The sequence below is a fragment of the Pungitius pungitius genome, chromosome 17 (genome assembly GCF_949316345.1).
Source record: "Pungitius pungitius chromosome 17, fPunPun2.1, whole genome shotgun sequence".
Lineage (NCBI taxonomy): Eukaryota > Metazoa > Chordata > Actinopteri > Perciformes > Gasterosteidae > Pungitius > Pungitius pungitius.
In genome coordinates this window covers 2,547,233-2,614,075 of record NC_084916.1, presented here as the reverse complement: position 1 = coordinate 2,614,075, position 66,843 = coordinate 2,547,233, and the positions used below count along the sequence as shown (strand labels likewise).

Below are 66,843 nucleotides of genomic sequence, written 5' to 3'. Positions count from 1 at the left end.
AACAAAACGGATCTGAGCTGTAAAGTCCTAGTTCCTAAAGCTCCTTTGTATCTCTGGCAGGCAAACAGTCCCCACTAAACAACACCTGAATACCAAATTCCAACTATTTGCTGTCCATAACAGAAGATGTCCAACATACATGTGCTGTTGGTGTGTGCACTCATTGTTTGCGCTGTATGTTTCAGACATGGCAGGTGGACCCCGGAGAGATTCTGAAGAGCGTGGAGCCTCTGCTGGGGAATGATGGAGGGCTTCGCAGTCTGGAGGGGGTCCCAAAGGTGTACAGGTGAGGAACTGAGAAGGGGCCCAACTTTTGGACTTTTCCCTTCTTGAATGCACTCACCATGAAATATATCTTCATACTTGTGCTTTTGTTTTTCATGCAGCCTTATGAAAGCTTCTACCAAGATGGTCAGTAGATGTATGTACCAGAGCATCTTGCTGCAAACCAAATCCCATGATGTTTTGAACAGGTGGGCCTTACTCTTTCTTCATATGCTGTATATTGCATTGAATTCTAAGAACTCAACTTGCTCGGTTTCTTTGCTTTCATGTCAAATTAATTTATTTCAGTTAAATTATACTGAAATAAACTAACCTACATTTACTTTGAATGTAGTTCCAAAAGAATGAGTGTTAAGCAATGCAGAGAACATACCTGAAAACAAATCAGCAATGAATGGTTACCACAACAAATGTTGTTTATTTTTCAATTCCACATTAAACATTCTGCCGTGAGAAAGTAATCTCGCCAATGATTATCCACCAAGGTCAGAGACAAGGGAGACACAGTAACATAATGGCAACAGTTTCTGAACCTGATCTGTTATTAGCATGCTTCCATTTGTCTTTGGACCGGTGAATATCTGCCTCCTTCATTGTTCTTAACTGTTCTCTCCTCCAGGGTTCGAAATGAGGGGGGTCTGGGGGGGGTCCCGGACCCCCTATAAGTCATTAGGGACCCCCTATAAGAATTTATTTTTAGATTTTGGGGAGTCCCCGACAAATATTTGTAACATTAAAAATGATTGTGAAAAGGTCTTTAGTGACGTTTATTATTTATAACAATAATCCATTTATTTCCTTGTTTGGGCAGCAATCAGGGAAGCCAATAGCATCACAAGATTGTTGTTGTGGTCCTCCGGTGTAGTCTGTGTCGCAGACACGTAATGTTATTGTTTAAAAACGAAGAGTGAAATCCCTCATTAAAAGTAAGTGCTTCGAATATGTTTATATCTCCACAATAATTCCTTATTATAGTAAAATATTTGGAGTTGGTGTTCCTATATCAAAAGTTTCATTAACTAACTTAGATACCCAGTGTAACGTAATGATTAGAAGAGTGCGTTTGTCAACGTTTCTTGCTGTATGCGTATGAAGCCAAACTGCCAGCTAACAGCAGACATGTAGCAGTTAGCTAGACTAGTTATTCAAAGCTAGCAAATTAACCTAATTGTCCAGTCAGTGATTACGAAAGATAGCGAGGACTTAATTCAAGTCTGTGAGTTTTGAATGGGAAATGGGGGGGGGTGCTAATACGGTACAGGTGGCCGTTATCTACTGGACCGAATAGCAACTCTGATTTCGGTGCCTTATTTAGCGGCCACTTAAATGCCTCCCGCTTCTCCCTGATGCTCCGAAAACGGACGTCAGAGAGAACTGAAACAGCGCCGCACTGGACGCTAGTAAACACTACACTAGACAGCGGGTAACGTTAGCCTACCTTTAGCTAGCAGCTGAAGTATATATATATATATATATATATATTAGGGCCGGTACTTTAGCGCGTTAATTAAGATTAATTAATTACAATGTGAATTAAGATTAATTAATTACACAAAAAATTAAACATTAAACATTTTTTACGCATTTTTACACTTATTTTTTGCACCGCGGAACGTTTCTCACTGGATGAGTTTCGGAGGACCGATTATACTGGAGCACCAACTAGCGTTCATGACTTCAGACAACAACAAACCACAGTGAACATGAACGAAGAAGCTGATGAGACCGTGTCGGTTGGCCCCGTGAATGGGAAATCTTATTATAATAAACACACGGATGGAAGCGTCGATAAGAGCGTGGTTGTGTGCAAGCTGTGCAACAAGGAATTCACATCGAGCCTCAAGTATCACCTCAACGCAAAACAATTAGCCGCTAGCGTGGACGTTAGCCCGACTCCGAGTACATGGACCCACACCCAACCCACACTGCACCAGATGACTGGTTTAAGGACCAGGGTAACTAAGTCCACGTCTGAAAAAATAACCAATGTTCTGAATGTACTTGAAAGTATTGGTCTACTTAAAAAAACCTAGTTTACAGAAGGTCTACTTACTTATAGGCTACCTGAATTTCTGAAAGTACTACTACCCTAATATATATATATATAAAATATGTCAATGGAGAAACCACGGTTAAGATACTGACAAGCTAAACGGTGTAAAAGTGTGTCTGTGTTTCACTGAACAGTCTGTAGCTGCCGTTGTCTGAAAAACAAACAGCTGTTGGTTCACTTGAAATTCGCCTCTCCAGCCTTGTGCTGCATTCAAAGTTGTTGTAAAATACCCCTTTCCCATTGTTTTTGTCGTTTAACAGTAATTTACTGGTGAAATACGTTTTTGTTATAAGTTATTAATAATTCATTTAATGTTGAGCTGACTATCGTTTCCTTTTTTTTTACTAACTAAAAAAAAAGAAGCAGGGGTGCCCTGTAGGTCCAACCCCAGTTAACACTAACCTGATGAAGTTGTTAACAAATAAATAAAATGTGCCTGGTCACTTAACATGTTGATTTTGAATAATGTGGTTACTATTGGATTATTGTCATATCTAATGTAGGTACAGTCTTTATAGACATCATTATTATTCAATCCAGCGGCTAGTTGTTTTACAAATTCCACTAACATAAGGGATGAGAAATGCCATTTGTATTTGATCAAACCCTTTGAATGTGCATGGTGCTGCCATAGTGAGGACACCTGGTGGATTTAGGTAACTTAGTTAACTTCCTTGCTCAAGGAAAGAATGACCTGTTATCCACTTTGTCATGTCGGGGATTTATATAAGGTGCTGTAACTTTGTTGCTCCAGAATTAGAGGGTTACCTGTTTGATTATAACCAATCCACTTCTCCAGACACCACTACAATACTGGGACTAGCCCAAACCATGAAAAACATCCCAAGACCATTATCTCACCTTCAAAATGTGTCAATATAATTTTGCCTGCAGTATATAGTGTAGCAAGGTAGTCTTCAGTATTTTTTATAGTTACATTTTAGGGGACCCCCCAAGAGTCCTAAGTCATTTCGAACCCTGCTCTCCTCCATCCAGGTTTATCAGAGTTGGTGGATTGCTCACACTGCAAAAGTTGCCTCTCAAAGTGGACCACCTCAAACAGGTACTGTCTCTGTCCATCCGCCAGAACACTGCTCCATCCACCACTAGAACACTCACTGTAGTGTCTGACATGTCTTTGCCTCGATGTGCTTTCAGAACAACACAGCCAAGCTGGTAAAGCAGCTGAGCAAGAGTGCGACACTGAAGGTCTTTGAGCTTGTATTTCAAACAGGAAATACTTGTATAAAGATAAAATGTGCATCCCGCTCATGTACTGACTGACTTGTTTGCACCTGGGGGCTGTCATTTACATCTTCTCTGTGTAAATAATGGATATGTTCTTTGTTGTGTAGGGTTGGAGATGGACACTCCCAGCATGGCGCCTGCAAAGAAGACGCCAACCGCCCTGCAGCTGGGCGAAAAGTACAACATCAAGCCTCCAGTCCTCAAGAGGCCATGGTACAGGACCCTCTCTGTCTCTGATAATACAGCACCGTCCTGGGGTGGATTCCTACCACTGGCTCAGGACTGCCACCTGTTGGCCAATGCTTCAATCTTTCCTTTTGTGTCCCTTTTCCTTCAATAGCTTTGGTCCAGCAGATGCTCCACCTCTGGAGAAACAATACAAGCCTTTGAACACCCCCTCTAACTCTGCCAAAGAGATCAAAGTGAAGATCATTCCAGCACAACGTATGTTTGAAACCCGCGGTCCTATTTGAAATGCCTGTAAGATGATGATGACGACGATGATGATAATGATGATGGTGGTGTGTGTGTGATGTTCTCTGCTCTTAGCAATGGAGTGCACAGGGTTCCTGGATGCTCTGAACTCTGCTCCAGTGCCTGGGATTAAGATTAAGAAGAAGAAATCTGGTGCTGGCCCCACCCCCAATACCAATACCAAGGCCGTCTCCCCCACGTCTAACAAGGTACGCACCCATCACATTCCAACAGCAGGAATTCTGGACATTGTTCATCAAAAGAAGGCTCCGAAAATTTGACTTGAAAATATATTGCCCTCAGAATAAATGTAGTTTGAATTTACATTACATGTCATTTAGCTGACGCTTTTATCCAAAGCGACGTACAATAAATGCATTTCCACATAGAGATACAAACTCAGAAGAACAAGTAACAAGAAAGTACATTTGTCATCAAATAAGCAGTTACAAAACATGTTATAGAAAAGTGCCATTATAAGTACAATTTAAGTGCTACTAATCATTTGTTAGTGCTACGGTTTATTTAATTTGAACCAAACATTCCACATTGAAGTGAGGAAATAGGAAAGTCAGACTCCAAGAACTTTAAGCTGTTAACTTAACTTAATCTTTTTGCATTCAAGTGAAAGTTCCAATACTCTTTGTTTGCAGGGAAGTCCATTTGACAGCAAACCCTCTTCGTATTCTTCATCTTCTACAAAACTGTCATCTCCAGAAACATCTGCTTGCATCACTCCTGCTGATGAAAACCAGGAGCCGGAGCGGCCTGGGACCCCCGTTCCCTCTGAGGAGGCCGAGGTCTCTGACAACGGTATGGTCCTTTTTGATGATGATGATCTTAGTGAAGTTCATTGACAATTGTCCATCTCCTGACGTGGTCCCTTTTCTTTGTAGGCGAGAAGCCCAACGCTCTGGCAGAACCACGGGGAGAAGAAGAGAACTTGACCAAGAAAGGCAAGAAGAAGAAGACCGTTCACTGGGCCGACGAGGAGCAGCTCAAACACTACTTCTACTTTGATCTGGATGAGACAGAGAGAGGTAAGACATCTCACTCCTGTGAGACTTTCAGCTATCGCTTTCCTACAGCTCGAGGTTTAATACGTATCACGGTCCGGATTCAACACGGGATCGGCACAGCAGAGAGAAGGGAGCAGATAGAACTTTGAGGTCCAACTAAGAGGTGTTGTAAACAGGTTCTAGGTCCCTCCCTAATATTTCCTTACATTGTGATGAAAACATGTCCAACTGGATTTATGGATCACCAACAGTGTGAACACATCATGATACACTTCACACCTTCACACAGAACTCAGCCTAAGCGCGTCATGGCCTCACTAAAGTGTCTGTTAGTCACTTTATTGAAGTACAATGTCAAAATATCCAAAATGTATTGATCGCATATCGTGTATAAGAATGTCGGTAAAACGTCCTGAATTATTTCAATAGCATTGTGGGGGTTTAGGTAAAGTGTAGTTGATCCCCGGCCCACGTCTGCCGAACGGAGAACACTGACGTTGTTGCTGACGGGGCGCTGTGTCCACCAATAGGACACCTGATGTTGATTAACCAACCCGTCTCATGACTCATCTGATTGCACTTAATTCACAGTTAACGTCAACAAGATCAAGGACTTTGGTGAGGCTGCCAAACCAGAGCTGAGGTAAGGCTTGAGCCTGTTTTTTTAGAGCAGGGTGGAAAATAGAAAGTAGATAAAGGCCTGAAGGGGAAAACCTTTTCAGTGTTCTTTTTACTCTGAATTCTCCACAGAAAATGCTCTCAAATGTATGCTAATGATTTTCCAAATTGTCTTGTTACTAGTGTGCCCGATAGTCCACATGAACCAGACCCGGAGCCTTACGAGCCCATGCCGCCCCGTCTCATCCCTCTGGACGAGGTTAGTACTTTCACAACACGCACTGCACACTGTTGGCCTTCCTATCGCTTCCTTCCAATGAACACATTTTGTCCATGTAGGACTCCACCACGCAGGAGGACGGATATGTTGAGCCCATGGACACGGTGTCTCAGCACGGCTCCGCTTTGGCCCTGAACGAGAGCTCCAAGCTGCCCCCGGTGCTGGCCAACCTCATGGGCAACCTGAGCAACACCTCTCGCAGCCCACAGGCCACACCCACAGTCAGCAACCCCGTGGCTCCCACTGTCAATAAATAATGTTATTTTTTATTAAAACGAGTGAGTTATCCTAATTTAACTATGATTTATGGAGGAGTAAATAACTTCATTCCATTAAAAACTGATTGAATTGTTAGTTAAGGTGTTGATGATGAGGTAAAAACTATATTTCATAGGTTTTTTTGGTTTCTGACATCTTTTGGATGATTTAACATGCACCGGGTCAAATTGACCCAGGAACATCATTGCTGTACCTAAGAAACGAACATAACAGGAGGGTTAAGCAAAGGAAGCGCGCACTCACGTTGGCGCCATCGTCTTTTCCTCCAATTTCTTGTACAGTCCAACGGTACAGGTTGTGGAGAGTCAACTGTCGCTAGGTTTCTTTGTAGTCCACCGAGAAATATACTAATTGGTTTTTAGTGGCGGCCGGGGGAAAATCTTCCACGGAGGGCCATCCAATCAATCAATCAATCAAAACATCCTAGAATGATTTAATGCGAAACCGTGATGGTATGAAAAACGCAACTGTGGCACTATGTGTTAACTATTTGTGTCGATTATTTGCCCCCCCCCCCCCTCTAAAATTTGAACTAAGGTCTAGAAACACGAGGTAACTACTGTCTGTATTGTGTATAATATACACTAAATACAATAGGATTCTGAATTAATGTGCTTGAATGGGTGACATTAGTCTGGCTTAACTCAGCTTCGCCAACAGAGGGCGCTCTAAGCTTTACACTTGACTGGGTATCAGTAGCGGACGCCAGTAGCGTCGAAGTAGAAGTCAGTACGTGGTGAACGAGTGTTCATGCTACAGCGCCTGATCTGAACTGTGTTTCACATTTCCTACAGGTAAGCTGGCCATAATCAGAACCCCGGTAATAGACGTCAGTAGTTTCTGTTATTAGAGCTTTAGTTAACGACTGTGACATTAAGGGACATTGAATTAGACCGTGTTATGAGTGTGTATGTTTGCCGCCTCGTCTGTCTATGATGGCGGACGCCGATAGTAATGGCTTCGGTCGCTAAACAGAAGCTACTAACTTTCTGTGTGAGCTGTAAGGACATGCTTGGAGACACATGTGGTTAACCCCCCGATGTCCTCCCGTCCTCCAGTAGTCGCACGTACGTACGCACCTACGTCACGCATTGAGCCTTCACCCCCGCCCTCCAGTAGTCCAGGGAGGAAGACGTTGCTGGTGAAGCCCAGGAGGTCGGTGGGGAGTTGGGTGAAGGGGTGAGTGGGGCCCAACCGGTCAGTCAGGTGGGGGAGGGGATGGGCTAAGTCCAGCTGATCAATCACAGGAGGGAGGGGGTGAGTGTAGGTGTGCCCAGAGGGCAAGTCTCTTGTGTGACCGTATGAAAGAGGGGACGAGTGGGGTGAGTCGAGAGAACCATGGTGAAAGAGTTCGAGGGTCGCCCGTTCGTGAGAGGGGCGTCTCCGACAGCGAGGAGGAAATGGAAGAGGGGGGGTGGGCTTTAAGGTCCCCCACCTGAAGAGAAAGACGAGGGGCAGTAGAGGAGGCTCTCAGGCAAAGAGGGGAGGGGTGTCGAGCAGAGGGGAGGCGGGGGGTGGGGAGTCCGACTCCTCTTCGGGGTGGGGCTCTGCCATCAGCGTCTCCTCAGGTGGGACGGTCTCCAGCAGGTACGGGGTGGGGCAGGTGAAGGAGTTCCTGCTGGCCACCAAGAACGAGAGGGGAGTGAGGCTGGGGGACTACTTCTCTGACCTTGAGAAGTTTGCTCGCTCCGCCCGACACGGCAGCATGAAGAAGGGAGCTGGCCACTTCACCCAGCAGGAGGTCTACAGGCTGAGGAAGCTCCTCCTCAAGCTCAACCGAGAAGGGGGGAGCACTACCGGGACCGAGTGAGGCGTCAGTCCGGCTGAGGAGGTTCCTGAGCTGGAGGAGTACGGAGGAGTCCAGATCGTCCAAATTGATTATATTAAATACATTTTAAATTATGTACCTGTTAGACAAGGCCCCTCAAATCTACTATACACTACACAAGGCAACGACACGTGGAGATTGGAGATTGGTTTTACCCTTTTATTTTTACACACACACACCCACACAGACGCTAAAGTCGTATTGCGATATGTGATACAATTAATACGACTACGTAACGCGACTCCGTGTCATGTCGTGTAAGCGTGCGAAGACGGGGACGGATGCTCATTTACGTGGAAAACACACGTCGCACGAGGGTCTGGGTCCTCCTTCGCGTCACGTGAAAGGGCACGATGGTTGGGCGCATGTCCTCGTAAATGACGGCGTCGGGCCGCCGGGTGCGCACAGACACACACACACACAGGGACGGTTGTTGTTTTGTTGTTGTGAGGGATTGAGAAAAGCTTGCGCACACACACACCACTCGGACTACGCGGCTACCGCGCCCTATGACAATGGCGTTTCCCAGCAGCCGAGCCGTCGCCCCCGCTCGCCGTACCTGTTGTAGTTGTTGTCAGGAACAGCAAAAAAGAAAAAAAGGTGTTTAGCCCGCGGCGTGTTTTAGCTTGCGTTACACCCCCCCCCTTCGGCCCGCAGCCCTTTGGAAACTTGCGTGAATGTTGGGAAGGAGGAGGGCCCGCCACCACCAGGAGCACCGACCCGATTCCCTGCTGGTCCAAGGACAGGTCGAACCCCGGCTCGCGCCCCGAGTAAAAGCGCAAGTACTGGCCCATGTCTTCGGAGATCAGATTCTCGATGACGGCCTCCAAGTCGGGGGAACGTCCCGCTGAACCCAAGTCTTCCGCCGCCGACGGCGTCGACCATGACCTTTCTCGACGAGGCGCCCCGGGCCGCGAGGGTGAAGATCTCGTCGCCGACGCTCTAGACCAGCCTCAGGGACCCTGGGGCTCGGTCCGAAAGCTCGGCACCGGATGGACAGAGTTGACAGAGCCGCGCCTCGTGTAGGCGGAAACCGCCGAAAAGGGCACACGGGGGTCACTCAGGACTGCGCGGGCGAGACACAAGGCGGTCGCGAGCTTCAGATAGAAAGCCATCGTCTACCGCGTCCCTGGTGCAGCTCATGTTCTCTGCTCTCGTCAGGGCTCATACTTTGTCAGCCTGGAAATCGTTTGTGCGTTTCAATTTCATGACAATGTTCGAAGGAGTAAAAGTTCCCTTTAAATTCTGTGGGTCTTCAGACTCGCCAAATCAGTCCTGGTTTCTTTTGCTCGTCAGACTCCCGTCGTTGGGATGTGGGATTGGTGTGGGGTGTGGGATACGTAGTCCTTGATGCTGGATTCTCAAGGTCACAGGTGGAAAAATATCAGTGGCAAATGCTTCCTTGGTGTTCTGGAAATGACATTGTTCACAGTTTGTTTGCAATCAAGTTGCATATACAAACTTATCCAATCATTCAGCGAAGACACCCTGACTAGCTGACCCCTCAATGCCTCCCCCTTCTTTACGACTGCGGAGTCGCTTGCGGCCATTGTCCTATTGATTACTCTACAGGAAATACTCAAAAGGTTTGAGCGTGACTGCAGACAACGGGATTGCATGCCTGCTTTGAAAATAAAAAATGAAAAGGCACCTCTCAACAATGGCTGGACCGGGGCCGAGTCTCTTGAGCCGGGAGATCACTTCACGTTATTGACCCTCCTTTGTGCTTGCTGACTTCACTCCAGTTGCTCATAACGCTCAGTATATAAGAGACAACAAACGGCGCCCGCCGCCTGCATGACGCTGTGACCGCTGTCTGGGTTTCCTCCGTCTCCAGTAATGTCCTAACTGTGGAGCGTAATCTCCTACCGTGTCAACATCTGAGCATAGGCGGAGTGTGTTTACAGCCCAAAGAATGCTTAACATGTGCTTCTCCATAGTTGTCGCTCCAAATTTAGATATGTCGCTGGGATTTCAGAGACATTTTTTTGGCCTGATGTGATTACAATATTTGGATGGATGAATATGACTGGGAAAGTTTTCAGATTAAAAGGTTTCAAATCACAACACACATTTGCTCTTAAAACATTTGAATCAGCAAGAATACTTGCTATATTATATTTGAATAATATTTTAAGATGCGGCAGTTGACATATCGATTCTTTAGCCCCACAGACCCACATTTGAGTGTATAAGCATGCCATTTACATGCATGCAATTACACCTCAAAAATATACAACAAATGAATGGCCAGATGACATGGTTGTACGATCTATTTAAAACATTGTTTTCAGCGCAAGCCTCCTTGTACAGAACATTGTACAGAAAGAAAACAGTCCGGATTCAATAGATGCTGCAAACTTGTCGCCGGTAAAACCCTCATTGAACCAGACCATCAACAAAAGATGGCTGTAAAATATCCATTACCTTAGCAGTTTGTTAGTTTGCCTGATCTATGTAATCTTATCCTAAAAATGATGCGGCTAACTCAGTTGGCTTGAAGTGTCGGTCTAAGTGTGCGCATTGAATCAAGTTTAAATGTGTCAGGAACGGAGTTGACAGAGACAGGAAGGAAGACCCAAACGAAAAAGTATATTCAAAATATACTAATATTCAAAACTGCGAAATCAAAAAAGGCCAAGGGGGCCAAAACGCAGACGGGGCCCAGCACCATAAATTCATACAGGACATAGAATGACGCAACCAGGTGCGCAGAACACACAGGGGAGGTGCAGGTGATTGGACACAGGTGGAAACAATCAGGGACACTGCAGACAATCACAGGGGAAGACAGGACAAGGCAGGAAGTGAAGTTAACCCAGGGACACGAGGCATGAAACTACAAAATAAAACAGGAAGTAAATCCAAACCGTGACAAAATGTCTGTTTGGAAAGGTAGTGGATATCTATCATGTGTTTTTTTTAATGCACAAATCCTGGATTACACATTATTTACATGAATTTGTTTATACTTCTCAGATTCTATAGGCACATCTTTTTGTTTCAGCAAAATCTATGCAATTTTTTTCCATCAATTATGGTCAGACATAAACAATACTTGTATGGTTGAGTGTCAGTTGTAGCTTACAATGGATGGTCCATATTGAACTGTAACACTTTTTTTTTTGTTTCATTATCAAGTGGCAGTCAATTTGGAATGATTGGGATACTCACATTGTGACAAAAAATGCCAGTGCACACGTGCAACAGTTGTTGAACAGTTGTTGAACAGTTGTTGAGCCTGACCCACTCCTATGCACATATTAAGGAAGCTCATCAACAGATTACCAAGGCAAAGCAATCTTGGAGTAATTCAAATCCAATTACAAGGGATGGGATCAGAATTCCTACAACTAATTTTAGATGTCGTCTCCTGTTCCTGTCTTCGGGGCAGTTTTGTTCTTAGATATGAAATGATGATGATGATGAGTGAGAAATGGCTGCTTTCTCCACCTCTTTTGGTAACACTCGCCAGTAGGAACAATGCAGGACCCCCTGCTGGGATCCTCCTTGATGGATGATTACTTTGTGACGAGGGTCCATTGTCTCGTAGAACAGTGATCGCACGCAAGAGACCGTCTGACAAACATGAGCAAACACCCCTGATTCTCCAGCTGTCTCCGGCACCAGACAGGAAGGATTGAGAAGAATGACTGGATCAACTTTGAAAATGAGGGCAGAACTTTTGACAGACCCAATACTTCTGTCCCAGTACTTTGCCATCAGCCTCCGCTTTTTGTGTAGTACTGCACGTTTGTAAATGTTAAACATGCTAATATGTCCAAATGACAAAAACGACGAAACCGAACAATTGACCATCTTGTGAACTGGAGGGATACACACTTGATAAATGTATGCAGTTGTTTTAAAGGGATTCAGGGTTTAAAAGAGATCTGAATATCTGTCAGTGGCAGGAGAACAGACCCTGGACGACAGGTCCATTATTCTACTTCTTAACCTACTTCACAACAACTGGCAAAGCCCAAAACACATTTTTAACCTTTACTTTTCTCAAGAGTTTGAGAGTTGCTGCAGATTCTGTGAATATAAAGTGCTGTTCAGCCGCTTACTGTCATGACAAATGGACTGTGAGAGGTGCGCGCTGCCCAAGCTGCAGCATCAAATGTTGGTCTCAACGAGAGCCACAAGAGTGCAGCATCACACAACTAACTGCACTCACTGCACTGGAGCATTTCCATTTTACAGTTTGTACTTTTTACTCCACTAAATTTATTTCAGAGCTGTAGTTTTACCTTAAAATGTGTAGTATTAATGCAACACACACTAATACCCAAATAAAGAAACCTAATTAGCTCAACATTGCAAGATTAGTGATGCTAAAATGATTACTCTGAAATGAGTGTTTTAAAGATGGTAGTTGGTACTTTGAACTGAAATGTTTCGATGTTTACACCGTGTCACTTTCACTGTGTACTATTGCTGCTTTTACATAAGCAAAAGGCTGGAGTACTGCTCCCAGGTAGCAACCATGTAGATGTTAAAGCTGAGAGGTAATTATCCATCTACTTGTGCATCCGTTATCTACATACAAACTTTTATCATGCTCGCAGGGCCCTGAGCACCAGAGACCATCAGAGCTCAGCGACACACGTTCCCCTCGGATTGCTAACCTGTCAATCACAGCATTCATCGTCGGAAATTGCTTCACACCGAGCTCATACGTTTTTCTTGTTTGGGTAAGAAAGATAAGAAAACTCATTTGCTGATTTGTTTTGGGAAAACAGAAATGTGATATGTTTCTTTGAGCTCGTAACGTTTATAAAGGGACATTTGAAGTTAACATTATGAGCCATGAGTAAAAGAATGGGGAGTTCAACATTTTAACTTGTTTTTGCTGGGATTTGGACCAACAACTCTGGTTCCTCTAAAACCTTTTTTTACATGCACATTTCTGTATGCACATGGCCTCCATCCTTTGAGTAGGATGAGCTTTGAAGAGCCTTCTCCCTCTCCTCTGGCCTGATTTTGTCTCTCTTCCTTTTCCAGATGGACCAAAGCGATAAGAATCTCCTCCAGATCAGATGTGACTGTCTATTTGAGGATGACACGTTTTTTAAGCCGTGTGATGATAAGACGGAACACGTCTTGCAGGCGCAGATAGCATCACGCCCGGCACGGCGAGCATGTCGGATGCTTTCCAGACACACGACTGAAGGTGTGTCCCCCCTCGCTGCTCCACCGCTCTGTTACGTAACTGCAAGTGTGTCTGGTGGTTTCTTGATCCAAACGAGTTGTGCTATAAGCAAGCTTCATCCTCAGCGTCATCAATAATGCATTGCCACCGCAAAAGACGGATTGTTGTCCGTGCTCTTCAGGTCTGTGTGGCCATTCGTGGCATGCCAGCAGGACAGTTAGGTAACGAGGGCGGGGTTGGGAAAGTTCTGAATGTGGGGGAGGGGCGAAGACAGCTTCTTCTCCTATTTTATCACCAGTTCTACATGTCAGGTTTATGTATATCAATTGCATGTGCTCTTTTAGAGGAAAGTAGTAGAAGTAGGGAACAGATCCGGGTAAAAAACATTTTGGGTGCTTCGTCAATTAAGCAAACCAATCAAATGAAACATTCTTAGGAAAAGGGTTGGGCAACACAGATTAAACGAGAGAGGAAAACAACCAAACTACTCTAGTGCCAAGGTACCCTCACAGATCAACAATGGCCCGAAGAAAGAAGATATCCAAGGAAGAAGGTACTGACAGCCCATCATTCTGAGGAAAGCTATAAGACCATCCCCAAAGGATTCTAGCTCCAGCCATCCACTGTAAGACAAATCACTTACAAACAGAAGGCATTCAACATGACCGCAACTCTGCCTGGAAGAAGACGCCCACAAAGACTATCACCAAGAAGGATAATAAATCAGGTAAAAGCCAGCCCACACGTCACCTCTAAAGAGTTGCTGACATCTCTGGCAGCATCTGGGGTAAACATAAAATCAGACATGACCTTCATGTGAGGGTTTGCTAGAAGGAAACCTTTGCTCTGAAGCAAGAATAAAGCAGGCCATTTTAACTTTGCCAGAAAGCACTTGGACCCACCAGAGGCCTTCTGGAAGTCCATTCTCTGGACAGATGAGTGCACGATAGAACTATTTGTTCACAAAGAAAAGCCGCTTTGTTTGGAGAAAAGCCGACCATGCTGACCGAGAAAAGAACCACCTCAACATTGAAGTGGTGAAAATGTGACAGTCTGGAACCAATTTTCTGCTGACCAGGATGTCTCTATATTATACTATATTATCCAGGAAAACATGAATTCTCAGGCCCATCAATTATTGATCAGAATCTCCGGCCATCAGTCGATAATGGGTTTGGCAACACGACTACAACCCAAAGAATATCAGCAAAACTAGAAACGAGAAATGGCTTCAAAGAATGCGGGTTCCTACTCTGGATTGGCCTGGTCAAAGTTGGCACCTCAATCCAATAGAAATGTTGTGGCTAAACCTGACGTGGGCGCCAGATGTCCCTCCAACCTGTCTCAACTGGCTGAGTTGTGCAAGGAGGAGTGGGCAAAACTGTCCATCAGCAGATGCGAGAGACTGGCCAGTGGTTACAGAAGACATTTGGTTAAGTGATTGTTGCAAAAGCATCAAGCTTCTTAAATGATTCACATACTTTTGCACATTTTCAGTTTTTGTGAGTCAAACCACTTTTGAATCAATAATGAAAATACACCGTTTGATGTGGACCCCGGGACAAGTCAAAGACCTTTGCAACCAGAAAGCGAGACTCCCACGTAGCCACTTCTTCTGTGGTTGATTTATCTCTTAGTGGGTCTTCCCTCCCTGTATGGTCATTTTTTCTGGGGAGTTGTTTTGAGTATCTCTGCAGCTGTTCTGCATGAAGTTAAGAATGTTTTGTGTCTCTTTCTGGGTGTCTCGGTATCCACCCTTGACACTGACGAGTACTACCTTTTACTGAGGCTGATCACATTCTTGCCTTTGTGTAGCACATGGCTGATACTGAAATGCCACAGTGAATGGCATTGTTAATGATGGAGGGGACAATGGTGGATGCCTATCAGGCCCCCTCTGGACCTGGCCGCCCAGACCTCAGCCTTCCTGCCAGGCGTGGGCCCTGACATTTTGATGGAACACACGGGGTCGGTGGCGATAACAAGCCACCGCTGAGATGTCTCAGCTGATCTGCGCTCCGTCCACCATCCTGTGACTTTCCCCCAGCGAAGGCAGTGCTATTAAAACTATTAAACGCGGTCATTACTCTCGGTCCGCCGGCTGGGAAGCTGACCTTTCTACCGTCGTTGGTTCTGGAGGTAAATGCTGATTAGCGTAGGGGTACTGAGCAGGAATGTGACAGTGATGTGGGGGCAGGTGTGGTCCAACCTGCAGGTTGCTGAGCACCAGACGGCCATTTCAGGCGGGGCGTAGCATTATGTAAAGCATGACGCTGGATTTATGCTGACTGCCGTGTTGTAAAAAGAACCTATGCAGCACATATAATCAGTTGTTAGCGTAGGGGATGGAGTTCACTTGGTAGTGGATTTTCACCTCTAGTGAAGATAAATAAACTATTTTTAGTTATGATAATGTGATAAAGGGATACTATTACTAAATCCAAAATGTTGGGTACATTTTGTCAGTGAGAGATTTTAATTATGGGTGTCACATCTACACATCTTTGTTTTTCAAAATAAAGTTTACTCCTTATCGGAGCGCAGTGGAATGAGCCGTGAAGCTCATTTTAATTTGGTCAAAACAGTGATTGCAGTTGACTTTTGACGCACCAAAAATATTTTGACTTTGAAGTCTGGCTGAACTTTACCCTACACCACTGCACCCGGGTGCTCATCACCGAGGGACCTTACACAGGGACGGCCCCTTCCCACTCCTTTGAAGGCTGGCCTCACCGACGGCGGCCGATCATTGGCTGATACCGGAGGCTCGTCACCTGCATAAACTCACCTGTGCCTGCTCTACTTTCCTGCGTCACCGTCCACAGCCCTTTAACCACATGTCCACGGTGCATTGAGGTAGACAGGACATGTGTTTCCTTTCTCTCGGTAAGGTCCAGTTAGTGAGGGTTCTGTGGGTTGGGACAGTATGAACAGTGTCCCAAACGTTCACAGATCTGTTTGTAATCACAATGGATCCCCGCCTAGAAGTAGATGCATGTCGTCTATTCATTGTCGGATGTCAAAAAATAAAGTACACACATAAATATAAACATCAATGTCATCTCTAATGAGTGAGAGTACGATGGCGATTGCTACCAGTTGATTAGATTTGATCTCTATATCCATTTGTAAACCATTGCTTATACATTATGGGCCACTTATGATATTAATATTTCTCTTGGATGACACTTTCCTAGTATCGTTGTTTTTATTAATTTTGTCAGCAGGGTAAGAAGATGCATTGATGTCACAACAACATTGTGCGTTTGGGAAACGTCCAAACTGATCGCCAATTCTCTTTTTCTTCTTAGAAATATGCCATGGGTGGGTGGGCAGATTGTGGGGAAAAAAAAAAGAGCAAGGAGAATGAGTCACCGTTCCCTCCATCCCAGTCTGGATATAAATACACCCTCATAGACACACGCGTACTCGTACACTTCTCCACGCGTGGCTGACGTTACATAAGCCGGAGCGTGGGAGGTGTGATGCGAGGCATGATTAATTCAGCAGTGTGGGACTCGGGCGAGGAGTAGCTCTTAAAACCGTGCCGCCCCCCCCCCCCCCGAACACATCTGTTGTTTGGGTTTGAAGTTGATGCTCCATCCTGCGTGGACAGACCAGAGAATCAGACTCGAGTGTTGACAAGCGCTGAGGTGACAGTCGGCCCAGAGGCTGCGGCGCCGAGCACTTACCAACTCTGACAGGGAGTGAAGCCAAAGATCAGGTTGTCGTAGTATTTGAGCAAAAGTGGAGACGCAAGGATGTGCTGAGAGAAACCTCCTAGGCGTTGAATCAAGGATGCGTACATTCCAATTAGAAGTCATGTTGAGCCATGCTTTTCTTTGTACTGGCTGAAATAGCCAGCCAACACGGAGAACTTTATTATTCATTAGGAGCTGTCTCTGTGGCCAACATTCTCTTTTTTAGCAACGTAAAATGAAAACAGTGAGCTGAAAGATGCCAAAATGGAAACTGAGGGTCATTGTGCTTGAGGAGACACAAACATGTCGTTATTGGACCCAGGCATCTAGACTTCCTCCTAGTGGGCCGAGTGTCTCCACCACGTTACCACAGGAGTCAGCACTGCACGTCCCAGCTCACCATCACACTGGGTTGCTGTTGTGCATGTTGTAAACCTGGCACCACAAAAAATGAAAATATTTTGTAAATTTATATTATTATATTTAGTTATTTTATTTTTGACTGGCTATCATCTTTTCGTAAATAATGAAATAAATGCATTGGGGGTTGGATGGATAAATGGGTAAAGAGTTACTTCTTTGTTCCACAGGGGGCGTAAGAGAGCTAAATAAAACCAGTAACTGCTGTATGATTCATGGTTTTCCACTGCAGTCAAAGCAGTGGTACTTTACCAGAATGAACAATGCATCATTCTAAAACAATTTACATTTTTACACTTTTACTTATCTGTCTCAGGGTGAATGGGAAAGCCTGAGCTCCAGCCAGCTTTAGCATCAGAGGAGCACTGATGAAGTGATTTGATTTTGATTTCAGCTAAAATACTTAAACCACTTATATTCCCATGTTGTCAGTGTGCAGCGATCAGATTTGACTGTGGTAGAAGTAATTAGAAGATCTTGATTTGGTCTTTGGACGAAAGTCGGCGTGTTAAAGAAAGCTTCTGAAGTATTCTGCATGACCTTGACAGGAGTGTTAAGTAAGAAGTGACCTACTTTCACACTGTATTTAGTGAACAAACAAGTAACAATGGTACTTTCATATCCTCCTGTTGATGTCAGATGTTAGTCGGTTAAGGGATGACACCGAAGTGAAACAAACCAGTTTAACCAGTCAACTGAAACAAAACAACAGGCTTAAAATAAACTAGACAATTATAAGAGCAAGCACAGCAGCTTCAGCCATTTGAAGATATGGAGTCACTCCTGGCTGAAGCTGGAGGACCCTTCTTTAAGGTGTTACCTGTTACATTGTACCTCAACACACACCACCAGCTCAAATGGAAAAAGGAATCATTATTATACTATATATTATTAAAAAATACCATTCGTAGGAATTCAATAATGGCATATATTAGTTTAATGTACAGTTTGAATGAAAAGGCACACCAGATGGTTGCACCATTTCCTTGCACTTTTGATCTGTTCTGCACAGTTGAAGGCAGAATAAATGACTGGGTTTATGGCGCCTAACGGCCGATGACTGGGGCCTTAATGTGACACAAACATGCGCGTGGGCGTGTGAGGTGATAAACGTCACACACGCGGGGTAGATCTCCATGTCGAGCACGAAGCATTGACCTCGCAGCACTCAGGAGGCAATTAATAGATCAATAAAGCTGCCCCACACACACACACACAAACTGACCTCCGGCGTTCCACTGGCTCACAGGGAGGGCAGAGGGTTATTAAGTACTGCATGTAACATAAACATATAACATAAATCAGCTGATGAGTGAAGCACCAGGGGAGCTGCATCCTGCTCTCCTCTTCAGGCCAGGCCATCTCTTTCCTTTCCTCTCTTTTTCTCTTCTAAAAGAAGAAACAATAGAGCTCACTTGATTCTTTTTCCCCCCTCTGTTTTCATTTCATTCCTTTTTCCCCCGTCTTCTTCCCGCGGATGTTTTCCAGCCCTTCAGAGTGCAAACAAGTGGAAAGGATTTTAAATTTAAAGGGATGGAATAGTTACATAATAAGTGAATTCACAAGCATGCACTGGCACATTGATAGGTCTTGACAACTCGTAGGTGCTGTGTCACATTGGAGATGTGGTTTCTCACGGGCTGTTTTGAAAAAAGAAGTACGACATATGCCACTAAGGGAAAAGCTTTATTCACTTTCACTTCACTATTCCCACAAGTGATTACAATCTTTTTTCAATAAAATAACGAGCTCACAAATGAGTGATCATCTCTAAGAAAAGTATCACATAAAGAATAATAATTATATAAGTATATTAATTACTCTCCCTTTTTAGTCTGCTATTCTGCCTAGAATGCTAACATTCTATTATATTTTATGACTAAAAAGCCTTTTAGAATGCATTTTATTTGGAATGACATTTATTCTTTTTCAGTATGAATCCTTGAGTTGAAATGCCACTTTGTGCATACATGTGCGATAGTGTTACCAACAACTCCCCAATACATCACAAGCTGGTACACTGTGGTCATAAAGGGATGGACGTGGTCAGCAACAATACTCAGCTAGGATTCAGCATTTAAACAGCCCCTCGCTCCATCAGCACCGGTTCCCCCCAAAGGCTGCGTTCTTTCCCCTCTGCACAAACAGCTGCACCTCCAGTCACCAATCTGTCAAGCTCCTGAGGTTTGCAGATGACACCACCCTCATTGGACTGATCTTTGACCATCTAGTGATGTGGTGCAGCCAAAACAACAGACAGTGGAGATGGTTGTAGATGGTTGTAAATTTTAAGACAAACGCAGCCCCACCTTCCCCCCTCCCCCGTCACCACTGTGGATTCCTTCCGTTTCCTGGGCTCCATCATCACCCAGGACCTCAAGTGGGAGCTGAACATCAGCTCCATCACTAAGAAGGCCCACCGGAGGATGTTCTTCCTGAGGCAGCTGAATAAATTCAACCGGCCAAAAATGATGATGGTGCACTTCTACACGGCCATCATCGAGTCCATCCTCTGCTCCTCCATCACCGTGTGGTACGCTGCAGCCACAGCCAAGGACAAGGGCAGGTCATCCGCTCTGCAGAGAGGGTGATCGGCTGCAATCTGCTGTCTCTCCAGGACATTTTCGCTTCCAGGACTCTGATGCGGGCCAGAAAGATTGTAGCCGACCCCTCTCACCCCGGATGAAAACAGTTTGTGCCCCTTCCATCCGGCAGGAGGCTGAGGTCCATCAGGACTAAGACCTCCCGCCACACCAACAGTTTCTTCCCGTCGGCAGTCGGGCTCATCAACAGAGCTCTCCACCAGTCACTCCCTTCACACTCCACATGCACATACACTTGTCACGTTCTGTTTGCTGGTGCACTTTTTTATCTTTTTATTGGTAACTTTTTATTTTTTATTCTTCTTGCACTATTTTGCCTTATGTGTCTTCTTGTCCATTGTCTTGCACCGTCTGTCATGCACCAACCGCCAAGTCAAATTCCTTCTATGTCTGACACATTGGTAATAAATGTTCCTGATGATAAACGATGTTCAATTGGGCCCAAAGTGTGCCGAGAATATATATCCCCATTCTGATGCTCGCTTTGAACTCCAGTAAGTTGTCCGGACCATATCTACATGCATAAATGCATTTTGAGTTGCAGCCATGTGATGCTGACCTGATAAAGTGGCAGGTGAGTGTATGTATGTATGTGTATACAATATCTATTTCACAACTATATATATATATATATATAGTTGTGAAATAGATATTGTTTTTTTAAAGGGGGTAATCTCTTCCGTTCATCCAAAAAAAGTTAGATGGTTAAAGAGAACCACAAGTAGAAGACAACTGTGGGTTATGGATTTTGGGGGGAACTGTCCCTTTAACCTCAGCATTTTGTTCGTTCAATAAAACTCTCTAATATTCCTTTTCTGCTCCACCCTGGAATGGAATTATTGAATTTCTCTCCATGCATTTACAGACACTCAAAGCATTTTCCCTTATTAGTGCAGCCCGGCCTCCCCAACCACAGGGACCTTTTCCTCATGTGGGAACGTCACTGGAAATGTTGACACCCCCCCCCCCCCCCACACTCCTCTCTCTCCTTTTTTTTCGGGTCCGGCCTTGATCACCCTACATCCCTTGACACAGCGATGTCGCGGTGATGTCCTCGCTTATTGCAGGTTTTGTGTCTGCAGCTGAATGGAAACTCAGCTGGGCTGTAGTAAAAATCCACTGGCACCAAGTCTGGGGCAGTGACTCCACCCACGGCCAGGATGTTGGACATGCTTTAAAGAGTGGCTTGAATAACTTCTTTCCCTTCTGGACAAAAAGTAGGTCACATGGGAACGGTGGGGGGAAAATGTCTGTGTGTGTGTGTGAAGGGGGGGGTATTTTTCCTACAGGCTCATTTTGCATGGCATTGAGAGCTTGATGGAGCCAGCAAGGGCACAAAAACGCTGTTTACCTCAGCCATACCTTCCGAGAAGCAGCACTGCCTCTAAAACTGGCGTCGTGCAAAGTGATTTTCTCGGCAGTGATTAGTGTAAAATGTTCCACTTCTGCTCCACAGATTAAACATAAAATCCACATACGGTGCGATTCTTAAAGTCGGGCCTTTTAAAAAGTGACTTTGAGCTTTCAAACCAAGGCTCTAACTAAGACGATTCACCCAAACCAAACCTCCTTATGAAAAAGGTCTTAATGTCGTCTTTTTTTCCCCACACAGTCACACACAGGCCTTCAGTGTTTGTATCGTCTTGCGCTGCATTTGCCTAGAGGTGAACCAAAGTCAGCTGACTTCCCATCATCACTGCACTGCTCTGCAGCCATGATGGATGACATGGGATTACTGACAAATGTTCTCCCTTGAAGGGCCAACAGTCAATGCTGGTCACACACACACACACACACACACACACACACACACACACACACACACACACACACACACATACACGTAGACCCTGCTTCTTTTCTTTTTTTTATATTGATAACTATCTCTGGATCTGTGCCCGGCTGCATGCTTCGGGGACAACTTTCATGATCCCAACGAGCCGTGGAAGACGTCTGAAACACGCGATGCTTGTGTGAACAGATTATACATGCCTTCCCTGCACACACCTGATTTTATTTGCTGAAGCTTGCTGAATTGAAACCCTCGTGGAACCAGTTATAAACAATGAAAATAAAAACACTTCTGTGCAACTTCTACCGGTAAAGTAGTGCTTTTGTAAACGCTAACATCATGACACTGCTAACGTGCTAATGTTTATCGGGATGCCCACACTAATAATCTGTAATCTGTAACGTATTCCGTATTTAACTAATCTGAGTATTGTATTCTGAATACTTGGATTACTTCCACATTGAATTGCATTTTATAAGTGTGTCACGGTTTGGGTCTGCTTCTTGTCTTATTTTGTAGTTTTCATGTCTCTTGTGTTCCTGGGTAACTTCACTTCCTGTCTTCCCCTGTGATTGTCTGCCGTGCCTGATCGTTTCCACCTGTGTTCAATCACCTGCACCTCCCTTGTGTATTTAAGCCCTGTGAGTCTCTTGTCTTGTGTGGTGTCATTACATGTCGAATGTTCATGTGTCATGGCAAGTAAGTCAAGTCTGTGTTTTCAAGTCCAGGTCCCTGTTTTTTTGTCTGTTTTGTTTTTGCCTCCTTCCTCCCCTATTTGGTTGGAGTGATTTTGAGTTTGAGTTTTTTGACTATTAAAGTCCTTTTATTTTTTTCCGTAACTCCGCATCTGAGTCCTCCCTCCTTGCCCTCGACCCCGCGTCCTGACAAAGTGTAGGAATGCAGGCATCAAATCCTGCTGACTAAACAGGCCATGTGTATTATGTTACTCCCCGACACTGGTTTTGGACAGGAAATTTTCACTGACGTTCACTCTAGCGGGACCTCGCGGTGGTGGTTAGAGGGAGCTTTAGGATTCACCCTCTGGAAACCACGAATGTCTCTTCAAAAGATCAAAGCAATCCAGTGGATATGGAAATAGTTTAACACTAGTGGAGCTAGAAGTTGTAGCCCACCAACGTCAGCAGGGTTCATCCTCTGCAAACCACGAATGTACAAATTGAATGGCAAACCTGGGAGATGAGGAATTTCAGCATGAACTGAAATAAGAGAACAAATTTGGATCACAGATTTGGATTTCTACCCAGACTGTGCTTTCTATGAATGAGTCATAATTTGAGTGGCATGCCAACAAATGGAATATGTAAAGAAGCATTGCAACACCATCCAACTTTTGGACTACTGTTTTTTTTTTTTTTAAATAACTCCTCGGCTGGAAGATAAAACACCTTTTAATTGGACAAGTTTGCTGACAGATACAGCGGTTGCAAGGCCATGGATCCTATTTGTGCCTCCTGGACTGGAGGCCGCTTCGATGCGCCGTCAGATGGTTCGTGAAAGCAGCTCCGAGACGACGACGGGAGCCGCGAGCGTCCTTCGGCACAAAGAAAACGGCTCTTCCGCGGGGATGCCCGGGGTTGTTGTTGTGCCAGGAGTGCCTCCCCTGACCTTGAATTCAACTAGTGATGCCGACTGCTCGCACGGAGTACTGAAAAGCGACTCACACTGTTGCCATTCAGCCGCTGACAAGGCGCACATTGTGCGCGCGCGAACCGGTGCGAGAGCCATGTGCGCTCTTTGATGCGCGGCGATGGTGAGTATGAGTAAGAAAACGTGTGTTTGTTTAGGGCATCGGGTGTATCATCATGGCGGGGATCCCCCCCCCCTCCCGGCCCCCGGTGACTGTTACAGCAACAACGGCTCCGACATCCGTCATTAATAGGAGGCGTGGACAAGAGTTAAATCAACCACACGAGTCACGTGACCACCGCATCTCCTGTTACCTGACCGTGTGTGTGTGCGCGCTTGCGTGTGTTTATATGAGCGGGGATTGAATGCGGGGTGGAGTTTCGGCGTTGCCACGGCAACAGCCTCAGTTATGTAACATCGCGCGGTGCGGTGTAAACAAAGCTTGCAGCATCGTGTTGTATCGGTGCCGCCGTGAATACCGAAAAACAGACATTTTGCCCAAACCAATGTGCAGCAGTGTCTTTTTACGGTCCCTTTGTTGCACTGATGATTGATAACACCCTCTTAATGATGCGGTGGGTATTCATCATTTACAGTAGGCCTACATCTCAAAATCTGAACATTCTGAAATCTGGTTTGTTGGGATGGCGACCGTCTGTTTGCACTCTGCGTTCAAAGGGAAAGCTGTCTGGTGTGATGTGTCCATGCACAAGGGAGAGCTTATCTCAGCAGGACAGCTTGGGTGTCAAAACCATTGTGGCGTGTTTATACAGGGGGTTTTTTGGCCGGTTCCTTAAACATCTGCAGCAATAGGAAGTGTTTAGAAGCAAGGAGGGGATGAAAGGATGCCGCCCTATAAATACTTCAGCAACATCAATCTTTATCCAAAACGCCTCTCTGTGTGTGCCAAGAGAAATAGGACACAGGCATTCCCTCGTGGATACTGGCTTTCTTTACAAGGTCGCGTTCAATAAATATCTATTTTTGATACGAAGGCAAACAAAACCGCACAAGAACCCCCCCCCCCCCCCCCCCCTCCCCTCCCATGAATATCAGTTCCAAAGGGACACAAACAGCAGAGCCTTCCCCCTCACATTAGAGGCTATTGTTTGGGAAGACATGCTCTGCCGGGCAGCTGTAAATATTTTCAGTAACCGCTGCAGGATAACAATGCTTACTGCCACACAGTGCTTTAGGAGCAGTCCCCTTTAATATGACTGCGATCAAATAGCTGCACAGACAAAAGTTCAATGCTGCTTTCAAAGGGAACGAGAGACCTTCTGGACGTCAGATATAAGATTCAGATATAAGAAAGGACCTGGAAGAGGAAATAAAGAAAGCAAGTGCAGAAAGAAACATATTTCATGTGTGCAGAAACATTGTTAAACTGTAGAAAAAAAAAAACCATTGACATATAAGAAGTTAAAGTAGCCACTGTAATGTTTTCAAGCCTCAAATGGAGTTTAAACAACAACTAAACAAGCAAGACTTATTTTTCGCAACTGGAGAGGTTGGCGCCCGAGCGAGGAGAATCCTACTGGGCGACTGTGGGCGAGGGGGGAGCAGGTTGTCTTCCAATCAGAGGGTTGGCGGTCTGATCCCAGGCCCGGCTAACCTGCATGTCAATGTGTCCTTGGGGAAGACACTTAAACCGCAGCATTGCTCTTCTAGCTGTGACTCCAGTGTGTGAGTGTTGGTTACTGATGGGCAGGTGCCACTGTGTATGGTGGGTCCTGTCATTAATGGGTGAATGATGTCGTGTAGTGTTAAAGCACTAAAAAAAGCAACACTTTGCAGTAACTAGTTATTTCAAACTGCAAAAAGTGCCATTGTGCAGGACTCCCTTTTAAATCTAGACTAAAAGAGCAAAACTGCATTTACCCTAAACCAAAAGACAAGCTTTAAAACGTCCGATCTGACACTTGCCCGCAGTGACTTTGGCTCACAGAGGGTCTGCTGAGGGCTCAGTTAACCAGCAGTTGTTCTCTCTGCATTGCATTGGGACTAGTCGTCTCCTCAGGAAAACTGCGGTTTTGTAAAAAATGTTTTCAAATCACACACACACCCCTTGCCCCTTCTTGCCCTTTTCATCCTGCGCTAAAAAACCCGAAACGTCAGGAAATGTTTGTGGGCGTAGAGACAGCAGTGAACACACGGAGCAATGTCTCATTCTCAGAAAAAAACTAAACGCTGAAGCTTCTGTTGCCATTTGACATCATGTTAATTGTCATTAATCGTATTTGAAAAAAAAGTGAAAATCACTGTGACAGAAATCATGGACACCCGTCACTCATGCAGTAAAAAAACCGACAAACGTTGCATCAATGTTCAGATTGAGGTGAAAAGGCAAGACTTTGTGTTCCTCAACTTGCACATAAAAAAAAGGTTCCACTATTCAAATGTGCCATTTGAAGTCGGTGCAGTTGAAACAGGTGAGTCATAAAGCAGGAAGTCTGCAGGAAGCTTGTGATATGAAGGTGGGTGGATGTCACACAATCACTTATTAATGGGTAGATCTGCCTCACTGCAGCAAAGCCTTGACTCTCAGACACAGCTTTTGCTGTAATTGCAGCTTGAAATGAACAATTCGAAATGTTATAATCTGCAGTTTCAGTAATCGGGGTCATCTGATTTCAGATCAAAACATTCAAAAGCAAACAAATGAGCTTGAGCTAATTAGCTCTCTTATACACATGTTGCTATTGATCTGTGCATACATTACTTTACAAGGAAAGCCGTGGCACTTTTGATTTATTCACACAGTTATTTAAGAGCTATTTTTGACTATGTCTGCAAAAAAATAGCATGACCTTTTTTGTCTCGGTGACGTGTGATCATTGCTGGACCAACTCAGGCTCATGGTGATTAGAGGACTGCAGACAAGAGGATAAAAATAACAGCAGGGTGTCCTCCTGGTGCTAGACGTACCATCACCCAGGCAACCGATTTCCTCTGCTGCCATTGACTCAAAGATATCAAGAAAAGACATCTGATTAAATGTGGATGATTATGATCATCCCATTTCCGACGTTTAAAAAGGAAATGTCCTTTAATGACTTGTTTTTGACTGTGGGTTGTGAGAACATGTTGCGTCGTGGGGTGGACCCGTATCGTCGCGTTTTCACGTTTGTTCCAAGCAAAGTGAAACTGGGAAAGATGCAGCAACGTCCCTCCATGTTGCTCTTCACTAGCTAAGGGTTCGCTGAGAAAAAGCTGCAATGGAAACTATGACTCAACGTGGGGGACAGTGTTAAAAGTGAGTTTGAATTCATGAAGGTAATGTGTGTCATCGTCAAACGGAGTTCGACTGATCTGAGGGTCTGATCCAAATACAAACATGATGTACGTATATTACTGATGGCATAATTAGGAAACATCAACTGAAATAACAAATAATCATTCAATTTAAGAGCTGTCAAGGTGGTAAAAGTAAGTATTTTGCTTATAAGAACCGAGAAACAATGTCTGCTTTTATAGCTCCTCTAGCCTGCTAGTCTCTTCAGGGATGGACTGAAAACTTTAAAAAACAATGTATAAAAAACAAACTGACACCAACACCTGTCGGTATGTTGGCAAGCTGTTTGCGGAGTGTCCTGTTTCAACATGCAGCTAGTTTATTATAAGCTCACCTACAAAGTAAAACTAGTTTTCTGGCTTGTTCCACGGGCAGGACAGACATTTTATGTGCATACGTCTGATGAAGAAATGAAAACGATTTGAATACGAAATGTGCTCAAGGTCATTCCAGTTCATGGGTTTTCCGTCTGCAGAAACGTACGAGACAATAAGACGCATCGGGCACAACTCGCTGCAAAAGATTTGAGCATTCACAAGCCTTTGATGTAACCTGTCACTGCGTGGGAAACATTCACAACGTTTCTAATCACGTTTCTAATGGTTGATGTTGTATACTTTTGGTCCCAAGAAAAACAGTTAAAAGCTGATATATTTACACGTTTTAAGTACGCAATGCACTTTGCAATTTGCTTTACAAAATCTCCAACGGTTTTTATTATACCAATTTATCTAAAGTGAATCGCCCTTATTGTGAACAAGGCCAAACTGGTGAGAACAGCAGTAGTGTGAGAGGTTGTGTAAGAGGTGTACTACTCCTTACTTTCGTATTGCTCCCAACATAAACTAAACCTGGTGCGAAAGACGGAGACCCTCCTCCGAGGAGACTACCGCGGGTTGTTCTGTTGCGCATGGGAAAGCCCGGTCGGCGGTGGCGGAGGGGCACAGCGTGACCTGACAACAAGGAACCTCCGGGAAAACCGTCAGTCCTAAAGTATGTGCGGAAGAGCGAGTGCGTAGGGGGTCCGCCAGGGGGCATTACGACAGACGACACGACCCGTGGCGCCTCTCGAAGCGGACCGGGGACGATCGATACAGTGCCGGCGCGAGGGAGGGGAGGAGGGGGGGGGCGGTGTAGCTCAACCAACGCAGAAAGAAAGCACGCGGGCGAAATTCTGTCCCCGGGGTCATCGGGTCTTGCGGTGGCTCACCGGCCGTCGGGAGCCCCCCGCTGCAAGGAGAGGACACCTCGTGGCTGGAAGGCGGAGACGGGACCCCCGTTGACGTCAGTGGGCCTGTCTGTTTCCTGCAATAGAAAGTGAGAGAGAAGGTGAAGGGAGAAAATACAGAGCTGTATCCCCCCCCACACCCCACCCTCACCTCCTCCTTACACTAAAAGGTGTGTTACAACCCGGCACCTGTGAGTATTCATGAATCCAGCTTGAGTGCGCTTGTTTTGTTCGTCCCTGTGTTTTTGTGGCGGGGAAAGCCGCTGCCCGGTGGCGGGGTTCTGTCAGCGGGATATAGGTCGCTGTCGGTAGCTGCTGCCAGAGAGCAGTCGGACATGCTTTTATCGGTGTCCGGCGTGTGTCTCGTCCGGCTGTAGCCAGCTGCCAACTTTACAGCGTCTATGAAGTGTACCTTGTTCACGTAGGAGGCCGGCACCGGTGTGTGTGTGTGTGTGTGTGTATTTTTTTTTTGGCGCAGTGTTTTGGACTTCTGCAGCAAACCGAGCTCCTGAGGAGACAACTTGAGCTTGTCGGTGGCGGCGCTTCTCTACACGTCGCTCTTTGTTGCTCCACTTGTTGTTTAGGTAAGCCACAAGCTGCTGTCCTTCTCTCCCCCCCCCCCCCCCAACCCTCCATTGTGTGTTCGCGTGGTTAATGTCATCGCGACTGCCGCGGATGAAACGTGCATGTGTGGCGGCGGAAAAGGTTTCCCGGCCGCCGCGGCGCGTGCTCGGTTGGATGCGGTGGAAGTGTCCCGTTGGAGCTGCAGAGCCGCTGAGGGGTTTTCCCTGGCTCCTCCCCCCCCCCCCTCACAGGGCGTTCACGTGTTGCAACAGGCACGAAATACGCTATTCCCACGCATTGTTTTTGCTGACTTCATTGCTGCTCTTTTTCCTTCCCGCCGCCGCGTTCATGTGACTTCGCAACAACACCGAGAATCCGTGCAGCATCGCTCTTTATATCAAAATCACCCTCTATCTCATCTGTTTAATGTCACACACCCCGCTACAATGCGTGACTGTGCGCGCGTTGCCGCCCGCCGCTGCCCCGCTTTTATTTTTCCACATTATTTTATTTTTTTTACATAATATGCCAGTGGTGGATCCTCAGGTGTGAGCAGCAATCATCATTAGTCACCTGCACGCGCATTCCATGGCCGTGTGAGGACATCGCGTACAGCGCGCGGCCTCTCCTCCTTGAGTCACCGGTATGTTTCTCTTCCTACCCTCGCTTCGGTATCAGGGTGTTTCCTCAAAATAGCGCTACTCACGCACGCGCGCGCGCAAACAGAGACCGACTGAGAGACGCGCCGAGGAGACAAATATGTGCACGTCTCTCCCTCACCACCACCTCCTTCTCCTCCTCCTCCTCCGCCGTCGACCCTGAACCCGAATTGCGCATCGCAGGTGAGACGCGCGTCTCCTAATCGTGTCACTTGAACCTCCCGCGACCTCGATGGGTTTTTAGTTGCGACCTGCTGCGGCCGTCGCGCACACGCACGCGCCCACACGCGGACGCACTCACGCAAGCGCGCAGAGCTCTCCGTGCCGAAATTCGCCGTGAGGTGATGTCATTGCCACAGCGGCACATGTATCAACTGTATGGAGCACAAAAATCCTCCTCCCGTTGTAGTAAGTGTTATGTAATACTGGTGATGTGTGTGTGTGTGTGTGTGTGTGTGTGTGTGTGTGTGTGTGTGTGTGTGTGTGTGTGTGTGGGGGGGGGGGGGGGGGGGGGGGGGGGGGGGGGGGGGGGGACAGACAAAGACTCATTCCTGAAGCTCATGCATCGCTCCTGGCTGGTGTGTGTGTGGGGGGGGGGGGAGAATGCTTAGGTATAGATGTGATTAAACCAGATGCTCATTCATGGTGTTGCGCTTGTTGTTGTCTGTCTGCGTGGGGGTGAGCTCTTCTTCTGCGGCTGTTACTGCCAACATTCAGTGGTTACAAAATGGGGTGGGGGGGTGTTCTAAATGTTGCTAGCATTCATTTATTTTACCATTCAGAATTAGCATGACACTTGCATCAAGTGCCCAGTGCTTCTTGCTAAAGGTGCATCGGATGGGGAGCAATTGTTTGCATCATTCATCATCCTCGCAGACATTCGTCAAAAGTGACGCCCCCACCTATCAGCCGCTCTCATGTCAAATATGTCGTACACATCGGCCAATCTCCCGCCTGTGTGAGACGAGAGTGGCAGATAGCAGCTGCTGCACAGGTTATACTGATATGGCGGGGGGTACATATTCACACTTCCTTCCCTTTTCACTTGCACGTAACCTCAGCTCAGAGAGCAGAGGCTGGCAAAGAAGAGCTCGCCCTTAATGTGAGGGCACCTGTTTGAGGAATAAGCTCGATCGGGAGCTTCACGGTTTTGGGGATCTCACGTCTGGCTCATTCTGACGCGATGTGTACATATGTGTGTGTGTGTTCACTGCAGATGAACCCTGCGGCTCAGGACTGCACTCTTCCCGAGGTCCGACGTCCGACTTTCCCCAAAATGCAACCTGTGAACTGAGGGCGGAAAGATGCCGCGCACCAAACAGAACAACCCCAAAAACCTAAAAGGTGAGTTCACTGTGCTGCGATCTGCGTTTCCTGCTAGTTGGGGTTTGGGTGTTTTACGAAGACCTGAAGAGGAACTGCTCTACAGAGCGATGAGGTCATTTCAGTTTGTCCTAAAATACTTTGATTGTCGGCTTCCTTGGTGTCCTGAAAATTCAAAGGAAGACTCTTTGTCATAGTGCTATGTACATATTTTAAGGATCCATTCGTGGTCATATACGTTTACACTGGTACGGCGATGCTCGGCTTTGCTATTTGAAGTTTTGTCTTTTTGTTTTTACACCTCACGTCGCTGTCCACAGACCTAAATCTCTCAAGTGACTAAGTGCTCGTTTGCAGCAGTTAAACTTAAGCATTTTCATCGATTAGTGGGGGGAGATTAAACGTAATCTAACTTTTATTGTTCATATTCAGCACACATTGTCACTCCTAACAAAGTTAGCGCGTTGTATGGGCCTGTGGGACGAATGCAGTGCTTTCGTGTTTTGCATCGTATCCCGCCACATAATAACGGACAGTTTGGGGACGAGGCGGGTGGTCGTGCAGCAGAAAGCACTCTGAACCAAACTGCTGGAATGTCACATGTCGCAGTAGATGACGTGGTGGAGAAGCAGCAGCATCTCCGGTGCTGCCACAGGACAGCGACTGGCCGGAGGGATTCTGTCACGTGTTGAGAAATGACAGGTTTTCATGCGGCAGCAGACGTTCGCAGTTCACAGATCCACAAATTTGCAGCGCCGCACGGCGGGCGTGAAAGTGTGCATCAGTGCCATTCCACGCGACAGATTCCCTCAAATCTGTGAGCGCCTCTGTTTATCCCCCAGGCAGACACTTCCTGTGCTTGTTGTTTTTACCGGCCAAACGACGTAAATAATAGCGTTTTGGAACACCGGACGATAGAAACGGCAGAAACTCGCCTCTTTGCTGTCCTCTCTCTTCCTGCGCGTTGGGCGGTGCAGCAGCTGCAGGGTTTGGGGCTGGTTGTAACAGACCAGAGGGTAATTGATGTGGGGAGTGTCATCCACAGGCAAATGGGGGGGGCATTTGTAAAATAAGTTCAGGTGTGACGGCTAATTCCTCCGCATGTGTCTCTTCATGATGGTTTTTGGTCTTTTTGTGTGTGTCTCTTTGACAGTGTTTTATTACGTGTCCCTTATGTAGCCGTTATGCATCCCTCATTGTTATTCTATGTATTTTTGTTGTCATTCCTCACAGTTTATATATATATATATATATATATTTTCTGGAAGTCCTTTTGCCTCTTTGTGGTTGTTGTGTGTCACTCCGTGGTGTTTTTTTTCCTGTTGTTATCACTTAGTGTCTCTTTTTGCTAATCTAGTGTCTCTTTGTGACCATTTCCCTCTGCTTTTATTGTGATTTCACAATGCTCCTGTGGTCTTCTTTGGGTTTATATCTACATCATTTAACATTTAGAATTCTAAAAAGCAGTTCCTCCTTTCCCGCACTTTGTCTTTGTGGTGTTTGAACTCGATGCTACGTGGCTTCTCAGTGAAATTGCTCAACATGTTGTGGGGAGTACCCAGTCCACTTCCTCATCATCTGATTGGTGGCTGAGATATGCGTTTGGCTCATTGCTCTTCCCTTGGAGCCAGTAGATCACCGCTCCTTCCCGCCTTTCCCTTCATCCGACATGTAACCATCACGGCGTGGCATGTGATCACATGCTTGAGCTCTGTTGTGGAGAACGTTTCTTTTTCCCGGGACCTTTCGCCACACGAAAGGAACTCAACGCCCGAGGATATCTTGGAAGAAAGAAATAAAATTCACTCCAACGTAGTATTTTCTGTACTGCAATGAGTGACCCGGCTGCACCCGCCCACCTCCATCAAGTGGATGTTGGGTTTTTCTGGCGTGGGAGGGTGCAAGTACGAGCATGCTGCCGCTTAAGCTTCAATCTGAATTAGATATGTTGTTCACTTTTGAGTGTATATTTTACATGACTTCCAATGCACTTTTTGACTGTAATTATATATATATATATATATATTAGATAAAGTACTCTCAAATACAACCGCCTGGCAATAAGCCTGAAATGATTGTGAATGAGAGCAGTGGATCAATAAATAATAATTTATGTTCATTTGAAGGAAGGTTTATTGCTTAATCATATATTAACTTTGTTCGGCTTTAAATCACTCCTTGCTATTAATGATTCATTTTATAAATCATAAAATTGCCTCTTCTCCTCATAAGAATAACTTGCTGTGTGCATAGTTATTAGCGGATCAATACAACTGGCTCAGTGTGTTTAAATGAATGCTTGGTGATACCTTACCGGAAGGTTTCTGGATGTAATTTTTAATATGAAACCTAATAAACCAGCACTCTGGCTCTGGAAGCCCTGGAGGGAATTCTTTGAACTTGGAGGAGTTGTTCGTACGGACTGAAAAGTCAACGGTTTCATTTGGAGGTCAAAGGTTCAGTGTGACCTCGCATGGGTCCTATTCTTATGAGGTCATAACCCTCAATCTTTGCACAAACTAGCGCATGAGGTTGTTTGTTTAGATTTTGGGGTCAAAGGTCACTCTGACCTCACAAAACACAATTTGGGCCATACTTTAAATCTACTTGATACCAACGGACGTTCTTGATGTGGTTCTACTCTACTTTTGTCTGAGATGTAAAGACAAATGTTTCATGAACCTTTTTGCAGACTGTCAGCATACAGCTCAGCCGCCCTCAGTGTCTGCGTGTCGTATGACGCAGTTTGTGGGTAGAAATGCAGGAAGTTAGGAGCTCCTGCCCCCCCCCCCCCCTGAGCCCTTGTTTACATTTGTCACAGCTGGTCTCCAGGCAGGGACACGCAGTGGTTTCCCCCTCAGACAGATTCATTCTCTCTGTGGACTGCAGCAAATAACACTGTGATAAGATGTTAGGCTTTCTTTATGAATTACAGTGCAAAGTTTAAAACCAACACAAGCTGTTAAGTTATTCAAACTCCACGGTGCAGATTGTCCTTGTTTACTTAAGTGAGTCGATGTGTCTGTGCTTAAAATTTAATCAGCAACAATATTATAAAAGGTTTGTCAATGTGCAAATGGCAAACATTTCACGGTGCCACCTTCTCCGAGTGTAAACGTATTTGCGCTGCTTTTAATGACCTGGAGGTTTGTCGCTTTGGTCGGCGACGCAAGCAGCGTGAAGCGAAACCACGAGATGTGTTTTAATACGTTAAATAATGATTCACCCTGTGGTGCACACCTGTAAGCTCACTTCTTGAGCTCTTCAAATGTGCAATGCAGTCACCGTTGTGCAGCGCGCTGTGGGATGTGTGGCCTGGTTAGACACTCAGTCACAGCGGAAAAATGAGACCTGAAGTCAAAAACCCACCGCTTTTACAAATGAGTGCAGCTCATTAACCTTTCTGTGTGTCTGCATCCAGTGACTGCCATCCTTCCCACTCCTGTCGGTGGGTTGGTGATGGAAAGTAACCTAACCATGGGTGTGTGAAATATACTTCTCACTCGGTTTTATTTGTCTGACAGCTTTACTCACGTATGACACGTTGCACCTACTTCCTGTCCTCCTCTGCAGACGTTTATGATGAACTGAAGGTTGAGAAAGTCTTCCTTTGCAAAACAAACTAATTTAAAAGGCCTTTTGCGTTGAATGGAACAAGGCTTTGTCACCAAGCTGAGAACAGGACTGTTTCTCTTTTTCAGAGATACGTGGTTCTTACAGGTCAGCGACGCTCCAAACGCTCAAAGATCCCATTGAATTTGATGGATTGCACCAGATTGAACCAAACCAAATTAAATTAAAATGCATAATACATATTAAAATCTGCTGTGCTGTTACTGCACTTTGACTTGTGTTGCAGTAATGTCAGTGTGTGTGTGTAAAGGAGCGACTTCTCCTTCCAGCGTGCCCCTGGAAATGCCCAGACTTGTTAGCAATACCAGTGTTTATAGAAGTGACTCTTGCATTCCTCCTGTCTTATAAAAAGGCTCCTTGCACTACAGCCCCACAGGTCTTTATTGGAAAACATGCTGCGTGATAAATGGTGAACAACTGCAGTGAAAAGGCTGCGTGTGTGTGTGTCTATGTTTAACAAGGTGGAAAAATGTTTACACCCATAAAGCCACTGCAAAAGACGGAGATGGAGTTTATAACCCCTACCGATTCCCCACCCTCCCCCGACATTCTTCGCTGTGCTGACGAGGATGTTTATGCACAGAAATCAAGTTGGTACGTTCCATGGAATCGCCTGTGGTGGCTGATTTAATGTTTGGGTTCATTGTGCTCTGAGCAGCCACCTGTTGACTGGACAAAGAGGGATTTCCTTGTGTTTTATTTGAATTCTTTTTCACCGCCCCTGTGATTTATAGCAAAGTGCGACAGTTTCCTGTTAATGATCGACTCGGCTTGGTGGCCGGGCGCCGACTGTGGTCGAATATCCACGGTGGGAATGAACTGCTCTGATCGGAGTTACCCGCTGGACACGGAGCGGTTTGTTTGTTGCCTTTGAAGCCAAAGAGTCATTTCCGTTTCTCTGGCTCTGGTTCTGAGCTGCATTGAACTCTCACAGTGTCTGGAAAATGAAGGTCGGAGAGGTTTGTGACGGCTCTTCTGTCAGCTCTTGGCCTTGTGCTCCTTAACCTGCTACCAGGTTCCTTCCCAATCCATCTTAATCCCCAGGTCTCTTGCATACCTCATCACTGCCTCCACAACGTTTGGCTTTGTAGAAAACTCAATGAGCCCCATCATTAGAAATTACAAGAACAAAATACTTTTAATTGTCATCACTTCATCTGCAGACGCAATATTGCCTAAAGTTATTTCTTGACTATATTAATTGATTTTGCCTGGTGTAGTCTTTTTCTGCAGGAAAGTTCCTCGTAATGCCCCTTTAATTTGAAACGGAAACACACTTGTTTGTCCCTTCTGTGACTTCTGTAACCTTGTACATTTTATATGTTATGTATATGTAGAAAAATGTACAGCCAACTTGTGTCAGAAAAATATCTTTTAATTTGATCCAAGCCACAACATTTTCTTAATCGGTAACTGTGGTTACTTTACTTCTCTACATTGTCATAGATAAAGCCCCGTTAACACGTCACGTCCTGAATGCAGTTAACCAACTGTTAACCAACTATTTCTGCACTGGGAGCCACGTATGAGATAAAACTATCAGTCCACCACTTTCCGTGTGTAAGCTAGTTAGCCTAGCAACGGCGGCTATTACATGTCAGTGGAACCCCCCCTGTCTCACAGGGGCCTCTCTCCTCTCCGCTCACACCGGGACCCCCAACCGGCTCTGCCCTGGACCGGGGGCTCTTTTTCAGAATCACACGAGCTGGTTAATCATTTGTAGGATTTTTTAGGGACATTCCAGGCTTCGGCGGGTTCCTCTCCTGGCTATTCTCGTTTGTTTCATTGTTGTTATATGCACTCTTGCACCATATCTTGTTGCCATGACACCCACCCAGTTGACCACTCACTGCATTGCTCTGCAGGAGATGACGGTGCAGAGAAAGAGTTAAACCTGGCGAATGGATATTTACACGTTGTATCATGCACAGACCAACCAGTCCTTTCAATTTACAGTGTGTTTGAACACAGCGAGGCTCACACAAAGGGAACTTCTCTCCCAGAGGCGGGAGTCAACCACGTTTTAGCAACAGTAACTACAACAGACGGGCCAAAACAGGTCCAGGGATGTCTTTTTGGATTAGTGGTAACCAACGGAGAGGCTTCCCCTTTGACAGAGACGCAGCGCTGGGGACGGCCGGCCAAACGTTTGCAATGCGCTGCTCCCCATTATACATTTAAATTAGTAATTGAGTAATTGAGGAGAAATGAATTAGGAAATATTAAGTTTTCTTTATTTCGGTGGAATTATTTAATCACTTGATTAGCTGCACATCCTGTACTTGCGTCTCAATGAATTACAACAATTATGAGTCTCTGAGCTGCTACAATTAGTCAATTAGTTTGATGAGTTACAACTAATGAGTAACTTTTTATACTATTTTTTTCGTTTTGATCACTCGTGTACTTTTTTTTTCAATGTGTGAGGTTAAGGTTAGATTAAGGTTAGATTATTATTTAATCTATTTTAAACATTATATATATAATCTGCTTCCTCCTTGTGCCGTTTGCTTTGTGTTTCTACACATAAAAATCCAGGATGTTGTTCAGTGACAGTAAAAATAAGTGTTTCCTTGCATCCTTACCAGCTATGTGTGTGTTTTCTTGCATCACTGCCAGATGTTTAATTTTGAATTAGTGTTTCCTTGATTTTTGACATTCTTTATGAAATGGAAATCCTTTCGATTTATTTGGGTAAAAAAGCAAGAAGAAATGTGCTTTTACTGTTACATTTATGTTTGTATTCAACGGAGAAAACTTAAATACCGTGTTTTTTTTCTTCACATTAGCTTGCGTGCGTTCGATGCTGAAACTTACGTTGTTTAAACCATGCGTTCTTCCCATCGTGGCCAATATTGTGCCCTTGTTCTTTCTTGATCAATCATTTTGGGTTGAGACTGAACAAGATGTTTTCATAATCTCACGAAGCAACAGAGCTTCAGTTTATTCTCACATGAAACAAAGCTATGGTGTAAACTCTCTCCCACTTCACCTCAAACCAACTCTCAGTATGAATGTATTTGAAACTCCGCCTCTTTCTTCGGACACTGGTGACTAATACCGCTACACACACACACACACACACGTGTGTGCACGAAGGGCCTGTGTGTGTGTGTGTGTGTGTGTGTGTGTGCGTGGGTTTCTCCAAGTTGTGCTCCATCTCATGTCGTGCTGCGAGCGTCGCTCTGTGGAGGTAGAGATGCACTTCCATAGGAGAGGTCTGCCCGCCGAGGCCGGGGTTACCTGTGGGACGTCCACAGCTGCTCCGTGTGTGTGTGTGTGTGTGTGTGTGTGTGTGTCATCAGTTGTTGCCCAATAAATCAGATCATTGGGCTTAAACTTTTCAAGTGAAGGGCTCAGAGAAGCCAAGTTAAATTAGCGCTAACGAGCGGTTGACCCTCCCCTACTTCCTTCTTAGTACCTTCTGCCCTCCACAGGTGTGCCCCCCCCCTCCCCTCTCCCCCTCCAGCGGAGCCTCTTAGCTGAGCTGCGTTGATGGGGGGGGCCCGCAAGGTTTCCCTCTGCTCGCAGAGACCCAGAATAGTGGGAGAAATTCCCCCCGGTGGGATGTGAGATGTGATCCCAACAGACAGATGGGGGGGGGGGGGGAGCTCCTCTACGCAGCCAGGATGTATGTCATCTGCAGACGAGATCCAGACAAAACCTGCCTTTGTTTGGACGAGGGGCTGCTGAAACTCAGGGGGTCTACGTTTTTTTTTTCTTCTTTTTTTTAATGATTGTTGGGGAAAATGTGACGGCAGTGACAATAAGAGAAGGGTCTGTGAGTCGGAAACCCTTAAAAGGGTTGTTTTGCGTGGCGGTGCTTCTCCGTGTGCGAGCCGGCCTTACTTAATGGTTTGCACACGCAAAGCCCGATGGAAGGGTTGCCAGGGAAACAGAGCAGCATGAGTCCCGGTCTGCAGGTGCTGTTCCTTGTATCCTACTGCTGGAGCCTCCCACGAATATGCAGGGGGGGGTGAACAAGACAGGAGGGCAGAGGAACGTTGTGGGAGGTGCAGGACGAGCTGATGCAAATACACACAGAACACATGTGACTACGGAACAGCAGGGATTATTTCATTGGTTATTTTGATTAGTTTTTTTTTTTTAGCTGCTACTGTACTTGAGTTGAGCAGTTTTCCCCTCAAGCTGAAATGCTGATGATGAGTTGATTAATCAATTACGAAAATAAGCGACAACTACTGATTTATTTTCATTTTTACACAGTAAAAGTTGCCGCCTACATCCACATCTTTTTGTGGGACACATTTTTACTGAAAATAATACCCAGACCCCTTCATGCGTCACTCCCGCCCCCCCCCCCCCCCCCAAAAAAAGTCGGTTGTGTTTTTTTCCTTCACTTTTACATGGACACGTGGACGCACATACAAATAATAAGTCAACGAGGGGACGACAATGAGTCGGTGGAACGAATCCGGGGGAAACATTTAGAAAACATGTCAATAATGTTTAATCATGACCACAATGCCTCACTATGGACTCACAAATCATCTTTTTGACAATGATGTTGAATAGGAATGGCAGAGTGGAGACACTTTGATCCTGGGCTATACAAAGTAAACTGAATAGTCAAAATATTGTTTAACTCCACCAACTTCTGTACCTCAACTCCTCTTGTCAAATGTAAAAGACACGATTGTCCTCACTTCAGCAGCTCGACAAGGACCCGTGATGTCACGCGTTTAAGGAAGGGTTTCAGAGGAGGCTTGAGGCGAAAAATCAATTCAACGACTCAACCCGCGCGGGGCCTTAAGGTTCAGAGGGAGAACATGGTGGAAATATGCCGTCGTCACCTCGAATCTAGTGTTCCCCCTCCCCATGCTCTGAGTGACAAGCCCTGAAGGTGGACTCAGACATTCCTCTCTGGTTTAAAGTCTCCTCTGCGCCCCACATCCTGTCTGCCCACTCCCCACACGTTTGGCGTTGAGTCTCGCATCATGCATTGATTCATAAGGTCGTGGTCAGGAGAGCTGCTGATTTCCCCTAATGCAAACGAAGGCGCTCGCCTATCAGCATTTGCGGGAGCGGTTCCCGCTCATAAGGAATTCAATGTGAGGGTCTTTACTCTGCTCACGGCACCTGGGACGCACGACGCCGAATCCGAGGGGACGAATTCCATTTCAGGTTCACTTTGTGAGTCGGGTCGGCCTTCAGGAGGTCAGCTGCGGGGTTTCCTTAAGGTCAAGCCGTGGGATTTTTTGATCTACACTTCCTGTTTCTCAGCCCGCTGCGGCTCTGCAGCCTCGTGAGGTCACGTGGAAAAGGAAGGGGGGGCCGGGGGGGCAACTACTAGAAACGGATGCTAAGCTAACCGTGTTGTGACTCAAGGTCCATGCTCATCTACAATTAAATGAAGTTTTTATATCAAATCAATTTTTCACTGTAATTTGTTGAGAGAAATATGACTAATGATCTTATTATGCTGGATTTTGTCCGGCCATCGCCCCAAAAAGTACTATATAATCGATATACAATGTTATAAAACTGAAATTGGGAGAATTGGGCTCTCTAGACTAAATCCCATTCATGTAGTGGTGGGACTGTGTGTGTGTGTGTGTGTGTCCTTTGCTACCCGGCGACCTCGTGGGTCGATGGGAAGCCCGAGCGGGGTCGGGGAGGTCAGGTCAACATTTTAAAGACGTCCTTCTATTTTGAGTGAGGTCAGGAGGTCGGCGGCCGTCACCTTCTGGCTTGTTGCAGGTGCGGAGTGACAAGTGGCGGTCAGGTGCCAGGAGTCGTTGTCCTCGGCAACCTTGACCAGCCACAGCGAAGACGCTTTGAAGCAGTACCAGCTGCGGCTTTGCAGTGTTTCTGCAGGAAGGAGAGAGGAAGGAGACTGGAGGAGAGAGGGCCAAAGGGGGGTGAAATTAAAGGAGGAGGGGGGGGGGGGGTGTGTGGGAGGCAGTCAGGGTCAGGATGGGAAAGGGGAAGATGGCAGAGCGCCAGAGTGGAGGGTGTAAAAGGGAGGAGGGAAATGATGTCAGGGTTAAGAGAACGATAGAGAGGCAAACGTGAAGGGGGGTTAATGGGAAGGCTGTGAAAACATGAGGAAGAGGAGGAGGAAGAGGAAAGGGTGCCTGCCTGCCTGCCTGCTGGCAGAGCTTCATCCTCTTGCATAACACGGGCCATCTCTTCCTTTAGCTGCTGTTGCCATGGAAGAGATGTTGGTGGGGGGGGGTTTCTGGGCTCCACAATGCCTGACAGGAGGGAGAGACTTTGGGATTCTGAGCTGCGACTTTCCCTCCTGAACAGAGAAGAACGTTGGGAAAAAAAGAAAATCCTCCGGTGATATTTTTAGACGTTGCGTTCTGGATGATTCTGCCGGCAACACACATATTATCAAAAACACTTTGTGTGTGTGTGTGTGTGTGTGTGCGCTCACTGTTCAACATAAAGCTTTCTAGGGTTTGAAAGTGTTGTATATTTAACAGGTGCATTTAGATGTCCTTTTTTATCTATATAGGATAACACACACGGCATCGCGCCCCCACAGGCAGGGATTGTGGGAGGACGACAAAGTCGCTGCGCTCAACACGACGTGCACGTGTACCAGATATTTGGCTATTAGAGGGGAAACCATCAGTAAGCTCGGTGATTTATTTGTGTTCCTTTGGCCAGACAAAACAAGTCATGTTTTAAGAAGAAGTGCTGCTCTCAGGCTGGATGCACAGATGCACGCTGAGGGGTATTTATAGGCTGCGCGGGGGCGTGGGAGGTTGTGTCCAACAAGTAGGTTAGCTGCTAATCTCATGTTGATGTGTGGGAGTTATGCAGGAATTAGTGCTGCTTTTAGATCCTCCATCCTGCTTTGTTGGGGTTTTCCTGTTATTTTTATTTTTTTACTTTTAGGAGATAACTGCAGCTTGGCAGGGAGGGCTTCCCCTGATTTAAGAGTAGGAAATGCTAAAGGGAGAGGAGGAGGAGGAGGAGGAGGAGGCGTGGTTGCTACACTGAGGGGGAGAGAGGCAGGCCAACGTGAGAAGTGAAAGCAAAGCTGTCTGGTGTGTGTGTGTGTGTGAGGGGACAGACTCGGCTTCATTTGTCTTCTCTTTTCCTCTCGGAAACGAGGGAGGCAGAGGAATGTCACCGGTTCTTAGTTGGGAAAGTGTCTGGCTCGGGAATGCCCCCCCCCCTCGGGAACAGCAGCAGCTGGCAGCGTCTGCGACTCGCTCTGAGAAAGTGTCGACTTCTCCCTTCTAACAGGTACCGTGTGCTGCGGGTCGGCCGTGCGTGTCGAGTCTCTCCGTCGTCCTTCCTCTGGTGCACACTGTTTACATGCTGTTTGTCATGGGGGGGCACGTCGCGTTTACATTGATTGGAATATTTCACTTGTTTGTGGAGCCGGAACAAACTTGTTTTGATCAGTGAGTAATCTGGCCGTTTCTTCTCTTGATTAATATGAAGAGGTTTAAAGGCAGAAACTAGTGTAAAATAATACATGTACTTTTTTTCAGGTAGAAAATTGTAAGACAAGCAAAAGGCAGAAAAACATTTGAGACGCGGGAACCTTAAACTTGAGCTTTACCCCTCAGAGGCTTATTAAAGTAGTCGACTCACCAATCAAACTAATTGTATCGGCCTTTCTTATTTCAGTCTCCACTCCACACAAAGCTATTTGAATGTCATGAACAACACACAATTCTGCAGCCTTTCATTTTGTTTAATATAATTATTGCATTCCACACCAGCCTGAAACACTTCCTGCTGCCTGTCCGTCGTCGTTGTTGTTTACAACTTCCCTGAGCTGTGTGTGTGTGAGTGCGTGTGTGTGTGTGTGTGTGTGAGTGCGTGTGTGTGTGTGTGTGTGCGTGTGAGTGCGTGCGGCGAGAGTGAGGCGAGGCGTCCGGGCTGCAGCAGCTGACGTCCACCATGAGGACAGGATCAGCCTGTGGACGGGACTCTGAGGTCACTTATGAACTTCTCCTGACTGAACTTTTCATTTACTTCCTTTGCTTCCCCTTCGGACTCGGCTGTAATGACATTACGCTCTCTGAAATGCGTCATCTGATTAGCTGTCCTTCAGCAGCGGCCTCCATTAATCCTCCAGTGGTGCAGGGTTTCCTGTCCGTCAGGTTTACTCATTATTAAGTTGTCACTTTCTTTAATGGTCCGTTTCAATTGCCTGAAATTTGTGAAAACCGGGCAAAATATCAAATTTTCAGCTGAGGTGAAAAAGAAGATCCAGTGATGGAGCTAAAAGTGAAGTGAAAGCCGGCAGTCTGTCATTTTCATCATTTAACGGCAAGTGACCACACCAGCACTCAATATTTAGTTTTTTTTTTGTAGATCATCTGCAAATAGTCTTGGAAACTTGATGATCATATTTCAGGAAAACATTATTATGCTTTTTGATTTTGAATTTGATTAATCATATGGTCATCCTGTCATTGGTCCCAGTGCCTTAAATGTGAGACGTAGCTGCTTATATTTGTCCTCCATTGTAATGAACTAAATATCCTGAATTCTGAAATGTCGTTTGAACAATAGGTGATTATGGGCTTGTGATGTAGCTACAGCTCTAATTAGGACAGTCATGGCTATGTTTGTGCCTAAATAGGTGAACATGTGAGCGGAGCACTTGTTGTTTCATAAGACACGGACACCTTGCTGGTTTCCTCGTCCTGGTGCTGTTTTTAGACTGGGAGGTGAGCGTGTCGGAGGAGAGGGACTGAGGGAGTGGGCAGTAGAGGCAGGACAAAGACTCAGAGGGGGAGCATTTGAAATCGGGGGAAGAGGGTGATGATGATTGGAAGAGGCAAACGGGAGGGAAGAGAAAGGCAAGACAAGGTGGGGAATTTGGGGATTTAGAGGAGGACCAACATTAAAAGACAGGGAGAGAACGCCTCGTCTCAGTGTGGTTATGTAATATTACCTCCTGATGGTGGCAGAGGGAAGCACAGAGTGAGTTGGTTGGCAACAATAACACCACAAAGGAAGACTAACCGCTGCTTCTTGAACATAATAACAATCATTTATAAAAAAAATAATAAGAAGCTGTCTGATTTGCCTTTTTTAACAGGATTTGACTCTAACATGTTTACGTTTGAGGTGCTCAATCATCACTGCGGTGCTCCCGTGCCATCTCATGTTGATGTTCATGTTGCATATTTTGCAATTTACACACTTATTTTAATTTTCTTTAGTGTGGAATGCTCCCCCACTGTGGATGTGGTAAGTCGTACAGACCTCTCTGCCTGCGCCATGTGACTCCAGCAACTGCAGCTGCTCTTTCCTCCACCGCGGATCGGCTCTTTTTTTGTTTTGAGTGTCGTAAAAATCACGCAACAAATCGATAATGAAATTTGTTGCCAGCACTTTTAATAATCAATTTTATCGATTAGTTGTTGTGGCCCTGAAGCCTACAGTCAGTCAGGCCGTTTTTTGAGAAAAACAATGTTGTGAAGTAATGTACGTCCGTAAAAAAGTACCTTCACTGGGTAGAATACACGCGGTACTGATGTGCTGAACCAGCTATAAAAGCAGGTGGTTTTGTGTCTGCATTCACAGAGAGAAACCAGAGGGAGCGTCAGAGCAACAGGAGAGCCCTGTGCACAGCGTAACAATGCTCTGCATGGCAGGAGGACACTGCAATAACACACTGTAACTGTACGGCAGGAGGACACTACGATAACACACTGTAACAACACTGTACGGCAGGAGGACACTATGATAACACACTGTAACAACACTGTACGGCACGAATACACTGCGATAACACACTGTAACAACACTGTACGGCAGGAGGACACTGCTATAACACACTGTACGGCAGGAATACACTGCAATAACACACTGTAACAACGCTGTACGGCAGGAATACACTGCAATAACACACTGTAACAACATTGTACGGCACGAATACACTGCGATAACACACTGTAACAACACTGTACGGCAGGAATACACTGCAATAACACACTGTAACAACGCTGTACGGCAGGAATACACTGCAATAACACACTGTAACAACACTGTACGGCACAAATACACTGCGATAACACACTGTAACAACATTGTACGGCACGAATACACTGCGATAACACACTGTAACAACACTGTACGGCAGGAATACACTGCAATAACACACTGTAACAACGCTGTACGGCAGGAATACACTGCAATAACACACTGTAACAACACTGTACGGCACAAATACACTGTGATAACACACTGTAACAACACTGTACGGCAGGAATACACTTCAATAACACACTGTAACAACACTGTACGGCAGGAATACACTGCAATAACACACTGTACAACACTGAAACAAAAACCTTGTCGCAGAAATACTATAACAACAATGTATGTCAGAACTGCACTGTAACACACTGAAACAACACAGTGTTGTAGAAACGCACAGTAGCAACACACCATGATGAAAGCAGCTGGTTTTGGACCAGTGAATGCACGATTTCATTGAAACAAAATGGATTTCATGGCAGCAACGTGTCTCACATGTTCCCATGAACAACCCATCAGATAGACTTGCATCACAACGGCCGTCGGTGCGGTGCGGTGGCTGCTCTGCAATGGAAGCAGCAGAAAGGAGAGGGGAGGCGAGAAGCTGCCGATCCTGAGCAGGAGACCACGACTATTTAGTAACACACCGTTTAGATCCTGATTTCCTGAACAGGCCCGAGTCCTCATAAGCTCCAGATCGGATTACGGGTCGTCTCTCTTCCTAGAAGGCTTGGCGCTTCAATAGTTTCTCCTCTTGCAGCGAGGATGCCCTGTGAGTGGATTTGGAGATTTGAGAGCCACGTCCGACTTATTGGCCAGATATGTGTAAGATTCTTCTGATTGAATCAATGCCTCGGAGCTATGAACGGGTCCCTGATGGTGAGCGGTCGTATTCAGGCTTTTCTGGAAACAAGTAGTCGTGTCCTTTACTTAGGTCCAAGTACAACTACTTTTAATAGAGGAGATTTCAACTACAAGTAAAAGTCGCTCGGCGGCGCCCCCTGAGGTCATTTGTTAGAACGGTAGAGGCCGTTTGGGCGTCCCACTGCGTCTCTGTGCCATCGCACTGGCTAATTACAAAGGGTTGATTCTGGGGTGTTTGCCTGTCAAGTACTTATAGTCCGTATCCTGGAAATGGCCCTGCACAACTGCTTGGTCACGCTGGTTGTTGTCTTTAAATATTCATCTGTTCTTCTGAAACTCTTATGTGGCCAAACCGCGAAACCCTCGGAATTTCCCTTAAGGTCAAAAAACTAACCAGGGGGGCCTTCTTCATTTCTTTCTGTTGAGTGAGGGTGAACATACAGGAGAGCTCCACATAGAGACAGTGAATCGGGGCAACTGAGTAGCACAATTTATTTTTGACGTTTAGACTTCTGCTGTTTTCTCGGTCACTTGCAGACTGTTGTTTCTTCGCCCGCACACTTACATATTCTCTTCTTTGGAGTTCTAAAGAAGAGCAATCTGGCTCCTGGGTGTTTCTGTTTCCTGTTGAGATGAAGATTAGAAGTGGTTTGCTTCTTTCTTGGGATCTCTGTTACTTTTCATGAAATTAAATGGAAATAAAGAAAAAGTGCGTATTGCAACAAAAACAAAAAAATCCCCTCCTTTCCTGCATCAATAATCAGTTAAATGTTTAAGCTAAGTGCAAAGAATACACAAAGTTGCGTTAGTATACATTTGTCTCTGGGCCTAAAGTTGGAAATGACTCATAAAAAAAAGAAGAATCCTTTTCATGAATGATTCATTCTGATGGGAACCTTTTAAAATGGACTCGGTTCTCTCCGACGCACCGAGAGCAAAACAAAATGAGGCAACCGTTGAGGTCGGACCCTTATGAAGAGCTGTAGGAGGTCGTGGTCGCCTGGGGGTGAGTGAGATGTTGGACCAGCAGTTGGCACACCAGGCTCCTCCCCCTCTGAGGCAAACAGAAAGGAGGACGGAGAGCGAGATAGCAGGATCCCCTGAAGGGTGCCAAAGCCGGTTTCAGTGACGTCACCCGGCCTGCTGTGTTAGGGCAGGCCCAACCCTCCCCCCTCCCCCTGAAGCCTTACAGGAATTCCCCTCCTCGTCACGTTGTTCGCAGGAAACCGTTGCAGAGTCCCAGCTGATAGGGGGCGGAAGCACAGACGTGTGTCTACTTGTGTTGACACTGGAGCGAGCAGGCTGTGTGCACTCGCTGTTCCTTCTCCGTGTTGTCTTTTGTTCGTGAACAATAGGCGCTCAACAACAACAACAACAACAACAACAACAACGGGGTAAGAAACTCAACATTTTGTCCTTCAGGCCGCTGGGAAACAGTCGTTATTCACCGTCGTCAAGTAGCTGAAGTGAGGTCAGACGTGTGTGCAGCTGCACTCTGGTGTGTTTGTGGTCGTATTCGTCATCTAATAAAAGTCCACGGGGGGGGACACCTCCACTCCCGTCAGCCAGTGTGAGACGGGCTGTGGACTGTGTGAGCCAAACAGGAAACAAACAGGAAGCAGGGACCTGTCACTCAACCAACAAGTTCTTTGGACCCAGGGCAGCTTTCAATTTTGATTTGACAGGACCAGCTGCGTCGAGAACAGACGTTAGATTGTTACTGTAAACCTCATCAATAGAGAAGCTGTTTTTTGTGATTCAATGCAAATCAATTTCACATTCAGTTCTTCTCAAGGTAACTACTTTAAGGAATTGATTAATTTATTAATGTGTAATGTCCCATTTCTTTAATTAACTCTTTGGAGTCCCGCTTCCTGCCCCAAACTAGATATAACTTGGTAATTACTGCTAAATAAACACATCAAAAACATGAATGAAGTAGAACAAATCAAAAGTAGAATAGAGCTTTTTTATTTTTTAAGATCTAATTTACAACAATAAAGAAACATCAAACAGAATGATAAATGTAAAATGATAAAGAACAATCCAAACAGAATAGATCTCTTCTTTTGTCTCTAAACTGTGAAATGTGCTTCCTGGTGCTTCAGACTGGCTGTGAGCTCTGTGTCACAACCCCTCACAGCCCAGGATGGGGGGGGGGGGGGCACTGGAGACGCTGACTGGATGAAGGTTGACGTGCAACTGGTTTTACTTCCTTTTTTCTTTTTTCACTTATTGCCTCTGAAAGATAAAAAGTAATAAAGAGTGTTGGGCGTTTGTGTGGAGGCGGCTTCAGCGCTCGGCAGTAACCAGCAGATCGTTTACAAAAGCATTCAATCTAATCATCTCTAATAGCGTCACACTCATCAGGGGTATGTAGTCTTACTTAAAAATGCAAAACCTCTACACGAGCTCTGTTTAATAAGATTTACTCTAATCTCGTGTTTTTGTATCATTTGGTCGGATGTAGAACTAAAACACTCTGAATTCTGGGAAATGTTCTGGTAATTTTTGCAAACGTTGAGGCTCGTTATCCCTCATAAGGAGGATTTCCTTAAGTTTTTTGTTTTTTTTTACTCCCTTTGTTTCTTTTCATTTTCATTAAAGGCTGCACATACAAATGTTACCACGTGAAAACAAACCAGGACACTTTCTTTAGTAGAACGTTTGTTGATCTCTTGTGTTCGTTAATGAACTGCTAGAAGACCAGAGATTGGTCGACGGTGGCGGCGCGTTGCAGCATCATCTGTCCTGATTTGTGCCTGCGAGGGAAGGAACTCGTTACCCAGCGCTCCTCTGCGCCGAGTCGCTGCGTTGTGTTTGGAGTCGGCCTCTTTCTTCTCTATTTTTGTGCCTCTTCTCCTTTTCTTTTTTAAGGGGGGGGGTTAAGTGTGTTTCTGGTCTGAAAAAGATGGAAGAGGTAATATTCACATTCCCGGGCCTCCCTGCTGCACCATTAGCCCCCCCCCCCCCCCCCCCCCCCCCCCCGGCACCAACACACACACACACACACACAATTTTCTACCCGCCCAAGCAGAGTTCTTGTTATATCAATTTTTCACAAGGTTGCCCACGCGGTCCCAATAATCAGTGGCCTGCAGTCTGCTGCTTGTTCCACCTACATACCTACATGGTCCTGGGGGGGGGGGGGGGGGCGCGGTGGCACGTACCAAACCCCTGCCTGCGCGCGTCTACATTTCCTTTGTGTGGTTGCAGCCTCATTCCAAATCTTTGCCAGCAAAGGGACGTGTCCTCCAATAATGACTCTGAACAAAGGAATGCAGCTTGTTGTGTACAGGATCAGCATTTCTTCTTCTTTTTATACACATGAATTATTAAGGCCGCCCGCCCGGGGGGCGCCCATTAAGGCGTTGTGTTTTTTGGTGTTAAATCCCCTACCTGCCCTGGCTCTGTCATTTTCCTTCAACATCACCAGTCTCGACCCCCCGTCCCCCCCCCCCCCCCCCCGCCTCCTTCCCCCTCCCCACCGTGGCTCTCTGCAGTCAGCAGCTGATCTCCAGGCGGCATAGAGAGCAGGACTTAGTTTTACGATACATCCTCTTCCACTTCCTGTTATCTTGCTGTTGTTTATCTTTATTGAAGTATCACCTTAGAATGATTCAATTACTCAAATGTAATACCTGTGTGTACGTCATTTAAATAGAATCATGATTTATCTTTTTTTTTTTGTAGCACAGAAAATGCCCTAAAACGGTAAAATACAGCGTAACACGTTTTATTCCATAAAGACACACAAAAAGGAATATTTCGTTGTGTTATGTGTTGTCATATAAGTAATGGAAAAATGAAAGCAGACATTATAAAAACTCCCTTATTAAATTATTAATCTTTGTAATTAAAGGTTCAAAAGAGTAAATGTCCATCATTGATAATAAATAGTTATGTTAGTGGTTTTTAAACTATTGAGCAGAAATAAACTCCATTTTGTAGCATATTATTCCAAAACTGTCCACAATGATGCTTTTTCTTTTCATACACAACAAGAGGCAGAAATCAGGAACCAGCCACTATTTGGAGACTTTCCTGATGAATGACTAATAGATCAGACTTTCCTAACCCTTTAGTCCCTTCATCAAGCCTAAATACACTAGTATGTCGTAGGAAGCTGTTCAGTAACAGCTATGCAAGGAGGGCTGTGCTCTCAGACGGGCCGGGCTCCCCCCGTGTCCGTGGCGACAGAGAATGTGTCAGAGACTGACAGTGACCCTTATGGCCGCTTACTCATTGGGTCAGCTGCTGAGGGGGGCACAAAAGCTGCGTCTTCCCCCGCAGGCCGCGGGAAGGGGAACAAAAACAAGCTGAGACGAGATAAACGCTGTTCCCTTGGAAGGTGACGATGAGTATACTGTGCCGAGCTGCCAGATGAAGCCTGTTTTGCATTTTTTGTCAGGGAGTGATGCACGTAATCATACAAAAGAATCCCGTGGTGGCGTAGTTAATAGATGGGTGCATATGCATAAGTGCTCATCACAAGTTCCCAGAGCTCAACGCGAAATCTTCTGATGTTTTGTCTGTGCAGCAGTGAGTCTTTGCATCTCAGGTTGGAAGCAGTGGACTGTTAACTAATCACTTCTAACAATAATCAAGAGACCTAATAAGAGACAAATTGTTTCTGCTACCAACAGCAATTCATGCTCTGTTCTTTAAAACTATATATAATACAAAATACTAGTGCTGTCAGTTAAATGCGCTATTAACGCAAACCCATTTTAACCACGTCAGTTGTTTTAGCGCAAGATTAACGTTTTCTTTTTATTTTGTATTTATTTATTTGGGGGGGGGGGGGGGGGGGGGGTGGATGACTGTTTGAGGCTTGTCTGTTAGAGTGGCTGTCTGAAAGCAAAGAAGAAGGAGGCTTACCTTTTTATTGGTAACCTAACTGGTTCATTGTTTCTGAAATAAGAGGCCTGGCTGCTTTGTTCAATATTAAACCCTGGTTTACTATAGGCTGAGTCCTTGTTTACCTGACCCAATCCACTTCCATGTTGATAAGAGCATTAAAATTAAGAAATAAATAAATGAAGGGACATTTAGAATAGGTACAATTACACGATTAGTATTTGGGCTGGAACGTAACCTTCTGGATTTGGTGAAATATCCGATCTCTGCTGTGCATCTTAAGCGGGTGTCTGCTGACTTAGAAACGTCTGAAGGCTGAACAAAGGCGACTGCTGCCGTGTGTTGTGCGTGTGCGTGTTCGCATGCAGCCGGCTGGTGGAGGTGCTCGAGTTACATAACGTCCCTCGCTCGGTGACGGGGGAGAAGGCAGCACCTGCCGACTCCCATCTCGTCATCTTCAGCCTTCCGAGGCACCTCCTCCTCCTCCTCCCCTCAGTCTCGTTCTCCAAACACTGCGTCTGTCGTGCGGCTCCTCATCCAGCATCAAGCTGCCACGGCTGCATGTCGTGTTGAACACTTTGTCCGCAAACATTGAATTCAGGTGGATGCATGGATTTGGGGCAGCGCTGACGTCACGATTGCCGGTGGTCGCCGGCCCGCTTGGCATCGCTCTGGCGTTCTGCTGGTGTACTGGTGGGGTGCCACGCATACTGATGACATATAGGGAGAGCTGGACGCCGTGCATATGGGCCCAGTGAGAAGCTGCTGTCGATGCCCCGCCATTTGGCATGTGGAGGCCCAGCAGGGCAGGCTGTCGGGCAAAATATGAATGTGTTGAAGGCTGGCAGTGATGGAGGGGGGGGGGGCGTGCAGCCCGGTGATTATTTGTCTGCAAATTTATCGGCCAAGGCAGAAGCGGGCTATCAGAGGGGATCCGGTGCAGTGTTACCGCCTGTAATATAATATATAGATATAATATATCTGGGTCTATTTTCTATTGCGAGGCGAGCCGCCACTCCAGCTCATCAGCATGGGTTCGCAACCGTGGCCACGTCCTCACTGCTAATTGTCTGTCAGATGCCTAAATGGAGTTGAGATGGGCTTCCCCTGTCCGGTGAGCAACCGGGGGGGGTTCTGACAGGCTGTGAATTGGCACCAGGTGGGTGTCGGGATGGAGGAGCGTGCACGATTCCTCAGCGATGACGTCACAGCGGACCCAGCGAGCACAAATAAGCACATTTCTCAGTCGACAGTGCAGAAAGGAGTGGGCTGGAAGACGCCGGGGGAGGTGGGGTGTTGCATTAACGATTTGCGGTTGTCATGACGGCGACCAGTGAGGAGGCTGACTCCTTCGCCTACAAACTTCCGCTTTAATTGGCAAAGCAGCCCGCTGCGTCCCCTCGCAGCCTTAGGACCCCACGGAGCCCCCTCCAGTCCCACATTTGTAGGACTGTTGTCCAACAGGGCGGCTTTAGGAGAGTTCTTATGGAGTCAAGTGGGTAGATGGAGGAGGGCCAAACCAGATGTAATATCAAAACCACATGTTCAAGTAATATTGACTTGCCTTGTACTGAATTAAGAAAGACATGTGGATGCTTCAGCTTCTAGCCCACCTAAAGCCCTGATTCTTGGTACATTTTCATGATGTTTATAGGTTGGATTGAGCTTGGAGAAAAACAAAATGACAGCGTGACTGTCATTTTTCACTGCAGAACGTAAAATCGATGTGCTCTGGTTTTTATCACCGGAAACGTGTACTTCCTACCGGACGATTACACCAATTTCAGGCGGCATGATGACGCAAACGGGTACCACAGGGGCCCTGCACCTTCATCGCAAGCTAGCTCTCATCTGTCAGAAGGAGGGACCCGTCACAAGCATTCCACACATTGTTGGACGGACTTCCACTAATTGGAGTCAGCCAGGGTTGCTTTTGAATGAAATGCGTCCGTTAATAAGCAAGGATCACTAATTATGGTGACCGGACATGAATTTTTTACCATGGCACCCAGACCACCTCAGCAGCCCACACACCATTCATGAGCGGCCCTGGAATCCTTCCCTGCGCTCCTAATGACTCGGGCGCTGTGCATGGAATCATCTTTGAGGCCGCCCCTTTCCACTCATTCGGGTGTTTCCCGTTGTTTTACGTGCTCTAGAGCGTCACTCGACGGGTGCCATTCAGCACCAGGGGTCTTCTCTGTGGCTCGCTGTGTAAGACATGCCATCCGATCTTTGACAACTTCCACAGTCTCCAACCACACGACCACTAATAAGGTTTGTGTTGGGCTGTACTCACTTGGGCCTCGGGTTGCCCTTGTGGTTTAATCCGAGACGCATGCATCATGCTGTGCATACAATACGCAAAAACATTTCTACCTCCAAATCTTTCGAACAAGCCTTTATTATCTAAGATTGATTTTGCAGCCCAGTGGAGATGCTGTGAGTGGGAAACACAACCTCGTTTTTTGTCGGAGGACGTTCACGTGGCCGTTCATATGTACATAGATGCAGACACACACAGTGTGAGCCTTGGTTGCTTTGTTTCCGCTGGCAGGGTGCCTTTGTTTTGCTCCACGGCAGCACAGGGAGGGGTGGGGACGCATTATGTAATCCGTGGCGTGTGCCTGGGATACATAAACGTAGATGGAGAAGGGTGTGACTACTAACACACACACACACACACACATGATGACATAATCTACTGACCTCTTCTGTGGCCTGCTGGTATACCCCCCTCCCCCCCGTTTCCTCTTTAGTGTTCCCGGCATCAAGCAGTGCTTTTGGGAACCCCTCCTCTACTTCTTCTTAAACATCTGTGCGATCCAGGATACAAATTGTTCCCATCGGTCCTCGCGGATCCTAACGTCGTGCACAGGGCACAGAAGCTGCGGCGGGTTTATTTGTCCATTGAGTTACTAACATGGACAACGTCCCTGTTTTTTACTTTTTAGTATTTACACATGAAAAGCAGATTCTCTTTCCTGTGGCTTTTAAGCCGTTGCAGATCCACACATTGCTGCACAGTGATTACTGTTTGTAGTAAACTAAACCGCCTTGTGGTGAGCACAACCCACAGCATGTAGGTACAGGGAAACATGGGGAGAAAATAGACAAAGATCAACCGATTCCTCTCAAATGTTGTATTTATCTGTTTTTTTGTGTGTAAATCACAACTCTTTCACAACTCGCACTGGAAGGAATGATCCCTGGACGTGGATCCTCCCGATGTACACAAGCCCTGCAGCGGTGATCCCCTCCGTTCCACTGTGTATAAGCCGTTCACGCCACATTGATTAATGTTGATTACAGGAACACAAGGTCAATACTGTCAGCTCCCACACCTCCGTATGCTTGTGCAGAAACGGCTTCTTCACCTGCTGGATTGTGGGTGACGAGTGTGACTTCCCACAGTGCTCTAAATGGTATTTAAATATGCAAATAGGACCGTGGGACAGTACTCGCTCTGTGATAATGACAACAAACCCACATTGACCTGTTCGCAAAACTTAACCCGGGTATCCTACACTCTCAATGCGGTGATTTCTAAAAGTGGGTGTGCTTGCCTGTGTTATTGTCTGTGCACGCAGGGCTTGCCCCCCCCCCCCCCCCCCTCCCCCCCCCTCCCCTCGTAATTACAGTAGTTTCCATAATGGAATAGTGCGCGCTCTCTCCCTCTCTCAGCTGTGGAGGATCTGAATCTGTTTTTCATTTGAAGGACCGTCGTCCTGCTCCAGCCGTGTGGGAAGTATCCATCAGTCACATTCTGCACCGCCGTGCAGTCTCTGCGCGCTCGGGCTGAAAGTGTTTCTGTTCGTGTCTTGCAGATAAAATCGAAGAGGCACAGAAAGAGCTCAAAGACCCCAAAGGCTCACAGAAAGGTAAGGTGTTCTCCTCAAGCTTTTGAATGAACACTAAATAATTGCTTTTAGTTCTGTTTGTAAGGAGAAGCCGGTGAAATGTTCCCTCTTTCTATCGAATGAAAGTTTGCTTTGGTGTTCTTCACGTGCCAGATTGAAATGAATAAAATGCCTGCTGTGGTTTCACTAAAAGCTCAGAGTAAATGTGATCCACTGGTCAGGAAGTGTTTGTATTAGTGGTGCGGAAAATATTCATCATACAGTACATTTTATTCTTTTACCTTTTTCCTTTTTGTTTGGTTGTCATTTAATGACCATCCATTATTATTTATTTTAACCAGAATGCCCGTAATGATAATATTTGGTACCTAGTTGCTGCGAATCATAAAAGTTTATTTGGCTAGTCCATTCAATCGTGATCATTCATAAATATAATGTTTCACTGTACACAAAGCAATCTTTATCCAAAATGTATTTTAGATGTTGCTATATTTTTATTGTGTGTGTGTGTGTGTGTATATATAGAACGATGCCATTATAACACACGAGGAACATTCAAATTCTTCTTTTAAGGGCTTTGATGTGAAACTACATTCAAATTGAGAAGCCAGTTTGTTTGAGGCAAAGCGGCTTCCTGTTCTCATCACCGCGACATTGTCCCTTTGCGAACTTTAACTGAATCCTCCACAGTGAGTAACATTGGGTGGAGACGCTAAATAGAAAGAGTGAAAACAAGAGAATCTCAAGGTGCAGCAGGTACTGAGGTCCGTGGAGGCCAGTTAAGCGCTGATCCCTAGACAGAAGCTGTTTAACGCGTGGATCATTCAGCCGCTGTCCTCATCATATCTAAAGATCACAAGCGTCATCACATTGAATAATTAGAGAGGGGGGGGGGGGGGGAAGTTTGGTTGATGTGATTCCTATCCCACGATGAGCCATAACAGCTTTTTCTAAGTCCCAGTTAAGGACAGACAAAGAACAAATAATTTTTGTTGGCAAAGTGCTTTTTTTAAGATGGAAAAGTTGTGTTGAAGTCATGGAATGTCTTTTACAGACTTGTCCTAGTTGTGGGTGCGAAGAAGGAATCTTTTTCCCATGTCTCTGAGTAGCAGGGTGTGCGTTGTGTGCGTGTCACATTGGTTGTGTGCAGCTTTAAAACGGTTGCAAGTTTGTGTGGAGGGTGGATTAACTTATGTAAAGACGAGCGTTCCTTAATCTACTTATACTGGAGACCTTGAGGGATCCGTGACCTCATCTTGGGAAATACCTACACAAGCCAGGAAAGTGTGACAGGGCACTGCTAATCTTATGCAACAGTCCTTAATAACACACAGCTGACAAATGATGGGACTGCATGCTATGGGTGTGCCCTTTATGAAACAGTGCTGCTTTATATTGAATGCAGTTTTGAAAGCACTTTCATTCTCTGATCAGCCAAGCCTCTACACGGCGACAGTCTTATGCTATGAAGCGCGTGGGCCTCTGTGGTATTTGTCACATAACAAATCAAATAATACTAAGGCTGATTTGTCTAATTTATGAAAATATATATTTTCATCCAATTGATTAGAATAAAGGGGTTCAGCTTTAGTGAAAGCTTTTCAGATATTAAATATGAAAGGTTCAATGTTTACAGTGTGAGGTTTTTGGATTATAATTGCATGTTCTTTCCCAATTTTGTGTATGCCTTTATGACAAAGAAATCCAACGTAATTGTTTTTAAGTTTGGCAGCGTAGACATCTAACTGTTACGTCAGTGAAAACAAAACTACTGTAATGACTCAATGATGGTTGGTCTTAGAAAGAAATATGTTGGCTGAAAAAGGTTATAAAGCAACTGACAGTATTCTACGTGATAAAGCTTAAATAAATTGAATGGCAGATAAAAATCTTGTATATTTATTATTTGGGAAATACACTTAAAATGCTACTCTGGGTTCAACCAATATTATTGATGTTATGTAACTAAAATATATAATCTCTGAATGTAATATAATATGGTTGAATTGTATGCATTCTTTGTTTTTATTAACTTCCATTAGTTTCATGAAGCTACCAATTAACATATGAAATAATGTATTTTCTTTGAGGACTTTTGAGCTCACAGTGCTGGGAAAGTTTTAATGGGCTTTTTTGTTTCCTTCTCCTACAGGGATATCGGAAAGCAGTAGAAGAAATGCAGATAGCATTAAAGGCCTGAAGCGGAAAAAGGTTGTCACAGAGAATCGGTTTGAGAAAATTCCGAAATCACCGGTGAAGAAGCCCCTGAAGTCAAAAACATCTGCGACTGTGCTCCACGAAGCAGCGTCCAAAGAAACTACACCTTCTTCCTGCTGCTCCTCTTCCAACAGTCCTTCACACAATCCTTCAACATCACCCAGTGAGGAAAGAGACTCCCAATATGGCCAACCAGTTGCGACATCCCCTCACAAGGGGCCACCTTCCACCGACGCTGAAAGGCTGAAGCAGGACGAAACGACTTCCAGGCGACCATCGCTTGAGCCCGTTGTGGGTGAGGAGGGCCCGTTGATTGAAGCGCCTCCGTCTAAAGACAGCAGAGATCCCAGCTTTGAGGGAGATCCTTACCACAGCAGTGCTCCACTTGATGTCCTACTCAAGGCGATGGAGCCTGACTTTAGCACTCTGGCCGAGAGGAAACACTCCTTGCAGGACGCAGCCATCGCGAAACCAGCTTTCACCCGTAATGCTCCGTCTAGTTGTGAACTAACAACAATGTCAGCTGTCAATATTGGTCTCCAGAACCAACCTTCCCCAATGCAGACTTATTATATCGACAAGCAAGGCAACGTTATTGGTATTGCAGCACCACTACAGGGAAATGTGCAGACATCTACGCAGGGTACCCCCCTGCAGTCCTCTCCACTTGCTACACCACATTATATGCCAGAAAAGCCTAGCTTGCACATGAGCTTTAATACCAGACAATCAACTATAACCCATGCACCTGTTCCCTCAGGCTCTAATGCTTTGCCACAAAGCCAACCACCAGTTGTGCAGACATGCCAGTCCCTCTCAGCAAGTGTTCCAAGCACTGTTCAGGTCCCAGTTACACCTTGCAGCAACCCAGTTCAGATGACCCCAGTGATGACTTTTGGCATTGATCAGGTTTCTAAGGACCAAAAGCCAAAGAAGCCTGGAAAGTATGTTTGTGAATACTGCAGTCGGGCATGTGCAAAACCCAGCGTGCTGCTTAAACACATCAGGTCACACACAGGAGAAAGACCATACCCCTGTACAACCTGTGGCTTCTCATTCAAAACTAAGAGCAACTTGTACAAGCATAAGAAATCACACGCTCATGCTATAAAACTGGGTCTCATTGCTCGATCTGAATCTGGAGGCGGCTCCCTCTCTCAAGAATCGGACAAAGCCCTGGGAACACATTCAGAGGCAGAGGAAAGTGGAGACAGTGACGAGGATGGTAGCACTGCAGATCTGGACCCCGACTCATCACAGAGTAGTGTGGCAGCTATGTCTGAAAATAGTTCACAGAGCGTAGGTACAACCCAAGCCGGCCACGGGGAGGCCGACTCCTCAGCTGTGTTTGAGTCGATTAAACCGGCCTCAGGTCAGAGAGCGTATGAGCCCAAAGTGACGGCTGCACTTCCAAGAGTTGTTGTATACCCAGTTAATGTCTCCCCCCTAAGGGCAGATAGCCCGAGAGTTACATGTGCAGCACCTGAACCAGCGGCTGCACAACGGCAACGAGAGTTCCAGAATGCTAATATGAGATCAAGCATCACAGTCCTGTCATCTCTTAAAGAGGTGGACGGTACAAATCCCTCACTAGATACTGTGAGTGAGGATGAAGACCAACAGTGCAAGTCTCTGCTCTTAGGTGGACATGCTCAGCTGCAGAGGCAACAAGCGACAGACTTTTCTCAACAGCAGCAGGCCAAGTGTCTACTAAGCCCTCGCAGTTTGGGAAGTACAGATTCTGGCTATTTCTCCCGTTCTGAAAGTGCCGACCAGGCAATGAGTCCACCCAGCCCATTTGTAAAGATAACGCCACCAGTGGATGTCGACATTGCCAAAAATACCCATCCCAATGTCCCTCCAATGGTTGCCACGGTAATGCATGTAGCAGCTGAGCAAAAGCCGCGAGCCACAGAAGGACAGATGCGTCCACCATTGGAAGCCAAAGCCCTTTCTCTGGAAGAACGGATTTCAAAGTTGATATCTGATAATGAGGCGGTAGTTGACAATAAGCAGCTGGACAGTGTAAAGCCAAGGAGGACATCTCTCTCAAGGAGAGGTAGCATAGATTCTCCTAAATCATACATATTTAAAGACTCCTTTCAGTTTGATCTTAAACCAATGGGGAGACGGTCAAGTTCCAGCTCAGATATCCCCAAGTCCCCATTTACACCTACTGATAAATCAAAGCCAGTATTTCTTCTCTCTGTTCCTTCTCAATATTCGCCAATGGATTGTTTGCCAATAACAAGAAGTAACTCTATGCCTACTTCACCAGGACACTCTGCTCTTCCTCTTAATGTTGCGCCCCTTCCCTACCCTCTGCGAATTTGTCAGTCATTTGATGAGAAAATGAGTTCGTTTAATGATGAAGTATTTTCATCAGCCCCATCAACCCCAAATCCAGCATTACATTCTCGTACCTTAGTCAGACAAGCAGCAGTGGAAGACTTCACCACAAGTGAGGGGCATGGCCTCCCCACTGTTCGCTCAATGGATGAGGCCTATCATGGTCCATGCAGTTCCACAGAGCTGACACAAAGAAGCAGATCTTTTGAGCACGGTCAGGACAGAAACAGAAAGCCTCAGCAGAACAAAGGGACAATGTATGAGTGTGAAACGTGTCGTAATCGGTACAGAAAGTTAGAAAACTTTGAAACTCACAAGAAATTCTATTGCTCTGAGCTTCATGGTCCAAAAAACAAGCCAATCACGGTTAAAGAAACGGATCAAGACGTTTTTCACGTGCAGCCGACAGTCCTTAGAATAACTACTGGGTCGGGAATACTTGATCAACAGACGTCTATTAGGAAGAGAAGGAAGATGAAAAGTGTTGGAGATGAGGACGATCAATCTCCTACTGACACCATTCCACCTTGTTCAGTTAGTTTTGAACTACCAACAGCTTTGGCAAGTCAGAATATTTGTCCGCCTGCTGTAATTGTAGACATACAGCCCAAAAATAATCAGTCAAATCTACCCCAGATTCAGCTCTTAAACAGAAGTAGTAATACTTCAGACTCCAGACTGTCACCAATCCGAGAAACCCAGATCGGTACTTCTACTAAAGGAGACTTACATAGGCAGGGCAGTGGTACTTCAGTCATCAGACACACCAATTCTCTCAGCAGACCAAATTCATTTGAAACTGAAACCATTGAAAGGGCCTCTCCTGTTGATATTTTGGAGAAAGATCCCCTCAACCAACTTAAAACTGATGCAATAGCAAATGTCTCAGCTGACAGCTACAATGAAAAAAGGTCCCAATCCAAGAAAGCTGACTATGAACAAGAAAGGAAGGAACAATACACAGATGGCGCTGTAGCAGCAGTTGGCGACAACACTACTCCTGTCCATCAGTCTCGCTTAGTTCGTCAAAACAACATCCAAGTTCCTGAGATTCTGGTCACAGAGGAGCCTGATAGAGAACATGAAACACATACTGCTGAGCCATCGGATAAGCCTGCAGATCAGTTCAGCTGGCCTCAGAGAAGTGAGAGTTTGTCAAAGGTACCAGCAGAGAAACTTCCACCAAAAAAGAAAAGAATTCGTCTTGCTCAAATGGATCACTCCTCAGGTGAATCCAGTTTGGAGTCAAGCCTCTCGCGAAGCCTCAGCAGGGAAAGCAGTCTTTCTCGATGTTCCAGTTTCTCAGCCTCTTTTGACAGAGATGAGCCGTCTCGATCAGAGAGTCCTTCCAGGGGGGAGTGTGTCAACAATGTTCCAGAGCCTAAAGGTTTGCCAATCGTGTTCAACACCCTTGGTGTGCCTGGTATGATGAGACGTGCCGCATCTGAACAGATCACTTGTACTCAACCATCAGTGGAAATCTCATGCGACTACCGTAGCAAGTCCTTTGACTGTGGCAACGTATCCCCCAGCAGATCTCTGTCACCTACTGGCCAGACAAAAAGTGGACAAATCCCCCAAGTTTCCCAGGTGCCACTTATTGAAAGAAGGCGGGGGCCATTAGTTCCCCAAATGTCTTTAAAGATAAGCCCAGAGAGTCAGCGACCTGTTCGGAAAGGTGTTATTCCTCAAGATAAACCTCCCGTTACGAATGTGAACTCTTTAACTCAGAGTAGACCCCAGCAGATTCACATTGCCAATAGGCGCAACATGGCTCAGCCTTTCATCCTGCACACTGGAGAAGCACCCTTGCAAAAGAATGAGCAGATGGTGCAAAGCATTCATTTGGGTTGCCCAACTCAGCAGCCCCAAGTCTATGGCCTGCCACATCCATGGCATCAAACATCAAGGGTTCATATATGCCAAAAGATGCAACCACCTCTGAGCCAGATCTTAGTTTGTCGTGAGAATATTCAGATCAAACCAGCCAACTCTGAAGAAAAGAAAGAAAGAAGTTTAGTGCCCAAATACCAACTGCAGTGTCCCGCTCTCAGAGCAAGCCAAACATTTTCCTTCTCCAGCACACAGGGCACGCAGATAGCCTTGCCAGTTTTAACAATACCTATTGCTAATCCAATTTTGACCAGGTCAGATGTACTCGAAAATGTATACGTTGGTCAACACAATCAAACGGCTTCGGAGATTACGACACAGACTGTTGTTTTGTCAGGTGAACAGCACAGGGGCCCCTTTGATCAGACCCAAGCATGTGTTATACCATTGCCACAGATCCTCATCACTCATGAGCACATGCACCCTGCTCCCTCTGTGTCCAGTCAAAATGGCCTTCCATCCAATCATGGTGTAGAGAGTGATACTCATGTTGTACCAACTGCAAAGAAGGGCAGGCCTCAAACAGTTAGCAGTAACAGCCATACTGGTGAACAAGCAGCCTCTCTCGGGTCCTCACAATGCACACACAAACTGTCATCAGTGACTCTCTGCCCACAGCAGGAACCCACTGCTTCAAGTAAACGGATGCTGTCCCCTGCCAACAGCTTGGACATATATATGGAAAAGCACCAAAAACGGGCTAAGGATGAGCATGGCGTGGCTTGTCTAACTGATGGCAGGTCGGTCAATTATCTCAATGCGAAGATGTCAGAGGTTACCAGGCAGCGGAAGCTTACACTTGTACGGCAGGTTTGCACAACTGAACCGGTGGACAGTCCCATTGAAACTGAGGCCCCGCCTCTGCCGCAGGTTAAAACAGATGGGGAGAAGGACTCACAGGCTACTGATGATGTTAAGCCCATGTCACCTGACAGTACTGGGCTGAATAAAGAAACAAGCACAGTTATCCATGAGGAAGCAGGCCCTGCCCTTAGCAAAACACCTGGTGGCCAGGGTAACTCCCTGCCAGCTAGTAACATTCTGAAACCTCAGGAGAAAGCCGAGGAACACAGATGGACGCCTGCCAAATGTCCTATTAGGCCCTCCTGCTTCCACGGTGGTCAGGTGAAATTGACTACATCCGTGTCTGTGGTTAACACCAAAGACAGCCATCGCCTCTCTTTCCCCAGCTTGAAGACTGCCACCACTTTCACATGGTGTTTCTTGATGAAGAGGAAACCTCTTCATGTTCCACAGACTGACCTGAAGACGTCGGCCTATGCTGTCTGGACGGTCAGCCCTAACAACCACAACCTGCTTGGGTTGCCCACCAAGGTGGTCATGTCTCTGTTTGACTCCAAGCAGAGCTCCAAGAAAATACACTACACCTCGGCCATACGAACAAGTGGGAAATCGGACATCTTGTCTTACTCAGGCAAGCTGAAAGACATCATGCCCAGAGTAAGATATAATGCAGTTACTCAGTTTATTTCTCATTTAATGCTGATCTTTTTCTTATATTCAAACAATAACACATCGATCCCCTCTTCTCTCTGCAGGTGCCAATTACCCAGAGGTCTGTGTCACCTGAAAGCAGAAGTAAAGTGCCACCAGAACCTCAGGCCAGCAGCGAGTCGGAAAAGGATGTGGCATCTAAAACCGAGCCAAGAAGGGTCAAAATATTTGATGGAGGGTACGATTAAGAACTATTCATTAGATTTATGTAAATATTATCTTATCGTCTTATATTTTCTTTGACTTTCCTTTGCGACAGATACAAATCTAACGAGGAGTATATTTACGTGCGTGGGCGTGGACGAGGTAAATACATCTGTGAGGAATGTGGGATCCGCTGCAAGAAGCCAAGCATGCTGCGGAAACACATCCGCACCCACTCCGATGTCCGGCCATACCACTGCGTCCACTGCAACTTCTCCTTTAAGACCAAAGGTTAGTGCTCACCAGTTAATCAGTGCTGAACTATGACTACAGTATGATCCAGATATTAATCATCTATTTGATTTCTCAAAATGTAGTTTGTTTCTTTCATGATAAATGTGCTACCTAAATATAAACTTCATTTTTTTTCCATTAAATTCAAGAATTTGTTTCACTATTTCTTAAACCAAGACAGTATGATTCACTATTCCTTATCGAACTAGCCTACCCACGCCACACTCTGGAACAGTACTTTGTGTCAGAGCAACCCACGTGCATTTAAAAATGTCTTTTTCAGTTACTCACCCTCTACATACAGCTTGCCCAAAGACCGCATTCTCTTACATAAACTCCTTCTGTGCTATTGTTCGAGCTCTACCCACCTGAAAGACCTCGCTGCCTCTCTTCTTGCAGGGAATCTGACCAAGCACATGAAATCCAAGGCGCACAGTAAGAAATGCTTGGAGATGGGGGTTCCTGAGGGTCTTATTGAGGACCAGGATGCAGAGGACTCAGGTACAGTGCTTCACCGATAGCCCTGAAGGAGACGTACAAGAAGTGGTTTATGCTTTTGTTTAAACGGAATCACCTATTCCCCCCTCGGTCATGTCATGAGATATTAAACACAGATTGTACCCACTTGTGCTCTGTTGCTGTGTCGATCAATAGCTTTGCCATGTTCTAATTAGAAATTCTAAATGCAGCTCCTTCCTCTGTTAACTCAAAGCGCATGTGGGCGGCATGCACAGCATTTAGAGAGGAAATTGCTGCGTCTAATTTTAGAAAAAAAAAAAAAAAGGGCGAGAAGCTCCCTGAAAGCATTCTATGGGCCCAGTCTCTTAAGAGCATATTTGTTTTTCCTCCTCCGCCTGTGATGGAGCTCAGGGGCGAGTGGTGGTCTGGGGTGGGAAACACTGCAGCAGCACAAAGCCTCAGCGTACTGTTTTCTTAGTGGTGGGCTTTCTCAACGTGTGGAAGAAACCGACAAGATAATAGAAGATCTTTGATGACTAAAAGTGGTTCAACACATATGCTCTCACGTCAGCTCTGATGACTCATTTGTTCTACAGAATAACAGGAACAGACTTACATATTCTATCATCTACAGGGGACCGGAGTCAGGGGGGCAGTGCCGACCGCCAAGATTCAGATGGTGACGACTCCGATGGCCCTGATGATGAGGAGAACGACGACAACGAGGAAGAGGAGGAAGACAGCCAGGCAGAGTCTGGTCTGTCTACCAACCCCTCGGTCTCCGCCAGCCCTCAGCACCTCCCTTCCAGAGAGGCCGAAGTCCCTCCTAGCGCGCTGCTAGCCAAGATGTCAATCTGCTCGGCCTCCCTACCTCCAGCCTCTGACTTCCACGGAGCAGACTACGCGTCTGTCCCCATAATGAGCCCCGTGTCCCTGAGCAAGCAGATACTCATCGCTGGGTCCTGCTGCAGCTCAGTGCCCCTCCCAGACCCTGTTCTGCCCATTGCCACAACATCAGACCCCTACACCTCGGACACCGAGTCGGTGCACATGATGAGCCCGGTGTCCCCGTGCAGGCAGATGTCCATCGACTACCCTGACTTTGACGTGCCCCCTAGTCCTCCAGTGCCAGGCAAGGGCTCCAAGCTGAGCCAGGTGAGACCCATGTGTTCTCAATGTGTCTCTGTCCCCTCACCCCTGTCCGCCTCTTTTCTTTACCCACACTTCCACGAACCTCCTATGAATGTCGAGAAAGAAAAGGCTAGTTTATTCTGATTTGGCTTGAAGACCAATTCACGTAGGATTTGTGCTTGAATGCGACTGAATTGCTTCTCTTTCCACAGGACACCTCCTATGCACCTCCTGCTGTGGCGACCAGCGAGTTGGGCGTACCTGTGGACCGTAGCACTCAGACTTCCTCTTATGCTTCCCAAGGCCTCGTGCACTTTCCCCCCCAGGGTCTATCCCAAACCCCAGGAACAGAGACCCAGGCGCACCTGTTCAGTCACCTGCCCCTGCACTCCCAGCAGCCGTCTCGCTCCTCTTACAGCATGGTCCCGCTTGGGGGAATCCAGCTGGTGCCCGCTGGCCTGGCAGCTTACTCGACCTTTTTGCCGATCCAGGCCGGCCCCGTCCAGCTCACCATCCCAGCAGTGAGCGTCATTCACCGGAACACAAGCCCGTTGCCGGCCCCCAACACTCCTCCCCAACCAGAGGGCCCGCAAACCCGGCCTCTTGTGGTCCAGGAACCAATCGGCAGTGCTCTGCCTTGCTTCCCTTTGGGGCAGGTCACTGGCCTGCAGGCTCAGACAATACATCCAGTCGGTCTGGAGACACTAAACCTCATGGGGCTCACAAACACGGGCCTGGCGTCCACCCAGCTGCTGCCCCAGCAAGGGCTCACCCTGGGGCTGCAGGTGCTAGCTGCCAACCCCACCTCGCAAAGCAGCACCGGCCCCCAGACACACGTGCCGGGTCTGCAGATCGTTAACATCGCGCTGCCTGCCATCATTCCCTCTCTCAGCCCCGTGCCGGCAGAGAGGCGAGGCAGCCCTGAAGCTCAGAGTGAACAGTGGCGGAGCTGCGTGCCCGCGTCATCGCCTGCCCCGTTTAAGGTCAGCGGCTGTCCAGAAGTGGCCTCGGGCAGCAGAGCCCCCCCCGGAGGAGGTGGCGGCGGCGGCGGCCGAGGGGAGCTCACGCGCTCGGTTGAGAGGCAAGAAAGGGGTACGTCTCCTGGGCAGAACCGATCGCCAGCCCCCGAGAGAAGGGCAGACCGGGCCCAGGCAGCGCCAGCCGAGGCGGCTCGTGATCCGGCGCCTCACAGACCGCCGGCGGTGACCAGCTGGCAGAGGGAAAATGTTGACTATAATGAGGTATCCAGTGATGATGAAGACAGACTGGTCATTGCCACCTGAAACCCCCACGGGCAAAGCTCTTGGTCCCTTTTTGTAATTCTTGTCACTTTGTAAGACTGAAAACACTTTTCCGGGGGTTTGTTTCGTTGCAAATCACCTTTCAAAGCACAGATGCTGACATTCATATTGTATGTGCAATCATAAACTTATAATAATGACCAATCATTTTTATTTGTACTTTTTTTTTGTCAGCTCCAGACAATTTCTTTTTTGTACATGTTGTATAGACAATTGTGCCTTTAATGGAGTCTCTTGTTTAGGAACCTGTACATAATTCCTGATGGATTCAGTAGTGGCTTGTGTTTATTTCAAAAAATAGAAAAAATGGAGGATATTGATTTCAGGATTTGTCATTCTTCGTAAATTAAATTTATGGAATTATAAATGTTGTACTGGTATATGTACATTTCTATGGATTATTGGGCAATGTTTCTGTGTTCAGATGTTGTGTTCAACTATTTATTATAATCCATCTAGTGCCCATTATGATTGAGTCCATAGGTATGTGCATTATAGTAGCTTTACATTGCTGTATTAATATTCTTAACTGTATCAGTAAAAAATTTGTTTACAAACAAAGTGTTGTCACTGTCTTTCTGTCAGTTAAACCACGGTAACTCGGTACCTTCTGTATGTCTATGTAACGTGCCGTTTATTATACATCACATTTATTATTGTGGGGCCAACAGTTTCATTGGAGACATATTAGAAATCAAGAGAAAATTAATTGGCAACATTTTTGACTTTTGAACAAATGTTTTTGTTGTACAACTTGCTGACCTTTTACAGACCAAACAATCAACCAAGATAAGACTGGGGAGATGAATTTTTAATAAAAAATAGTTGCTCTACAGCAACATTAGACATACTGTGGCTTTTTGATCCACTGCTTGGAATTATTATAATAATAATCACTTATTTGATGGCAGTTTACAACCTACAGTGCTATTAACATTTGACATGCTATATACTGAGACTTTGACATAATATACTATAACTTATTAATGACTTCAAAAGAAGTCATTAATAAGTTACTGGTCTTACTCTACTATATACTATGACATTACTATATAAATTCTAGTATAAACTTGTTATACAGACAACACTTAACTTCAACTTTTTAAATGACTTTTGAAATGCTTTATAATCCTACATGTCAATGACAGTTTGACCCACTATATACACGGCTATTTTATTTTAACCTATTGATTCTTGTTACTTTTTACACAAAATTCTGGAATTTCTTTTTTGACAAACTAAATCCCAATTATGACTTTTTAATACACTTGATGTATTTTAGCTTTTAAATTAAATTTTGACATGCTGTAATAAAACTACATATACCTTTTTTGGTTTGTACACACCTGTTGGGAAGCCCCTCCTCCTCCCGAGCACTAGTTGTCGCTGTTGTTTGGTTCTTGGATGTGTTGCAGACCTGGAGGCTGAACTCCTCTCTCTCTCAGGAGGATTCCATCAGCTTCCTACCAGCCAAACCTGCGCTGCCCTGTGTGAACAGAATAATAATAATAACGATAATGATGATGATGATGATGACTATAACCAGAGCAGTGGATAGAGCAGAATAATAAAGACACCATTGGTATCGGTAATCGGAATGTGACTAATAAGGATAAAGATCCATGGCAGAGGGTGCGGCCACGATGCATGGAAAACCTTGTGGTGAGAAAGAAGCTAAATTAGTAATGTGCATGAATTCATACAGAAGGAGAGAAACAAGGAGACAGGAGCTCAGTGTCTTAGGAAGTCCCCCAGCAGTCTAGTCTAAGGACTGCTCTGTGAACTTATGAGACAGACAGCACTGCTTTTGAACTTGCATCAGTACACACCCATCTCTCCCTCATTTCTATATCTGGAGAAGGTCCATG

General features: G+C 46.0%; 2 protein-coding genes across 6 annotated transcripts; both read left to right on the top strand.

Moving 5' to 3' along the window:
• The first annotated feature begins 2,783 nt into the window (after positions 1-2,783).
• LOC119219582 (serine/threonine-protein phosphatase 1 regulatory subunit 10-like) lies at positions 2,784-6,234 on the top strand. Its single transcript, XM_062558602.1, has 10 exons — positions 2,784-3,401; positions 3,497-3,547; positions 3,694-3,799; positions 3,927-4,030; positions 4,136-4,269; positions 4,714-4,873; positions 4,957-5,100; positions 5,671-5,722; positions 5,881-5,956; positions 6,037-6,234. The coding sequence occupies exons 3-10, from the start codon at positions 3,702-3,704 to the stop codon at positions 6,232-6,234; spliced, it is 966 nt and encodes a 321-aa protein (XP_062414586.1). The 5' UTR covers positions 2,784-3,401; positions 3,497-3,547; positions 3,694-3,701.
• Positions 6,235-27,883: 21,649 nt separating this feature from the next.
• hivep1 (HIVEP zinc finger 1) lies at positions 27,884-65,536 on the top strand. 5 transcript variants are annotated; one of them, XM_037475163.2, is made up of 9 exons: positions 27,884-28,116; positions 30,365-30,492; positions 53,640-53,693; positions 55,825-61,592; positions 61,691-61,824; positions 61,906-62,081; positions 62,484-62,585; positions 63,178-63,698; positions 63,887-65,536. In XM_037475163.2, exons 2-9 carry the CDS (start codon positions 30,453-30,455, stop codon positions 64,955-64,957), a joined length of 7,866 nt encoding a protein of 2,621 aa, XP_037331060.2. In that variant the 5' UTR covers positions 27,884-28,116; positions 30,365-30,452; the 3' UTR covers positions 64,958-65,536. The 5 variants fall into 5 exon arrangements, with proteins under 5 accessions (XP_037331060.2, XP_037331065.2, XP_037331063.2 ...); XM_037475168.2 differs by lacking the exon at positions 27,884-28,116 and adding an exon at positions 28,150-28,509; XM_037475166.2 differs by lacking the exon at positions 27,884-28,116 and adding an exon at positions 28,728-29,132.
• The last annotated feature ends 1,307 nt before the right edge of the window (positions 65,537-66,843 follow it).

Excerpts from the sequence above, each read along its gene's own strand:
- LOC119219582 (XM_062558602.1), top strand. The coding sequence starts at position 3,702 with ATGGACACTCCCAGCATGGCGCCTGCAAAGAAGACGCCAACCGCCCTG. Across the intron at positions 4,031-4,135 it reads GAAGATCATTCCAGCACAAC|CAATGGAGTGCACAGGGTTC; the intron begins GTATGTTTGAAA and ends CTCTGCTCTTAG. Across the intron at positions 4,270-4,713 it reads TCTCCCCCACGTCTAACAAG|GGAAGTCCATTTGACAGCAA; the intron begins GTACGCACCCAT and ends CTTTGTTTGCAG.
- hivep1 (XM_037475163.2), top strand. The coding sequence starts at position 30,453 with ATGCCGCGCACCAAACAGAACAACCCCAAAAACCTAAAAG. Across the intron at positions 61,593-61,690 it reads TGAAAGACATCATGCCCAGA|GTGCCAATTACCCAGAGGTC; the intron begins GTAAGATATAAT and ends TTCTCTCTGCAG. Across the intron at positions 62,082-62,483 it reads CTTCTCCTTTAAGACCAAAG|GGAATCTGACCAAGCACATG; the intron begins GTTAGTGCTCAC and ends CTCTTCTTGCAG.